This window comes from Calliphora vicina, chromosome 4 (genome assembly GCF_958450345.1).
Source record: "Calliphora vicina chromosome 4, idCalVici1.1, whole genome shotgun sequence".
NCBI classification, from domain to species: Eukaryota; Metazoa; Arthropoda; class Insecta; order Diptera; family Calliphoridae; genus Calliphora; species Calliphora vicina.
This window is the reverse complement of record NC_088783.1, coordinates 48,698,703-48,770,791: the sequence shown is the minus strand read 5'-3', so window position 1 is coordinate 48,770,791 and position 72,089 is coordinate 48,698,703. Positions and strand designations below refer to the sequence as shown.

Below are 72,089 nucleotides of genomic sequence, written 5' to 3'. Positions count from 1 at the left end.
AGAAACTCAACAACTTTAAGTTAATCAAAACTGTTTATTCCGATGAATACATATTTAATATTTAAGTCTTAAAAACTGTGCAATTCATATTCCAGTAAACTTGGTCTGAACACAGGAATATGATCAAAACAGCACGAACCAAATCAGCGGACTTTACTCAAGTGTGGTTAATACAAACTAGAAGAAAGAAATGTTTCGTTGCTAATATTTTCTTTTGATATAAAACATCGGGATGTTCAATCTGTAATCTGATATGTATTTAGTCGAAGTCAATATAAGAATTGGCTTCTTCTAAGAACGGGTGATTTCCAAAATGTATGTATGCAATGCAGTCATATCTTTATCAAGACAAAGCATGTAAACGCGTACTTAAAATTTAAAATAAAACTAATCATACTGCTTGTTTTTACTTTTCATACATTTTGCGATATGAAACATTATCAAAGTTTACACGGTTGCGTTAAGAATCGCACGACTTTTTAAGGTTGCTTTCCATACATACATTTTGGAATTCACCCAATGTGAGCACTTGCCATTGTATTTTGAATTTGCAAATACATCGCCAATGTAGAGTAGTCAAAAGTCCACTATAGAAATTGAACGTCCCTTTAAAGACTTCAAGTCTACAATCCCCTGTAGAGCAGTCTACAGTGGATTATAAACTAATCTACATTGATGATGTATTTGCAATCTGAAAGTTTTGAAATTATATCTACATGGTTGCAGATTGCCGGTATGTTAACACAAATCTTATTGTAATAATAACCACCCTCGTTATCCGGTAAATTTATGACAAGCACACATCGTGCGATTTTGAAGAAACGTTCAAGTTTAAGTTAATTTTATTTAAACTTTAACAGTGATTAAATGATTTATTCGACAAAACCCCATAAAACTCAATGTGATTATAGGATTAGTCAACAAATTTGGTTAATAAGGAAAATTTATCACTTTTGCAATGTGGGAAAATTTAAAAAAAAACAAACATAAAACTTCCACTTAAAAAAGGTACCCTTTTATACTTACATACATATTTCAAAATTATTTTTTTATAAATTTGAAATATTTACAATTAATCTTACAACTCTTGCACCAAGTTGGCCGTTTTCCTTTCATAATATTTTATAATTTTTATGTATCAATTATAAACATGATTAATTTCCAAAAAAAAAACCATACAAAATTGCCAAACACGCTACATAATCGATTATGGAAAAATTTTATAAATACAACAAAAAAAATAAGAAGAAAAAAAAAGACAAATCGTGCTGCTCTAAAGCATCTTCTGAGCTTGAAGTATGATGAGGAAAACAAACAACAACAGCAGCAGCAACCCAGTGACACATAAAAAAATATAAACACTTCATTTAATGCAGACACTTTAGTGTATCTAAACAGTGTTATATAATCGACCATATTTTATATTTTCACTTTTTACACAAACAATTATACGAAATATTAAAAAAAAAAAACTATCATTAAATATTGAAGCGCAGCCAGATGCAACAAGCCATTGGAAACAGACAAACAGACATACTAAACGAGGCAGACAAGACGGAGGAACGGACTTAAAAGTATGAAAAAAAATAAAAAAAATAAACTTGCAATATTGTAAATTTGTAAGTACTTACCAACCAACCTCTACCCAACATTTGCAGTCAGCCATTCAACTCAGCTCATCCAACTGGTTAAGAGCCTCTTCAATATTAATTGACTGCTGAATACTTTTTATTTAGTTTGGGAAGTTTTTTTTTTTATTTACTTTTTGTAATGGGTCTGGCTTTTAAGTTGTTGCTGTTGAAGTTGCATGAGCTTTTACTTAGCACTGCCACTTGATCAGGCGTCGGTTAGATAATAATTGCTGCATTTTTTTTTTCGTACGAAAATTTTGTTTATAAAAACATTTAGTTTTTCTTTTACACTTTTTGATGTTTTTAATCGGGTGATTTGATCATAAATTTACACATTTTTATGCAAGAAAATGTTTTGTCTTCTTCTGAGAATGTGGACACTTGCTATTGCAGTTTTTAATTTAACAAATACATCATCTCGTAAAATAATGATGTTTTTAAAATTTCGATTTTATCATTTATATACCGTCACAGTGACTGGCGATTTATTGCCAGCAACTGTTAAAGTTAAAAAAATGGGCGTGTGATTTATTTTATTTATGGTTTATATCGCTGTTGCAATGCAGATTTTTGAAATGATTTAAATTGATCAATATTTGTAAACCACTTGTGGAGCGAAAAATTAAAAAAGCAGAAAAAATTAAAATTAATTTTTAAAAAATATAATATAGAGCAGTTCACAGGCCGTTGCAGAGAATTTCACTGTTAAATGAACTGCAGTGTTGTCTACAGTCTGCTGTAGAGCTGTCTACAATCCACTGTAGAGCTGTCTACAATCCACTGTAGAGTTGTCTACAGTCCACTGTAGAGTTGTCTACAGTCCACTGTAGAGTTTTCTACAGTCCACTGTAGAGATTTCTACAGTCCACTGTTGAGTTTTCTACTATCCTCTGTCCACTGTTGAGTTTTCTACTATCCTCTGTTGAGTTTTCTACAGTCCACTGTAGAGTTTTTTTACAGTCCACTGTAGAGTTTTCTACAGTCCACTGTAGAGTTTTCTACAGTCCACTGTAGAGTTTTCTACAGTCCACTGTAGAGTTTTCTACAGTCCACTGTAGAGTTTTCTACAGTCCACTGTAGAGTTTTATACAGTCCACTGTAGAGTTTTATACAGTACACTGTAGAGTTTTATACAGTCCACTGTAGAGTTTTCTACAGTCAACTGTAGAGTTTTCTACAGTCCACTGTAGAGTTTTCTACAGTCCACTGTAGAGTTTTCTACAGTCCACTGTAGAGTTTTCTACAGTCCACTGTAGAGTTTTCTACAGTCCACTGTAGAGTTTTCTACAGTCCACTGTAGAGTTTTCTACAGTCCACTGTAGAGTTTTCTACAGTCCACTGTAGAGTTTTCTACAGTCCACTGTAGAGTTTTCTACAGTCCACTGTAGAGTTTTCTACAGTCCTCTGTAGAGTTTTCTACAGTCCTCTGTAGAGTTTTCTACAGTCCTCTGTAGAGTTTTCTACAGTCCTCTGTAGAGTTTTCTACAGTCCTCTGTAGAGTTTTCTACAGTCCTCTGTAGAGTTTTCTACAGTCCTCTGTAGAGTTTTCTACAGTCCTCTGTAGAGTTTTCTACAGTCCTCTGTAGAGTTTTCTACAGTCCTCTGTAGAGTTTTCTACAGTCCTCTGTAGAGTTTTCTACAGTCCACTGTAGAGTTTTCTACAGTCCACTGTAGAGTTTTCTACAGTCCACTGTAGAGTTTTCTACAGTCCACTGTAGAGTTTTCTACAGTCCACTGTAGAGTTTTCTACAGTCCACTGTAGAGTTTTCTACAGTCCACTGTAGAGTTTTCTACAGTCCACTGTAGAGTTTTCTACAGTCCACTGTAGAGTTGTCTACAGTCCACTGTAGAGTTGTCTACAGTCCACTGTAGAGTTGTCTACAGATCCCTGTAGAGTTGTCTATAGTCCAGTGTGGAGCTGTCTAACCATCATTTCCCATAACATAATTATTAAGATGCAATATTCAATGTTAAACTGAAACTAAACTGATCTCTTTAATAAACTAACATTTGACATTTGTACCATTTACCGCCATAAAAACTACATTTCCACAATTTGTTCAAACCTTTGACCACCCAAGGGCATGAAATTGATAATTCTCAGTCTATTATTTAATGTAATCGTAACAAAAAAAATCTTAACAAATTTGCCAAACCAAAAACTAAAATATTGTAAACAACGACAAATAAAAACTACTGCAGTAGCATTACAACATCCGAAAACAGACTAATAGAAAAACCAAAAATTATGTCAAAAATATCAATTTTCATGGTAAAACTTTTAAGCAGACATCCACCAAAACGACACAGATATGCAGCCATACTTCAATGGTGCTGCAGTTGTTTTTCATTTAGGTTTAGTAGCACTTAACAAAAATTTTGTTGAGTATACTAGTATGGTATGGTGGCAAATCAATTCCAGCAGCAAATAGCAATTTTTAGAATAGCAGACAATAGCAAAGAGGTAAGGCGGTAGGAAAGGTTAGTGCAAGTTTAGAAACCATGCAACTAAGCGTACAATAGCACAAATAAGTAGTGATTACATGCTGGTAAATTGGTAACAAACAATAAGTTAGGGAAGTAGATGGTATTAAATTAAAGCTACCATTAAAAGGGTATTGATTTAAGAAGAAGATTTGAATTTTCTGCAAGGAAAACCTTAAATTTGTATGGTTTATTTTGGTATTATTTGTATTAATTGAAAATACTGCTTATTAAAAATCAATATAAGTTTCGAATTCAGAACAATATCAATCATTACTGTAGGGTGTCTTATTTGTATACTTTTATTTACATTTGTCTGCCACATATTTTAAGCATTTTCCATTCTAGTAAGCAAATTAAATCAACTGATTCAAAGCAAAGATCAAATTTATTCCATTAACTACAATTGTTCAATTGTGTTGCATACCACAAAAGCTAAACAATACTCATATCGCATGTTCTACAACTAACTAACTACATATCTGCAGTAGATTTAATGTTTTTGAGGACAAAAATATTATTTTTCCGTCAACACCTTTTGGTTTATGATGACAAAACATGCTATACAAAAGTTACTTTTCGTACAGAAAATAATCAATTCAAAAAAAGCCACCATAAAAATTCTATGGAAATAAATACCATAACAATTTTATTTGCCAAGGGAAAAAACTATTGGTTTATTACGGTCATAAAGTTGTTTTGACTCTGTTTGGCTTGAACAAAACCAAAAAGATCAAAGACTTGGACATAAAATAATCATCACTGCGTGCTAAAAAGCACGCGTTAAAGAAAGCCATAAATTTGCTACTCGTTGCTTTTGTTTTAGTTTCGTTTTCGAAACTGCTTTTTTTAACGACATTTTTTCCAACAACTTGACATAACTTATTTTGCATATCGTGAAGTTTTCAATCTACATTGTTAACTATTTTTGGAGTGAATATGTTTGGCCTTTTTTTTTTTGCTAGATTTTCTTAAAAGTTTTAGTGGTTTTAGAGATTTTATGTCACTGAGACAGAAAAAAATGTCATAACTTGACACTGGTTTTAATGTGGCGGCATTTGTTTAGTGAGATTTGCGTTTTGTTGTGTGTAATTTTGAAAAATGCATTATAATTTAAATTGATTTATTTGCGACATTTGGATTAATGTTTTATTGAGCCTTGAATTTGTTGTATTACAAATATTTTTATTTTTTTGCAAATTATTTTTTATTAATGACTCATTGTTAAACATGTTATGAATATAAAATATTAGTTTAAACTTTGAACCCTTTAATGTGCTTTTGTTATGAATTTTTATATTTTGAAAATAGTTGTTTAAACAAGAAATATACTAAAGAGTTTTATAGATTTCTAAATGGGAGTGACTGTGTTGCCAAATAGGCTTGCCCTTTTCTATTAGCAGAAAACTCTACAGTAGAATGTAGAAAACTCTTCACTAGACTGTAGAAAACTCTTCACTAGACTGTAGAAAACTCTTCAGTAGACTGTAGAAAACTCTACAGTAGACTGTAGAAAACTCTACAGTAGACTGTAGAAACCTCTACAGTAGACTGTAGAAAACTCTACAGTAGACTATAGAAAACTCTACAGTAGACTATAGAAAACTCTACAGTAGAATGTAGAAAACTCTTCAGTAGACTATAGAAAACTCTACAGTAGAATGTAAAAAATCATACGTAGACTGTAAAGAACTCTACCGTGAACATTAGACACAAATTGTGAAGTTTCTTATAGAGGTTCAACGTTTAAATTTTATGTAAGAATGACCACGGGTTACATGTACACCAAATATAGAAATCAGAAGTATAAAGATTCAAACATAATTTGTTTTGTTCAACATTTGTCGTTATGTCCCAACCAATTCAAATATTTTCTGAATCTTAAATTCCAAGAAATTTAAAATTTGTTGTACCGCCCTAACTGAAATACATCAAACCATAAAAGAGATGTATATTGAAAATATAGGTTCCCAAAAAAAATTTACCAAATTTGTTGAACCACACTAATATAACACATCACTCCAAAAAAGAGACCTATCTTCAAAACTATAAATTCTTATCTAAAAAAAACATATATAGCACTTTTGTTAAAAAACCTAAACTTTTAAACTCAAGGTTAAATATTTGACTTGGCGCAAAAATCTTATCTCTAAAAACCCACTACAGCAATAGTTACATTTGACACTAATCTAACACGAAATTGACAGCTGAGATGTTTTTTTCTTTCCAGCATTTATCGACAAAACTTAACAATAATCAACCAGAAAAAAAGAACAACACAAAACAATAGATCATAGACAAGAAAAATAAACAAAAAAATTTCGCTTACAACTAAAGTATAAAAAAACGCTTAAAAACACTCCTTAAAAAGCAACAACTACAACGAACCTTTAAAAACTATTTACCAAAATTTTTTTAAACAAAATAACAACATTCTGGCATGATTTTGCTATTTATTAAAGCTCCTCTACTTCAAAGTAACAACAAATTAAAGAAAAAACAATAAATTTATGTTTGTATATCTAGATTGTATATCAAATACATTTAGAAAAAAAAAAACGACACCCACACATTGTTTTCTATTAAATACTTTTAAAAGTTTCTTAATCGCAAGATAAGTGACTCTAAATAAAAACAAAGAATCTTATAAAGAGCTACTTAACAATTATTAAGAAGAAAAAAATCTATTTATTTTAACATTTATGTGATTAATAGATGCAGGAAGTTAAAAAGGTTAATTAGTTTTTTTTTCAATTATTCTTTAATAGCAAATAAATTAAAATAATAAATGTGAACTATAATAATTAATAAAAGAATGATGGATTATAATTTTCTGAAATAATTGAAAAATTAGATCATGTAGCAAAGTAGTTAAGCAAACCGAAAACAAAAGATTTGAGCAACAAACTTGTTTTCACAATTGGATCCAATTTGATCCAAAATTAAAAATCATTTAAATTCGATTTTGTGTAAAATATGAAATTAAACAAGTAAGAGGGCTATATTTGGCTGTGTCGAATATTATATACCCTTCACTAAATTATACTTTAAAATACAAACAATTTTAAGCAAAATTTTTTTTTTAAAAAATTTAAAAAAAAATAATTAAAATTTATTAGTGCACAAAATTGTACGATAAAATTTTTTTTTTTTAAAAAAATAATTTTTCGATTTTGTCCCATTGTATGTTCGACTTACTATGGCGTTATATACGTAGTTAAAAAGGCCTTTGGTTTTTTCCTTATATGTCAGCCATTTGGGGGACGATTTTCTCGATTTTGAATAGCAACCGAACCGGGTTTATAGCGGATATATTGATGTATTAATCATGTACGGGCTACGGAACGTTGATTTCAACAAACAGATGGAAATGGCTATATCGACTTGATATCGGATATCCAAACTACACTTGGGGCCTTGTCTTCTTCTGATATAAATTTCGTCAGTTACTGCATTACATCTCTAATCAAGCATTAAGAAATGCATTATATTTTAGCCATCTCATGAAGTCATATATAAATCTGACTGAGGTCACGAGTTAAACTCACGACTGGGGCAGAATTTTTTTGTGAGAAAACCAGTTGCTTACGTTTAACAAACTAACCACTTAGTTCGTGGTGTATTGAATAAGGCGCCTTATTAAAAAGCCAAAATGATTGATGTTCGTGAGTTCGAGTTGTGTCAACCCATAGGATGTTTGCAAAACAAAACCAAAAAGTTTGAACATTAGACCAAAAATTGAGGTAATTCCGGCTGCAACCCAACATGCTTTTACAAGATGACTTTGGCTTGTTTTAGGATGTTTCCCAGCATATTTGGGTCTAGTGATAACCGTTCGTGAGCATTTTCAAAAAAAAAAACATTTTGTTAGTTGTTTGAAAGCAGTAGTATTTTTTCCCACAACAACACGCATAATATAGGGTATCATTTTAAAGGGATTCTCTATTTCCAATGGCCAAGCTTGCCCTTAATATAGAGATATTGCATAATTAATACGATTTTTCAAGGACTTTTTATGAAAAGGTTTATTTTTTTTGAAAGTAAATAGAAATATTTAAAAATCCACTTGATTTAGGAAATAGTTTGTTCATTTTATTTTCTGATGTTTACCAGACAGTCAATCTGGTAAACATCATGTTTCAAATATACTCAATGTGGGTATGAAGTTTGTTCGTGGTACTGTAGAATAAAATTAATTAAAACTTGGAGTTAATTTGAAGGGTACATATCTGTCATTTAAAGAAGTGGCCACTTAAAATCCGTACACACTGTAGTAGTCATAACAACGCCCCTTGTTATCAAAATGGAAAAATATTTACATACATTTTTAACAACAAATCTACCGCTATTCTACAATGAATTTCATGACATTATGTTTAGTTTTAAAAAGTGCTATAGAAAAAATTGTGCACAAATATCTAGAAAATCCAACTTCGTCGGGTTATAAGATAGCCAAATTCTGATTTTCGGTTTTTACGTCTCGGCAGCTCGAGGTTGTGTGGTCTTTAAATATGAATACGTAAAATTGAACAAAAATAATAATTTTGTAGGCAATCCGCAGCTGCGGTTTGAAGAGTCAAGCTTTTCAGACATGTTTTTAAAGAATTTTCAGAATTATATATAAAAAGAGAGTTTGGAAAAGCGAATGCTGTCATTTATAAGACATCACACATCTGATACAAAGTTTTAGCCAAGTTGTCATTACTCAATGACAAGTTGTCCTTACTCAAATACAACTATGAAGTGGTATAATGAGAATAATATTGATGTTATACCAAAACACATCAATTGAACAAATTGCCCAACTCTTCGTCCAATCAAGATATATTGGGCAATTGTTAAACGTAAATTGAAAAAGAGTGCAGATACACTAAATAACCAGATTTTTATGAAAAAAAGTGGAATAAAAATGCTGGAATAACGGTAGAAGTGGGAAGCAAAGTTGTGCAGCTATTAATGGGAGGCATAATAAGAAAAGCCAGAAAATTTATTTGAAATAAAGACACATAAATCTATTTTTTTAAAGCTTAATAAATTACCTTAAATTTCATGTATAAAATGTTAACATACGTTATTTCATTTAAAAGTTATGGTCTCTCGTCCCGATTTCAACTGGTCACTTCTTTATTCTCACTTAGATATTGAACATTGTAGTGCAAACAACAAAATTGCTTCGAAAATTTCGAATTTTGAGCCAAAAAATAGTCATATGCGGGAAGTTTTGCTTTGCATCTTTAATTTGAAAAAAAATTGAAGATGAAGCACAGCGATTGCCCACCACAGCTTATTTTAACGTGCCAGAGATGGTTTGTTCGTTTCAGAAGTCGTGATTTTAACACGGAAGACAAGTATCGCCCAGGCCAGCCAAAAATGTTTGGAGACTTTCAAGATTGTTGTCAAACACAACAAGAGCTTGCAAAATCATTGGAAGCTACTCAAGCAGCAATATAAAAATTTCCATGCAACAGAATTCATTCAAAAGTAGGGAAGTTGGGTACCACACGAATTTAAGCCGAAAGACATTTAAAGACGATTTTCAATGTCAAAAATTAGGTTTAAATGCTACACAGTGAAAACAGATTCGTGATAGCAACCGAATTTGTTGCCAATCGAATGATTCGGTTGCATACATAGAATTTTTCAGTTCTAACAACAGAAAGTCAGTTGATAAAGAAGAATTTCAGTAGAGGCAACCAAATTTTAGTTACCCCTTCCAAAATATTGTAGCCACAACTGTAAAATTCGATCACTAAGATAGAATCATTCGATTGGCAACAAATTCAGTTGCTATCACGAGTCTGTTTTCTCTGTGTATAAAAGAAAATGATTTGTGCACCGAATCAATACTTGCGATGAAAAACGGATCCACTACAATTTCGGGTTATTGTAGTGGACCCGTAAGTGATCGTACGTGATAATAAATATCCATGGCGCTAAGGAAATGCTCTGTATTTTGTGGGAGAAAAAGGGTCATATCTATTCATATCATATCAGGGAACCTGTACCGAATGCAACTGATTTATTTGAAGCGATCATTTACCGAAAAATGCCCAGATTATGCGGCCAGATATGAAAAAAAATTTTATCTTAACTGTTCAGTTAGATTTTATTATGCAAGTTTTGATTAGTTTACAGTCTAATTGTAATTGTTTATAATTAATATAGTTTGTGTTTTGGGTCTTTTGTTTTTTAAGTGTCTATAACAAAAGCACGAAAATATGGCTTAGGTATCGAAAATATTAACAGTTGTCATTTATTTATAAGTATATGTAAAAGACAAACTTTATTTATGATAATATGAATGGCATTTTTGAAACTTCTGCAAATATTGATTTCATTTAGTGGTACACAGAGAAAACAGTTTCGTAGTGGCAACCGAATTTATAGCCGATAGAATGATTCGGTTGCACACATAGAATTTTTCGGTTTTAGCAAAAGAAAATCAGTTGTTATGGAAGAATTTCGATTGAAGCAACCAAACTTTGGTTATCACTTATACAATTTTGTAGTCACAACTGAAAAATTCGGTCATCAAGGCAGAATCATTCGATTGGCAACAAATTCGGTTGCTACAACGAATCTGTTTTCTCTGTGTAGAGAAATGAAATATTACCCAGTTTTAATGTCATGCACAAAATAGAACAAGTAAGACTGTTATATTCGGCTGTGCCGAATCTTGTACACCATCAATATGTGACAATATAATATTTTTTTGATGTGGGCGTAGGAATAATTATGGTCCGATCCACACAAAAGTTTGTAGAAAGATTTCGGTTCATATAAAACTTGTTTATGTTAAATTTCAAAACGATATTAATAACAATAAGACCATTAGGAATATTTTGAAGGGAACCATGTATGTCGACTAGGAAAAAATGTTGTCCGAGTCATGTCTTGCCGCATATTCTGGCCGTTTTTCGGCTAATGCTTGCTTCAAACGAATCGATTGCATTTAGTAAATGTTCAGATTTCAGCAGCTAATAATCGGTAGGACCCTTCTTCTCCTACTAAATACAGAGAATTACCTTACTGCCATGGACAATTATCTTTGGTGTCTATTCGGCTGATTGGCCGGGCTTTGTTACGTTTTGGGTTATCATAATGGATCCATTTTTCATCGCAAGTAATGATTCGGTGCAAAAATTATTATATTTTATGGCGTTCAAACAACATTTCCGACATGTAAATTGTCTTTCAAGGTCTGTCTTCTTAAATTCGTATGGTATTTTTAAATTGCTGTTTGAGTAGCTCCCAATGATTTTGCAATATCTTATTGAGTTTGACAAAAATCTTCATTAAGTAATGTTTCCAATTCTTGATCTTCAAAGTTTTTGGCTGGCCTGACCTTGTCTTCCGTATTAAAATCAGCACTTCTGGACCTTAGAAACCATCTCTCGCATGTTGGAAGCAAAACTTCCTGCATATTACGATTTGTTGGTACAAAATTCGACATTTTCAAAGTAAAAAAAAATTTGTTTTTCATTAACTAAGTTAGAATGACAGATCCTTCAAAAGATACGCCATATATTGCTCATCCCGCATTTGTGAAAGTAATGAAAGTATTTGTAATCAGTTTCTGGGGACATTGGACATTTTTAAATAATTATTCGGTTTTTCCCAAACACAAACCTCAACTTACAGTAGCAATCACAAAAAGTCACTAGTATTTCTACAGTCAAATTAATTTACGAAAATATACAACAAATTAAAAAAAACTGGTTTCACCATAAGCAGTGTGTGTAACGAAATGACCAAAACATACTACCGGCATTTGTTTATGTTTTCTACAAAAAAACAAATAAATAAAACAGCTGACCAAGCACAAGCCGGCTTATAAAAACAGAAAAAAACAACAACAAATTTAAAATATAAACAAATATAAAGAGTTCATTCATATTACTACAACAGCTGTTTTGGCCAAGAAAGGGTTCATTTTTTATTTACAAAAAGAAAGAGAGTAAATAAATGAGTTATTCAATTAAACTGTATTTAAGAGAAACAATTTAAAATGCTTCGGTAACGTAAACAGAGTATGAATTTATGGAGACTGAAAAGTTAGTTTTGATTTTAGTGTTATGGTTTGTTGCAAATAAACCACAATTCAGATTGTTGGTAACATTCGTGGTTAACACTTGGTAAAAGCGGAATACAGCGACGCAAATAAAAATAATAACGTAAATTACGTAAACGTAACGTTAAACTAAAGTTTTTAATCGTTGGTTTTTCTATTAGAGTTTAAGTTTTTTTTCTGAGTTTGCAGTAATATTGCAAGAGAATTTAATTTTAGTGTGTGCGTTTTTTGTTGTTGTTTCTTCTTAAGTGCAACATACAAGTGCAAGTTAAAGGTGTAATTTGTTTAGTTTTGTGGCAAAAAAAATAACAACTACTTTAACTTAGATTTTGCAAAAACGATTGAATTATAAACTGAAAATCGTTTAAAAGGAAGTTTTTGTTTTTGGTGAAAAAAAACACACATTTTTTTGTGTGAACGCACACTGTTCGTAATGTGTTTAAACTTTGGTGGCAAATACGTATTATAAATACATGTTACATACTACAAATATTACGCAATCGAGGCCTAAGTCGCAATTGATGCCTCCAGTTGTTGAATACAAGGAAATACGTTTCTTAACCAGTTTTTGTGTTTAAAGGCAGTTTTTTTTTCTGTAGCTGCTTTCTTCATTTATGGCTAATTTTTAAAATCAAATGTTGGATAATTCGTGCTGGTCAGCAAAAAAAAAAAAAAAAATATGAAAAAAAAATCTAAAAAGTTCCGTGTAAATAAATAAATTACAATATTATATGATTTTTAACGTTTAAATATGAAAAGAAAAATTGTTGCTACCAAAAATGATTAAAAAAATATGATAATAGAAAAAAAATTATTTTTAATTACAAATAAAATATGAAAAAAACATACTTCAACATTTAAGCAGCTGTTAAAACGTGATTATTAAATATTAAAAAATAAATAAATATTAAAACTTTAAAAAAGTGATTTTTTGCTTGAATTATATGGACTACTGTTTTATGAGGTGGCTACACAATATTTTTTTGACATGCAATTGTTATAGTTTTGCGTTGTAAATTGTCTGATTAAATCATATTGTTTAAATAATGAAAGAAATAAAAACTAAAATCAATATTCAATATTTATTTACTTTTTTTTTAATTTTCTGCACTAGTAGTTTTCAAAGCCACTTGCTGAAATGCTATTGTACTAAAACAAAATCAACAAAAATCATAAACTACTAAATCAACTTTAAATAAAGTGTTATAAATATTATTTTTCTTTACTGCTAAATAAAAATCTAAACCAACTGACCATAATACATGTTGCAAAAGTTAAATTTATACCACCAAACCATATCAAATATCCGTGTATTAAACAAATCTAAATTATATATATTCGACATACCAACCAAACAACCAACTACCTATAGGTATATTTACAACCAACTAAAACTTACGTTTGCGTGCAATAAACAACTAAAAACACAATAATACTATTTTTATTATTAACAAATAAATATAAATATTTAATTACTTAACTTGGTTTTGTTTGAAATAGATTCATAAAAAAAAATCGCAAAGAAACTAAGTTGGAACCTGTAAAAACAAAATAACAATGTATGGATTTTTAAGTGTATAATAAAAACATAAACAATTTTATGAAAAATATAAACAAATTTATAACTTTTTGTTATATAAACTAAACAATTTTAAAGCAAAACACAAATAAAAACAAAATACATATATTTAAAAAATATATAAAATAAAATAATATAAAAAAAGGCGTTACGGCATATGTATGATAAGAAATGCATTATAATTAAAAAAAAAAACATTGCAACTTAAATATTGTTTACATATTTAGACTTAATTAATTTATGATCAAATCATTTTCAGTTTAATAATAAAAAACAATTATCAAAATTTCATTACAAAAAAATCTTAAAATGAGAAATATTTTAGTGATTTTAAGCAAAATTCATATTATTAATAATTACGCCACAATATCTTGAAATTATAAAGGCTAAAGAAGTTAAATACTATGTAGAATTCACTACAATATTAATAAGTAAAATTATTAATTAACCCATTAAAAACCAAGACCATTTAAAATGAAAAATTTTTTTATTCATTTATTTATTTAAACTAAAATACGGTCAAAGAACATAAAAAATTAAAAAAAAAAATTAAAAAAATTTTAGGAAACGTGTTTTTGAGGCTGTCCTGAATGGGTACAATGGCGTAAAGTGTATGCTATTTTTATAATGTCTGAAAATTTTTAAAACATTACTTCTTCAACACAACGCAATATCGGATTGTTCAGACAACCATATTATTCTGTTATGACATTCACCCCATCGTAGGGGATTTTTTATCCTTTAAGGAAATTGGTTTCCAGGAGTAGTTGCGACACCAGAAGCCAGTGTAATTTGTATATAGGTCTCACCTTGTCAGTAGCATCTAAATTAGTGTTATCAGCCAAATTAACAAAACGTTTTATTTCATTGAATCTGTTCCGTGATATAATTTCGGAAATTTTGGAGTGCGAGTATCCTCGCAGAACACCCAATACATATCTTCTTTTGGCATAGAGGGAAATCCACTGTAATGCAAAATACTCTAGAATATATTCAAATCTTCTGCGTTGAAGGATAAATTGAGTTTATTAGCTTGCGATGCATAAATGCAAGTCTGCTAAATGGTAAAACTAGTAACCTTTTCCCATTCAAGTATGAAATACTATTGAACTCATTGTCCAAAAAAATAATTTGAGACATTTGAACATCGCATGGTCTTATTATCCAAATAGAATTTGTTTTGCTTGATCTTGAGGGCATTATTTTCTGTCAGAACATCTCAAGTGGAACATCATCGTCGCTATTACTGTCACAAAATACTTATATTTCACCTGGTACATGCAATCTCTAACAAAGTCGTTAGCAACACCTTCATCTTCATCCATATTACAATCCGGATCTGATAAAATAATAGCTATCAAAATTGTGGTGCTCATATTTTTCCAAAAAGTCTAGTTTTTAAAACATTTGCATTAAAAACTTCACGTTTTGATGGTCTGAAATTCTATTTTAGCGTAAGAAAAATCTTAAAAAAATAATACATATCAAGCCATTGTACCAAATTGGGTACACCGATTTTCCTAATCACACAACTTTGTCCCAAAAAATTATTTTTCTTACACATTTTTATAAAATGTACACATAATCACTCTACTTCACAAAATTATAAAAAACTCTTGCTTTCGTAAAACTCTGTTTGCTCTCCGCAGCTCAATTGTTACTAACCTCGCTAATATTCCAAAAAATGATATAGCATTATAAAAACAGGACAAAATATACCTTAAGGGTATTATTTTTTTAAAATTTGTATGTGTGATGTTTAAAAGCACAGTGTGTTGAATGCAAAATCACAAAAAAAGTTGTAAAATTTATCTTGTTAAAAAATGTATGAGTATTTGAATATTGCCTTTTTTCTGTACTCAAGCAGGTACAATGGCTGGGAATGGGTTAATACTTACTTGTTTATGATATGGATAATGGGGACGTTTTACGAACTCAACAACGCTGCAACAACTTCATAACGCGTGTTTTTTGAACTGAGTAATACAAAATATGCACCTTTCTATTGTCTTTCATATAGTTTTATCAGTATCAAAAATGTCAATTATTTTTTGTGTGTAAACACCAATAATTAAAATTCATGTTTTCTTGTATATTTGACAAGTATATTTGGTTTAAATACAGATTATAAAAACATTAAATTAAATTATAAAATACAGATTAGAAAGACATTAACATCTACTATTTAAGTCAGGTTTTACTTCCAAAATCGCATGATCTGTTGAAATTTTATTTAAGTAATATTAAAATATCATAAAACATTCAAAGCCGTTTTTCTCGAAACGACTTTATTTGAATTATAACGTTGTTGCAGCAAATGAGCGATATATAAAATACAAAAAAATTTGTCCACATATGAATGTCCGTTATAGACTCTGAGACCATACAACCAATTAGCCCAAAGAAAAATTAAAATACTACATTAGGTCCATTCGTAAAGTCGATTTTCGAATTTTCCCACAGAAATATTTGAACTTTTGAAAATTTGTGTGTCTTGAAATGTTGTATGTAGGTACCTCACACGATGTGTAGATCCACTAAAAATGGGCTATTGGAAATTCGAATTTTAAGGGGGTAAAAATAAGTAAAACCAGATAAAATCGCTATATCTATATCTCCGGAACCAATAAAGCTAACACTAAAAGTCGAACTTAATCTAAATTTATTCAAAAAATAAGAGGACAGGTGTGTGGTAGTTTTTGAATTTTGTAATTTTAAGGGGATAAAATGGGCGAAACCGAAGTTTTGGTACTTTCTTGTGTCCCATATACAAGAAATTTAATTTAAATGGAATTGAAATCCTTCTAAAAAAAATTCAAATGGATTTTGTCACTTTTTTGAAATTTTAACGTAAAAGGGGTTAACGTGATCCCTCTTTTTGGTACTTTTTTTTACAAAAATATATTTTATATACATTAATATGGTCTAGAAGCTTTTTTAATAGAACCCCACTATTGAAAAAGAATGTTTAGAGTAGTAGCACAAGCTAGGTATCCGCTAGTATTAAATAATATCTAGTCATAAGATATAAAAAATATGAATTCACTTTTCGAAAAAATTTAATTTTATTTTCAAAATGGATTAAATTTGACCCGAAGTCTTTATGAAGGATTAGAAAAGCATAGATCTAGTATTTACCTGGGGAATCCCAGTTTACATACAGATATAATGATCAGCAAGTATGATGAAAAGAGACAGATATACATATATTAGTGCTATCAAAGCTTTGAAAACATTTAACTCAAGATTTTCGCTCGATCTCAAATATGACACAAAGATCTTAAGTGCAAAAAATTGTATAGAATTTTTTTTGTCAATATTTTATTTTCGACATTTGAAATGAAATAAAATTCATAAAATATCAAAAAATTTGATTTTTTTTAATAGAAAAAATTTAATTTTCAAAATGTTTCACCCTAACTATGAAAGAAATTTTAAAGTTAATTTTTGTTAAAGTCGACTTTATTTTAAAATAGAACTTTTGTTATTTTTTGTAAAAATCTTCAAAACTTTTTCTACATTCAAATAATTGAAAATATTTGTAAATAATAAAAAGAAATTTCAAAAAATGAAAAAAACAAAATATACATAAACGTTCAAAACAAAAAGCTTTTTTTTTGAAACACCAAAACAATTTTTAAAATTATATTTGAAATTTGTTTTATGGTACGAAATTTAAAATAATAGTCAACTTTATGGACTTAAAATCGACTTTAAGGCTTTTGTAGTTAGGCTGTTTAATTTTCAAAAAATTTTATTTTTTTTTAACAAACACAAACTGCGAAGCGTTTTGCGTGTTTATAAATACACCTATAGTCACTGGTAACTCTCATAATAATCCTGGACCATTATTTTGAGGGTTGCTGGTTCGATCGTCTGGTCACCGGGTCACAGCAACTAAAATTTATCAGACATAACAGAATAACTATTATCTCTATGTGACAAAAAAGAAACACAAAAAGATTTATTTAAAAAAGGAACATTTATTTTTCTAGGAGGAAACTATTAAGATGATTTCAAAAATACTTACATGTTTTGAGATAATGACAATAGTAGTGGTTTAAATTTGTCTATTACATTCTGATTTGAAGAAAATTCACTTTCGAAACGAATTAAGCGTTTTTTTCCAGATTTAAGTGAATTGAACTTCATAAATCTTTTAATAAAAGTATAGAATTTTGACCGATTATTTAAAATTTAGTATTCCAAAATTCTTGCAAAAAATGGAAAAGTATCCTTATCCCAATTTTAATAAAACAATTTGTGTATTACGAGCCAAATCAATAGAAATCTTGTGTGGCAAATGTTTGAAAATTTTACATAAATGCAACAAAATATATATATTTTTTTTAGCAGATTTTAGTAAAACTTTTGAAAATAATTCCTTGAGGTTTAAAGATTCAATGTATTCAAATTTATTCCTTTAATGCATTTGTTGTTTAAAATAAGCCACATCTTTTAGAATGATTAAATACACTGCCTGATCTGCCGTGTCTGATATCTGGGCCACAAAGAAGTAGAGTATTTTGTCCTTGATGTTCCTCCCGAAATCGTTTTACTTTTTAGACCACAATTAGAGATGTTAATCGGGACTGATTTTTCAAAATCCCGGGGTTCGGGATTTGTTATAGAATCCGGATGTGTTTCGGGATTTTCGGGAAATCTAAATCCCAAAAATTATAAGAAAGAAAACGTACATAATTATATCTTTACAATTGAAAGTAAATTTTTTATTTAGCAATTAATTTTTATAACACACTAAGGTCGGGTAACTTATCAAAATTTTAAACATAGTTAAGGCTTAATCAATGTTTAAATATATATTTTCATCTGCCATTCTGGAACGAACAAATCTGCAAGTATTTTCTTGTTGTTCCTTCAGAAATAAAATTATCTATTGCTTTTGCAAGTTGGAAATCTACATTATAATTTGGTTTCGTTATAGTTATTTGGGTGTTTTACATTTATTACTAATACATTTTAGCCAATTTCGGTTGAAGAGGATTTAAATTGAGTTTTGTTAGATAACTTACAAAAAAAGATAAATAATTGATTTTCCAGGGCCTCACTCAAGGAAAAACATCACTTTGTTATATTCGGGCATGTAGAATGTCAAATGAAAAGGCATACAAAATTACAATTTTCCATATTTACTTAAGAAAAAATGGGATTTGGAAAATCTCGAAAATACCGGGATTTAAAATTAAAAAATCCCGGGCTTCGGGATTTAAGAAATCCCGCAAGTTTCATCTATATATATAAAAGTGAATGTGTGTCTGTATGTATGTATGTTTATTATTTTTAGTTTGGAATCTATAGACGGCTAAACGGCTGAACCGATTTGTTTGAAATTTTTACAGTATATTTATGTATGTCTGGAAGGAGCTATAGGCTACTTTTTGTTTTGAAATTTTAAGTGGGCGTGGTACCTCCCATACAAAGTTAATTTTTAAAATCAAATATTTAGGAAACTATAATAGCTATAGTCCTCAAATTTTGCATGAGCAATTCGACTGTTTGTTTAAATATTTGCGGCAAAAATGGGAGTAGTAGCCACAGAGGGCGTATATATAAAAGTCAATGTGTGTTTGTTTGTTTGTATGATTGTTTGCGTATTTGTAATGGCACTCGACTTACAGTAAGGCAATTAATGAACAATCTAATCGGAGCGACCTTTATAACTGGGAATTATAACTTCGGAAATGCCATTTGATTTTATTCGATTACAGTTTCCTATTTGCTTAGTATTTGCAATGACAATTGATAAAGCCCAACGTCAGTGTTTGCAAGTTTGCGGACAAAATCTAGAAAATCCATGATTTTCACATGAACAGAAACTAATTTTAGATATACTAAATATATTGTAAATCTTTACGGTACGGGTAGCGAAGCACACCGGGTTTTAGCTAGTAATATTATAAAACTTAAAGCCCAAAAAACCAAAAAAAAATTTCGTTATCAAAAATTCTAATAACGGTGAAATTTTGGACGTGATAGGAAATGTTGCTCAGCCCGACTTAAGTGATGTTGTTTTAATTTTTTTTTAGTGTAAATTTATTTTTTTAACAAATATATTTCATTACTTTTAACTTACAAATACAGCATTCAACGAAAGAAATTTAATTTGAATTCCTGTATGTAGACTTTATTGGGCTACTGTATACATATCTTCAGCACTTTTTTTATACTTCCACGAAAAAATTTAATTCAAAGAAAAGTATATTATTTATTCACCAGAAGGAAGAAAATATACATAAAACGCCTACTTTATCAATAGTTTCATTTGTAGTTCTTAAGAGAATATACGGAGAATTTGATTCTTGTTTGAAAGGACGCCAAGAAGTTTAATTTCATAGATACTCCATGTTTCTCAAGTAGATTTTCTTAATTTTTGAAGATCGTATGCAAGGATTTTTATTCATAGTCATTAGTCATAATTCTATCATCCATATATAGATATGATGTATAGTACTATAAAGATAAAAAAGGATTTATTTCAAAACGAATTATACAATAACAATTCCAGTTCTTTTCTGCCAATAATTTTTAACTTTTGGCTAATAGAAACAAAAATAGTATAATAAAACCAATTGTGTATTATAAGTATTTTTTTTGGACAACTTTTATTTGGATTTTGTAAATTTAGTTTCTGTGAGGCTTATCATGATTTCGCATTAAGCCGCTTAGTTTATACTTTGGTGTAACTGTCTATAAGAATGCCCGATTTAATATTATTTTTTTCAAAATTATATTTAAAAAAAAACATTTTAATATTAATAAAATTTTCCGTCTTTTTGCAGTGTTCTTTTCTTCTTTTATTTTTTTGTATACTTTCTTTCCAATTCAAATACTATAGTATCGCATAATTTTTCAAAATTAATTTAACACAATGTTGCCAAAATCGAAAATATTGTATTTTGGTTTATTCTTATTTTTAATAATAAATGCCGTGCAAGCCAAACCCTCAAAGGATACGGAGGGTAAAGTGGAGACAAATGATGACAAAAAGAATGGTGAGTATGATTGACAATTAATTAAATAAATTTTATAACTTAAGCTAAGTATAATAAATATAAACTAAAATATTCAAAATAACCTAAAAATAAAAACAATTTTCTTTAAAAACAAGTAAGAAAGTATGGTCGATCAAACCCGACCATATAATACCCTACACCAAGTAAATGAGTAAAAATATTTTTCTTTTAAAATATCAATAATTTATATTCATGAGTGATTTTCAGAAGTGGGCCTTATATGGGAGCTATGACCAATTATGGACCGATCACCTTGAAATTAGGTCGTGTGATTTATGTATATATTAAATTTAACTATGTTGAATTTTGTGTGTATACCAAAATTTTTAAGCGATTTATGCACGTTACAGTGATTTTCGGAAGCGGGTCTATATGGGAGCTATGACTAATTATGGACCGATCGTAACAAAATTTGGTGACATGAATTTTGTATATATTTGGAGTGAAATTTGTGTAGATACATAGATAAATTAAACATTTATGACCGATAAAGTCCAATTTCGAGGGGACATTTGTATGGGGGCTAGGTGAAATAATGGACCGATTTCAGCCAGTTTCAATGGGCTTACTTACTTGGGCCGAAAAAGTAATATGTACCAAATTTGATCGAAATACCTTTGAAATTGCGACCTGTACTCTGCGCACAAGGTTTACATGGAGAGCCAGCCAACCAGACGGACGGACGGACATCGTTTAATCGACTCAGAAAGTGATTCTAAGTCGATCGGTATACTTTAAGGTGGGTGTTAGACTAATATTTTTGGGCGTTACAAACATCTGCACAAACGCATAATACCCTCCCCACTATGGTGGTGTAGGGTATAAAAATCACTAGTCGGCTGATGAAACCAAATTTTGGCTATGAATTCTTAAAAAATTAGATAATTTTCAATACATAATTATATTGAGAAAATTTAGACTTCTTAAAAAATAGTCTCCTAACAAATTTTTAAGATACCAACGCTGAGATAATAAGAGTATAACATATATTACCATGTTTAAGTAAATGATTTATAGCTAAAATAGCGAAAGAAATTGGACCAATTATTTAATCACTCTTCTCAACACTTTGATTAGTTTCGTATTTATTTAAATATTACTTATTAAAACCAAATATTGCAGTTTTGCAAGTTCAACAAAATCTATAACAAAAAAGCTAGACACGACCACTTCATACTTGCATGAAACGATAACAAAAATGTCATGCATGTTAAAGGAGAAAGTGGTCGATGTCACTACTGTCTGCTGGTTGAAAAGAAAACTTAATGATCATCACAACGATGGCGTTAAATGTTGTTGATCTTGTATGAAAACAACACAAAAATAAGTAGATGTTGTTGGCTGACAAACTGTCTGACTGGCTGTTGTCTGCCTGACTATAAAATCTGTTACAGAGGGGAAAATTTATAAACAACCGAAAACAAGTTAAATAAAGAAAGTTGAAAAATAAAACTCTTTTTACAAGTATATTTATGCACCGTAAAAGCATTGTAAACTTTACAAAGCAGCAGTGATAGGTAATATGAAGTATATAAATATTTTATTTATGTTCATTACAAAAGAAAAATAAGTTTATTTTTATATATAACAAAAAAATATAAAACAGCATAATGTTAATATGTATAAACAAAAAAGTATTATTAACACAGTTAATCAATGGGCAAGAAAAATTCATAAAATGTATTACACATGTGCAAGTATGACATAAATAAATTTGTTTTTTTTTCTTCCATAAAAAATGCAAGCGCAGCAAAATATATTTAAAAAAAATGTTATATATCATTTTTTTCCAAACTGAATTAATTTGCCTGTGCATGAAAACTGAAACTAGATTATGCAATTAAAACTGAACTTGAACATTTTTGACTTCCATAAACACAAAGACGTTTCTATATATTAATTTTTAATTGTTTTTGTTCATAATTAGTAAGAAAACAAAACAATTAACATTAAAACAAAGAGAAGCAAAACAATAAATTGTGTAATATTATTATTTTAAAGCAAAAATAGAAGAAAAAAAACTAATCGATTACAAAACTACCTCCACCAATTAAATGTTACGCATTATATTACGTTTTTTTTGATTAGTTTTATTTTATTTCCAAGTTTTTTAGTAAAACAGAAAATAAAATTGCCAAAAAAATAATCTTTGATCATCAGCTGACCACATCAGCTTGTTATTTTTTTAATTACCAAATTATTTGATTAATGTTTTAAAAATACGTGGTAGTATATCTAAGTTACACAGACAAATTTATATGTTGAAGACAGGTTGTAATGTGATTTAATTTGAGTAAGATAAAACTTTACAAGACACAGTGGAGCAAAAAAAAATAACAAGACTATGACTAGACTATGACTAGACTATGACTAGACTATGACTAGACTATGACTAGACTATGACTAGACTATGACTAGACTATGACTAGACTACGACTAGACTATGACTAGACTATGACTAGACTATGACTAGACTATGACTAGACTATGACTAGACTACGACTAGACTATGACTAGACTATGACTAGACTATGACTAGACTATGACTAGACTATGACTAGACTATGACTAGACTATGACTAGACTATGACTAGACTATGACTAGACTATGACTAGACTATGACTAGACTATGACTAGACTATGACTAGACTATGACTAGACTATGACTAGACTATGACTAGACTATGACTAGACTATGACTAGACTATGACTAGACTATGACTAGACTATGACTAGACTATGACTAGACTATGACTAGACTATGACTAGACTATGACTAGACTATGACTAGACTATGACTAGACTATGACTAGACTATGACTAGACTATGACTAGACTATGACTAGACTATGACTAGACTATGACTAGACTATGACTAGACTATGACTAGACTATGACTAGACTATGACTAGACTATGACTAGACTATGACTAGACTATGACTAGACTATGACTAGACTATGACTAGACTATGACTAGACTATGACTAGACTATGACTAGACTATGACTAGACTATGACTAGACTATGACTAGACTATGACTAGACTATGACTAGACTATGACTAGACTATGACTAGACTATGACTAGACTATGACTAGACTATGACTAGACTATGACTAGACTATGACTAGACTATGACTAGACTATGACTAGACTATGACTAGACTATGACTAGACTATGACTAGACTATGACTAGACTATGACTAGACTATGACTAGACTATGACTAGACTATGACTAGACTATGACTAGACTATGACTAGACTATGACTAGACTATGACTAGACTATGACTAGACTATGACTAGACTATGACTAGACTATGACTAGACTATGACTAGACTATGACTAGACTATGACTAGACTATGACTAGACTATGACTAGACTATGACTAGACTATGACTAGACTATGACTAGACTATGACTAGACTATGACTAGACTATGACTAGACTATGACTAGACTATGACTAGACTATGACTAGACTATGACTAGACTATGACTAGACTATGACTAGACTATGACTAGACTATGACTAGACTATGACTAGACTATGACTAGACTATGACTAGACTATGACTAGACTATGACTAGACTATGACTAGACTATGACTAGACTATGACTAGACTATGACTAGACTATGACTAGACTATGACTAGACTATGACTAGACTATGACTAGACTATGACTAGACTATGACTAGACTATGACTAGACTATGACTAGACTATGACTAGACTATGACTAGACTATGACTAGACTATGACTAGACTATGACTAGACTATGACTAGACTATGACTAGACTATGACTAGACTATGACTAGACTATGACTAGACTATGACTAGACTATGACTAGACTATGACTAGACTATGACTAGACTATGACTAGACTATGACTAGACTATGACTAGACTATGACTAGACTATGACTAGACTATGACTAGACTATGACTAGACTATGACTAGACTATGACTAGACTATGACTAGACTATGACTAGACTATGACTAGACTATGACTAGACTATGACTAGACTATGACTAGACTATGACTAGACTATGACTAGACTATGACTAGACTATGACTAGACTATGACTAGACTATGACTAGACTATGACTAGACTATGACTAGACTATGACTAGACTATGACTAGACTATGACTAGACTATGACTAGACTATGACTAGACTATGACTAGACTATGACTAGACTATGACTAGACTATGACTAGACTATGACTAGACTATGACTAGACTATGACTAGACTATGACTAGACTATGACTAGACTATGACTAGACTATGACTAGACTATGACTAGACTATGACTAGACTATGACTAGACTATGACTAGACTATGACTAGACTATGACTAGACTATGACTAGACTATGACTAGACTATGACTAGACTATAACTAGACTATGACTAGACTATGACTAGACTATGACTAGACTATGACTAGACTATAACTAGACTATGACTAGACTATGACTAGACTATGACTAGACTATGACTAGACTATGACTAGACTATGACTAGACTATGACTAGACTATGACTAGACTATGACTAGACTATGACTAGACTATGACTAGACTATGACTAGACTATGACTAGACTATGACTAGACTATGACTAGACTATGACTAGACTATGACTAGACTATGACTAGACTATGACTAGACTATGACTAGACTATGACTAGACTATGACTAGACTATGACTAGACTATGACTAGACTATGACTAGACTATGACTAGACTATGACTAGACTATGACTAGACTATGACTAGACTATGACTAGACTATGACTAGACTACGACTAGACTATGACTAGACTATGACTAGACTATGACTAGACTATGACTAGACTACGACTAGACTATGACTAGACTATGACTAGACTATGACTAGACTATGACTAGACTATGACTAGACTACGACTAGACTATGACTAGACTATGACTAGACTATGACTAGACTATGACTAGACTAGACTATGACTAGACTATGACTAGACTATGACTAGACTATGACTAGACTAGACTATGACTAGACTATGACTAGACTATGACTAGACTATGACTAGACTATGACTAGACTATGACTAGACTATGACTAGACTATGACTAGACTATGACTAGACTATGACTAGACTATGACTAGACTATGACTAGACTATGACTAGACTATGACTAGACTATGACTAGACTATGACTAGACTATGACTAGACTATGACTAGACTATGACTAGACTATGACTAGACTATGACTAGACTATGACTAGACTATGACTAGACTATGACTAGACTATGACTAGACTATGACTAGACTATGACTAGACTATGACTAGACTATGACTAGACTATGACTAGACTATGACTAGACTATGACTAGACTATGACTAGACTATGACTAGACTATGACTAGACTATGACTAGACTATGACTAGACTATGACTAGACTATGACTAGACTATGACTAGACTATGACTAGACTATGACTAGACTATGACTAGACTATGACTAGACTATGACTAGACTATGACTAGACTATGACTAGACTATGACTAGACTATGACTAGACTATGACTAGACTATGACTAGACTATGACTAGACTATGACTAGACTATGACTAGACTATGACTAGACTATGACTAGACTATGACTAGACTATGACTAGACTATGACTAGACTATGACTAGACTATGACTAGACTATGACTAGACTATGACTAGACTATGACTAGACTATGACTAGAAAAAAAATTCGGATTTCCATTATCAAAATCCCACTGTTCACTACCAACACTACCATTTGGTCCAGCTCAAAATAAATTGATATTTAATTTAAAGTGGTCTTAGAATTATCAACGAACTTTAACCAAACATTTTAGCGCCATTAAAAAAACGGCATAAAATTAAATTAAATGTAAATAAATAAATGAATGAATAAAAAAAATAAAGCCACCAAAGTTCATACCTCAAATGATTTATTTAAATGTTTAAAATAAATTTGATTTAATTTGCATTTTCTGTGTTATGTAAACTAATGTGTTTTTCGAGCCGACAAAGTGACCATAAATATGCAAATTTCTTTTCAGTTTTTTTTTTCTCTCAACCAAAAATTAAAGAAACAAACAAACAAAAACCTTTTTGTAATATTTATTAACGAATATCAATGTTGGTTTGTTTGAATTTGAAATATTATTGATTTTTGTTTATTAATTGCATTATACTCACACATAAATAGTTAATTTATTAATTTTGAAGAGTGTATATTTTTAGGCAATCGTATTTATGGCAGTTTTGATTGATAATCTATATCAAATTTTTATATTTACAGGCATTTCACTTTCATTATACACATTTTTTAGAAGGGTTGAATAATATATTGGGTTTTGCATAATTAATTGTTTTTCTTTAAAATTATATAATTGTGGTAATCATGTTAGATGGAGGCTTTTAAAGATCATAAAATACATATATATTTTACCACCAGCATGTTTTTAGGCCAATATTTTCCTTGGTATTGAACAATTATTTAAAACTTAAATTAACCTTTAAATTATTTTAAAGTATTGTGAAAGGAAATGTGTGTTTTAATCATTAATTATATTCTTTTAAGTATTGTAAATTAGTTCATTATAATAGTTATGTATAATGTTTAACACTATTTTATTATCTTCAACATAATAAGTAAAGTGAACATTTGAAAGCATTGTTATGTACAAACACGTGCCAGTATTAGAATTTAAATAAGGTTTTAATTAGTTTTTTTATGAGGTTTTAATGAGGTTAAGATTTGCATCTGTTGAGAATTTAGAATAATTGTTGGGTTGTACTTGGAAATGGTAAATTAAAGGTTTGATGTCTGAACTACGGTATCAAAGAATATCAAGGGTCTATGCAGTAATTAGTTAGAAGTAACAGTTAAATATACATATTAGAGTTATATCTTTTTTATATTGTAAGCAAATATGAAAATGAAAATATTGTTGATGAATACACCATTAAAGATTATTAGGAAAAATTTCTTCGCAAGTGTTGAAAATCTGTTACATAGTATTAAAATATGTATTTAAAATTTTAATTTGGACTATAGTGTATTTAAATCGATCGATCTGTTTATTAGAGCAATTGTTCTCAATTGGAGGTCCGAGGATTTTCAAATTTATAAAGCTATGTATTTTGAAATGGATTTTGCATTTCATTAATTCATAGCTGTTTAAATATATAAAATACATACAAACATTTCTTTTTCAGATCATCAAATTAATTATGAAATATCAACCATTCGTTTCATAAATCCATTCCCTACATCTAATTCTTTAGCTTCATTCAAAGGCTTTTATAATTTATTCAACCTTTGAATCAATAAGTTGTTAAATCTAATACAAATTTCATTAAAATATTTTTTCTTCATTCAGTAAAATTCAATTTTAATATTAATTGAACAAATTTTACTTAAACCTTGTTGCAATACGATCATTCCATAAATCCATTCCCAACATTTAATTCTCCAGCTTTATTCAAAGGTATTTATTGAAATAGAATTCATTCATGGTTGAATTAATTCATAATGTAATTGATTCATAACAGCATTCATTCAAATTTTGAATGATTAAATTTTTGTTAATTCAAATCTAATAAAAATTGAAAAGAAATATATTTTCTTCATTCAGTTTTGTTTTTGTTCGGAAATTAATCATTTTCAAAATGAGTTGAAAAAAGAAGTCAGAAAGAAAGTATGGTCGGTCAAGTCCGATCATATAATACCCTACACTAAGTAAAAGATCAAAAACATTTTTCTTTTAAAATTTCAATAATTTATATTTTTGAGTGATTTTCGGAAGTGGGCTTTATATGGGGGCTATGACCAATTATGGACTGATCACCATGAAATTAGGTCGTGTGATTTGTGTTTATATGAAAGTTTACTATGTTGAATTTTGTGAGTATACCAAAATTTTTAAGCGATTTATGCACGATAAAGTGATTTTCGCAAGCGGGTCTATATGGGAGCTATGACTAATTATGGACCGATCATAACAAAATTTGGTGACATGAATTTTGTATATATAAATCTTATTTGGAGCGCAATTTGTGGAGATATATTTATAAATTAAACATTTATGACCGATAAAGTCCAATTTCAGAAGGACATTTGTATGGGGCTATGTGAAATAATGGACCGATTTCAGCCAGTTTCAACAGGATTGGTTCTTGGGCCGAAAAAATAATATGTTCCATGGACAGCCAGCCAGCCGACAAGACGGACGGATGGACGGACATCGTTTAATCGACTCAGAAAGTGATTATAAGTCGATCGGTATACTTTAAGGGTGTTAGACTAATATTTTTGGGCGTTACAAACATCTGCACAAACGCATAATACCCTACCCGCTATGGTTGTGTAGGGTATAATTAATTAAGCCTTTTTGTAATAGATTTAATTCGAAGAAAAATGTAATCATTAAAAAAAATGTTTAAGCAATTATATAATGGATTTGAATTAAAGAAAATTTGAATGATTCAATAGGGAATTAGTTCTATAAAGCAAGAATCCTCAGATGACCAAATTCAATACAATTCAATTATAAAGGAATTAATCCTAGGAATTAATTCATAATGAATTCATTAACGGAATGGTTAAGTAATAAAATTTAATTTGATTTCGAAAATGGAATTAAGAACTAATTGTTTCTAGCCTTTGTTTGACACAAAACTAGAAACTTCCAATACGAGGTTGGGTCAATAAGTTCGTGTCTTTTTTAATTCCACGCTTCTTAAAAGAAAGGCCAATGCTGTTCCTATCAATAGGCATCTGTCAGTTGACTCCTGTAAAAATTTTATCAATCTACGTCATTTAATTCGTGTTTGACAGCAATTGATAGCAGACTACAGCAAGACTTAAGGAGAAAATGCAAAAAATTTAGTCTGCACCATCAATTTCAATGGTAAAAAAGTGATCGTACAATTACGGAAGACGCCGAAACATTTTTGTTTCGGTTATAAAGACTCCAACTGGGCGTCTCTACAACAGAGATCAGAGATCGAAAGTGCGAGAGATTGTGGAAGCAAAGGCATCTCACAGGGCTCAGTGGTTTAAATTTTGTATGATCCCTTGCGTATGAGAAACTTTCCGCAAGATGGCTCCCGCGTTTGTTTACAATCGGGTGCACAAAAGGGTACACACATGTGCAGTCTTCATGACAGAAATCCATGGAGTTACAAAATGCACCCTCTTCCATCCTATTCTCCGGATTTAGACACAAGTGACTATTTCTTGTTTCCAAACCTGAAAAAATGGTTAGGCGGAAAGAGATTTGACTCCAACCATTAAATCCAATCAAAAATATATATTTTTTGATGACAACGACAAATCTTATATTTTGGAAGCGATAAAAGAATTGGAGAAACGTAGGACAAAGTGTATAGAGCAGACTTGAGACTATGTTGAAAAATAAAATAATTTTTTTATCCAAAAACCTGTGTTTTATTTCAATAGTTGCGGACTTATTGACTGCCCTCGTAAAATGTACAACCTCTAAACGTGATTTTAAACATTAAACAATTGGTGAATTCGTGCAACATATAAAATTAAAAATATTTAATTTCAATGTATTTCAATAAGTATCCGTATTTACTTTAGTACCCAATAAGCACTAAAACCCCAAAAATTCAGGCACTGCAACATTTTGTTGGAATTTGCCATAAATACAAATGTAATTGTTTTAAACTTGAAAAATATTTAAAAAAATAAATAATTTTCAAAACAAGAAACATATGGCTTGAATATATGTTTCCTTTTTACTGGAGAATGGAATGCTATTGAAATAAAGTGTATTACAACTGTAATTCAATTGCTTGACTTTAATTAAAGGCTTGAATTGCACTTGCTTTCAACTTGAATTTTTACTGGAACTCAAGTGGAAAGCAAGTGTAATACAAGCCTTTAATTAATAGCATTCTAAAGTAAAAAGGAAACATAAATTCAAGCCATATATTTATACCCTACACCACCATAGTGGGGAGGGTATTATGCGTTTGTGCAGATGTTTGCAACGCCCAAAAATATTAGTCTAACACCCACCTTAAAGTATACCGATCGACTTAGAATCACTTTCTGAGTCGATTAAACGATGTCCGTCCGTCCGTCCGTCCGTCCGTCCGTCTGGTTGGCTGCCTGGCTGGCTGTCCATGTAAACCTTGTGTGCAGAGTACAGGTCGCAATTTTGAAGATATTTCGATCAAATTTGGTACATATTACTTTTTTGGCCCAAGAACCAAGCCTATTGAAACTGGATGAAATCGGTCCATTATTTCACCTAGCCCCCATACAAATGTTCCCTCGAAATTGGACTTTATCGGTCATAAATGTTTAATTTATCTATGTATCTACACAAATTTCGCTCCAAATAAGTTTTATATATACAAAATTCATGTCATCAAATTTTGTTACGATCGGTCCATAATTAGTCATAGCTCCCATATAGACCCGCTTCCGAAAATCACTTTAACGTGCATAAATCACTTACAAATGTTGGTATACACATAAAATTCAACATAAATAACTTTCATATAGACATAAATCACACGACCTAATTTTATGGTGATCGGTCCATAATTGATCATAGCTCCCATATAAGGCCCCTTCGAAAAATCACTCAAAAATATAAATTATTGATATTTTAAAAGAAAAATATTTTTACTCATTTACTTGGTGTAGGGTATTATATGGTCGGGCTTAACCGACCATACTTTCTTACTTGTTTTTGTTTGAAAAATAAAAAAAATTCAACTATTTTTCATGTTTAAAGTATAATTACATTTGCATTCAAGTCAAATTCCAACAAAATCTTCAAGTGCTTGAATTTTTGGGAATTTGGTGCTTACTGGGTAAATGTGTTAACATAGGCTGAGCGTTCCAAGTTCGTGTCATACGAACAGTATTTTGAAAAATATTTTATATCAAATTCTTCAAAAAATTTTATTTTCCTCATATATACATCATTATTTCGCATATGTATTTGAAATTTTATTGCTTCTTACCTAGTAATCTGCATTGTTGGTGTTACCTATCTAATTTGCCTTAAATCTTTACAAAGTCTGAGTAATTGGTAATAATTCGATTATGGTAAATCCAAAAAGTTTTGAATTTTTGCCAACAAAATCATATACAGACATTCAAAGCTTGAAAATGATACACATAAAGCTTTTTCAAATGCAAAATATACACTTACAAACTGCATGACTTTAATATTATTGTTCTGCCTTTCATATAACCCTCTATTTAGTATGGTAATAAACCAAGTTAACAATTTAAATCAATCATCTGAAAATATTTTTCAAAATGATTTGGTCTTAAATGATCGTTAAAACAATACAAAGGCATGCAATAATTTAAGCAAATTAGAAAACAAACTTAATAATAACACTGCATATATAATTGCTTTGGTATTTAAGCACGAACAAAAAAATAAAACAAAAATTATACACAAATTCAATGGTATAATTTAGATATTTTTTAAGTATCTGCAATATAAAACAATCTACAAAAAAATAAAAATAAAACTTAAGCTTAAACGAAAAAAATGGCAACAAAACCAATTTACTAGCTGTCTTAGGCAATGCGTGAACTGAATATTGTGTATTATTTTTTTGGTTGCTGAGTTTTTTTTTTATTATTTCACTTAACTAAAAAAGTAAATGATATAGTTGGATTGAACGTTTAAATACGTTTTGGCTGTTTATGCTTTAAATGCAAGTGTTCACTAATTGTTGACGCACATGTTACGGATTTTAAATATAGACCTCAACGTCAACTAAATATATTTACAAACGAACAACATGAATTGGTGGAAATTAAAGTGTTAAATACTACAATACACACATTAACCTTAACCTTGTTCATACAAAGAAAAACATACTTAAATTGAATACAAAATGATCATTAATTTTTTTATGGATTTTGAAAATGAAACATAAACAAATATATAATAATTGAAGCAAATCATGTAGATTTGTTATTTTAAATATTTATTTAGTATGCTCAACTCTATTTTTCCAAGTGTGAATATGAATGAGACGAATGATACTTCAATATTTTCAATTTCATTATTATTTATTACTTGAAATGCCTTAAAACTTTAAATCACTTTAAATATCAGCAAATGCCATTAATTTTAGCTCTTTTTGAGTTGTTTTTACCTCAAAAGCCACTCCTAAATCAAGAATCTTGCAAAAAAGATCATTTCATTTCAAAAAACAATTGTTTAAAAAAGTTAAAGATGTTCAGATTTTGTTACTAAATAGTTTTTGATGTGAGAAACAGTAGCCTTTTTAGCATAAATAGCTCTTTAAATTGACATTATTCTCATGCTGAAATAAGTATATAAGTAAAACATTAGGGTGGCCCTTATTAAATTGGGATTTTTGATGCTCACGGAGCCTAAGATTATTCTACATTATCTAAAAACCATATGCTGAAAAGTTGAGCAAAATCGGATACCGCATGATATGTTGTCATTCTCATTCGTTAAATCGATAAACTCATTATATCGAGAATTATTTTTCCTAAAAGTGTTAAGTGGTGTAATATTAGGAGCCATGACTATCGTCCAAAATTTGTCCATTTGGAGGTTGACTTGGAGCATTATTATGGATTAATAAAGCCTTCATTGATACGATTTTCGGTTCTGAACATAATTCTACCAATAACCTTCATACCCAATAAACCAGAAAACGATATGATAGGGGCGATTATGATAAGTTTTCATTCCAATAAAATAAATAAAAAAATTACAAACATTTGAAAAAAAATTCAAACTGAAAAATAATTTAAATTAAAAATTTTCAATCAAAATACGCAAGATGGAAACAAAATAAATATTAACTCATATAAAACGTTATTATTTGATTTAAACTGTGGGTAGGTAATAAGCACGTGAATATTTTCTTAAATTTTATGCTGATTTGAAATGTATGCAATATTTAAAACATTCAAATATTTGCAAAATTATGCCTATGTGTTGTGAATGAGATGAAAATATGTATGATATGATATGTTATTTTTCCTTTCCAGGTTTTTCTCTTATTTCAGCGATATATCTTAAAAAAATATAAAATTTTTAGTATTAAATAGCATTCTGAATAAAATTTGTAGCATGGCGATTTTACTATCATTTTTATTGGAAATTATGATAGCGAAAACGATATCATATTTGCCTGGAAAAACGATATTATAAGGAACGGTATAATTTAGTCCGCAAAAACTATCGTTTACGACCCGCAAACGATATCATACATGATAGTTTATATCACAGATTATACAGATAAGCAACCATTGATAGGTGTCAAATATGTAATATCGACCCGTATGGTTATTTTGACGTTTAAAACTATTTTATTATGGTCGTAATCTACAGAGCGAGAAAAAACATAGACTTTTTTATAAGAAACCATCTATATGAATGTAAAAAACAAAAACAAACATTGAAATTTAAATACAAATTTGTGTAAATAAAATAATAATAAAATTAGAAAAATATTGTGTAAAAACTCAAAGACAATGTAAATGTACGGCCAATTATAATTATACAACCAACTACTCGTATTATTAAAGAAGAATCCGTTGAACCTATAGAAGGGAAATGTAAGCTTGTTCCCACATTGTCACTTAAATCCGGATCACTTGAAATGTGCTGAATGTGGGACGTAAGTCGAGAAGTTTGTTGTTATAAATGTGGCAAGTCATTTAAAGATGCTCACGTATTCACAAATAAACACATTTGTCGGAAGAGGAAAAAAGTTTGCCTGCAAGAAATGCGTCAAATTGTAAGTGTTAATAATTTAAAAATTGTGCTGTGTTCTTTAAAATCTGTAATATTTGCGGTAAATTCATCTGTTCTAGTGCAGACTTCAAAATACATATGTATGAACAAACTCGAAGGCATACCGCAACCAGTTATAAGCTATGATATCGGCGGTTTGCGATTGACTAGATCAAGAGGACTAAAGCGGCAAAAAAACGAAATATCTAGTGGATGAAAAAACAGAGCATCTCTGCCCCATTTTCCCCAAAATATATTAATTGATACATATATTTAGACTTCCCATAATCTTAGAAAATATGTTAATTTAACTAAATTAAATATGCTTATGGTTCGAGTTCTTCCCAGCAAAAATTTCCAGTTTTGGTTGTTTCTTTAAACACAAAATTGCTAACCAATTTTTTTATATTTTATTTGTTGTCAAAATAATTTGAAATATTGTACATACATACACATTAATAGTAACTTATTTTGAAAAGAGGGACAAACAAATATTATTATACATTTGTCCCTCTCTTCAAACCACGATCATTTTGACACTTATTTATTGGTTGTTTTTTGGTTGACATATTTGTAAAAACAGCTGATTCATATCTGTAATAATCTGTGGTTTATATCATCTAGATGATATCGTTTCGATATCGTTTTAATATCGTTTGGTTTATTTTGTAATGTCTTCAAATTTACTAACGTTAACGAACTTCGATTCCAATTTGACCCAAATAGAAAGTAGTTATTTTTTCCATTTTTTTTTTGTAAAAACTAACGTATTTGTTGACACCTGAAAATAAATAAAAGATATAATACATATATAAAAAATATGAACCACTCAGAAAAAAAGCTTAGAAAAAAATAAATTTTAATTTCATAGTGGGTCAAATTTGATCCGAAGATAAGGATAAGAAATAAATAGTAGTCGGACGAGGCAAGGTCTGAACTATAAAGAGGGTGAGGAAAAACTTCTCAACCACTTTATTATAAATAGTTTTAATAGATGTTGAACAATGTAGCCGAGCATTGTCATGCTATTTTGGGTGTTTTTCAGTCAAAGATCAACTCAAACGAATCAGTTGTATTCGGTACAGTTGTCTTGTGATGGTTTGGTTAAATTTCAGCAGCTCATAATAGATAGTACCCTTTTCTTCTACAAAATATAGATAATATTTGGCTTTCGTGGCTGGTTATCGTAATGGATCAATTTTTCAGCGAAAATAATCTTCTTTTGAGGTCTCTTGGCTTCAATTCATATGATAACCCAATTTCCCTGCATTTGGATAAATTCTGCTGCTTGCAAACGTTTTCAAATTGCTGCCTGAGTAGCTCCCAATGATGTTGCAAGCTTCTGTTGAGTTTCACAACCATCTTCATGAAGTACGGACTTAAATTTTTGGTATTCAAACTTTTTTGGCTGGCCTGGGCGATATTTGTCTTTCATGTCAAAATCACCACCTCTAAATCGAACAAACCATTTGTTGTACATTGAAATCGATGGAGCACATTCATCATATTCTTTGATTAGCAATCGCTGCGCTTCAGCACCTCTTTTTTTCAAGTTAAAGTAGTGAAGAAAAACTTCCCGCATACGATGTTTTGCAGGCACAAAATTTTACATTTTCGAAACAAAATTTGTTATTTACACTATTCACCCAACAAAATGGCATATAAGTTCACAATCACGTTTTTAAGACATAAACTGAATGTTGTATAAAATAGATGACATTTGTTTGTTAGTGAATACAAAATAGATTTTTTAATCATTATTATACCCAACACCACCATATGTGACTATATTGTTTTAGTGCTGATGTTTACAACGTGCAAAGATATTGTCCTAACACCCACCTTAAAATATATCAATCTGCTCATGATCACTTTTTGAGTCGATCAAGCAATGTCCGTTTTCCGTCCATCCGTCTGTCTAAAGAATTTGTGACCAAAAACTGAAATTCCTCGAAATTCGCCAAATTAAAATCGCTAACCGTACTAGTCCATGAATGCTACAATATTTAGAATTTGTGTTTTTAAACCTCATTTATTAGAATCTAAGGCCCTAATTTTGTAAATCACTTCACAAAGTGATATTTATATGGAAAGCAAAAACAAAATTTTAAAAATTTGTTTTTGTTTTTTATACAAATTCTTAACAGAACAAACACACCAAAATTCAAGCGTTGATTTGCCTTTCATAATTTTAAAATTTTGTATATAAAACAAAAACAAATGTTTCAAATTTTTGAAATTTTGTTTTTGCTTTCCATATAAGTATCACTTTGGTGACGTGATTTACAAAATTAGGGCCAAAATATTTTTTTAATTTTTTGAAAATTAGTTTCAAAATTTTGAAATGGGACTGGAAATATGCATAAAATTTTATGATTTGTATTAACACGATTTATATATATCTGATTTTATTAATATTTAAACATCTATTGGTAATTTTTTTTATTTGGAACTTTGACTGATTGCAATTTTAGAACTTGGAAACATTAAAAACCCCAAAAGTGAAAAATATATACCACCCTAATGTGTATGCATATTGAAACTAAATATTTATTTTATACTTCCATTCTGCTAAGAATGATAATCAGTTTGTGTTTTTCCAAAAAAAAAGAAACTAAAAAAACAATGATTTTTTGTATACTTTATTTTTTAAATGTCATTAAAAATTCTAAACACATTTATATTTAGTTTATGGTTAATGTGTTTATTTATAATTCTTTTTTGTTCTTTTAAATTTACTGCTAATAATATTGAACGAAAAAAAACCATGATTCCTCACGGCTAAATGCATAAATTTGTCCTTGTTATCATCATGTATGATTCTGCTGCAAACCAAGTTTAGTTTCCAAGTCTTTTGTTTTTCCGTTGTTGTTTTTGTTGTTGTTTAGTTTTGCCTTTAGATGTTGCTTTGTTGTGCATGTTCTATTGACTTATAGGGTGGCGTATTTAATGTCAAGATTAATTTTTGTAATATTCTTTTCGGAGACTACTACACAGTACTAAATTATAAATAAAATACTTGCTTTAATACGAGTACTAGCGAAGTGCTGGAGAAGAAACCAACTACCAAACCTTGACTTTTAGTTAGGATTTTTTTGTTTTTTTTTTATATCCAAATAGCTATTAAATCCATTATAAAATAGCTGGGATTAGCCATATGTGAAAAACGTGCTGAAAATTTGGTTATATGTTTGTAAAAATTCTTTATGAAAATAAAGTTTTAGCAAAAAGGAAATATTGACATTTGTATTATGTTTGTAAGACAGCGTTTAGGGTTGGGTGTTATACTTTGTTGTGCTTTACCGTTAAAATTACAATAATATTCATATTTGTCTGTCTATTCAGATGTCGGTATATGAGCTTAGTTCTTTATTAAAATCACGACTTAAATTACAGATTGATAAAAAAGTTGTTTAATAATATTTAATTTGTATGGCATTTGTCTTGAATTTTATTTAAAAGAAAATATTTTAAGTCCATTCAAACTTTGTTTATATTCTTCAGTACTATAATATTTAGGTTTTATCGTTATACTTATATAAACATGCTAAGTGAGTAAACAATATTGCGGCAGAAAAATAAACATAAATTATGCTAATCTGATTGAACCATCATTTAAAAAGTAGATATATTTTTTCATACTTTAGGAGTCATTTTCATCAACTTCTTAGTAAATTATTTTAAACGTATTCTTATATTGTTAATCAAAACTATTACTAACAAGTGTTTTGAGGACTAGTATTCGAAAGAGACAATTTTAAATCTAAAATCATTAATAAATGAACTGGTTCTAAATCGTCACAAAGAACGATTTAGTTACATAATGCTTTGGTTGAAGTAGAATATAAACATTTGTGGCAAAAAAGAGTCAAACTAAACCTAACTCTGGCACCAATATATTTTTACGAATTCTGACATTATTTACATTAGTAAATACGTTTAATTTATTATATAATATATCTAATTTCTTTTATAATCATGCTTTTAAAATCGATGTCTTCCGATCGGGACTAAAAAGCTCTTAAAGGAATGGACCTAAGCTTTCATTTGAGCAAAAAATTTAAAAAGAGGGCTCATTTTGGAAAAAAGTTCGATTTTGGCAAAAAAAATTAAAAATTGTATATCTTGAGTTACAAAACATTTATTTTGCTATATATCCCACTCGCATCCCACTAAGCAACCAAATAGATCTTAAAGGAATAGACCCAAGGTTTCTTTTGACCAAACAAAAATTAAGAAAGGCCAGATTTTTAAAAAAAGTTATATTTTACACATATGTAAATAATGCAAAAGCAAGGTCTAGAAAGGTATCGAGTTGATGCCTATATTCATAATGAACTATTTCCTGGTTTGTCGTGCTTTATAAATTGTTATCTAAAAGTAGTGATATTAGATCATCTGTGTTCCGTCTCTCAAGGAGGGATCAATAGAGTTTTCCCAGATGTCCTTATGACTTTGACACACATTAACTCGACGTGGTGTTATCTAAGTTAGGGCAGTGGCTGAATGAATAAATTAATATATAAGTGGTATGTTTAAAATAATTGTATTTATTTAAAGTAGTGGTCGGTACACACTCCATAATGCTATCGATGATTCAGATGTACAAATCATGAATATGAACAATGCTCTTCAAAAGTTTTAAAAAGGAGATGCTGAAAAAAAACAATTATAACATTTTATATATTCAACATTGCAATAAAAGTACGATAAATTGTTTATCCTGCAAATGTACGAATTTCAAAATATGCGATTGAAATTAAAATATATCTACAAATATAATATTATTTCCCATAAACTGCCGATCGGAACAAATAGTAGTCGAACGGAATATTATGGTTTCATGTCTGACCTCATATTCTGTAAGTTTTTCGGCCAATTCTCGCTTCAAACGAATATATTGCATCTGGTACAGTTTCTTTGTGATGGGCTGGCCAGATTTCAGCTCATAATAGATAGCACCCTTTAGCTCCAACCAAATACAGAGAATTACTTAGCTTCCATGGATATTTGGCTTTGGTGTCAATTCGGCTGGTTGACCAGGCTTCACAAACGAACTCTTACTCTTCGAGTTATCGTAATTGATCCATTTTTTGTCGCGAATAATAATTCGGTGTAAAAATGATTTTCTTTTATAGCGTTCAAACACAATTTTGGACATGCAAAATCGTCTTTAAAGGTCTCTCTGCTTCAATTCGTATGTTACCCAATTTCATTGCTTTGGGATGAATCCTGCTGCTTGCAAACTTTTCGAAACTCTTGTTTTACAACAACCTTCATGGAGTAATGCCTCCAGTTCTTGGTCTTCAAATGTTTTTGTCCGGCCTGAGTGATCTTTGTCCTCCACTTCCACCACTTCTTAACCGAACAAGTCATCTCTCGCACGTTGAAACCGATGAAACACATTCACCATAAGCTTGATGATTTGTAGGCAGAAAATTAGACTTTTTTATATTCGGTTAAGCCCGACCATATACAACCCTACATGAGATTTTTTTCTCCATTACCCTTTTGGGGTGCATTTGGCTTCCACAAAGCATCTCCATCTTAAACGATTTGTTGCAGTAGATTTTCGCGTATTTCCCATGAGAAATTGCACTGTCCTAGTTATTGGATTATCGTTTATCTACGATGTTGTTATTAGATCCAGTCTTTTTTCTTATTTTGTATCAGTTTTCGTTAAACGGTTATTGTTCCAGCTAAATAGATGTAAGATGTTGGCATAAGATCAAGTCAATTATTATTGCCTTGTATGAGTTTCGCTAATCGGTTGTTGTTCCAGCTAAGTAGATGATTGGTCAGCTATAGCTGGTCTAGGATAAATAGTGCGGCTGTTATCTGTCGTTGCCTAGAAACAACGACCTCTGTGTATTTGGTGTAGTAGTGGAGAACCTTGTTAATCTTTGATTCCTACCATATTTTTGCCAGGGGTGGCGGGCTACCTGACCTCATGATGTTATTCTCTTTTTCAGGGGGAGGGGTGGTCTTTTCCAGGGGGAGTGGAGGTGGATTGTTTACAGGGGGGTTAATTTCTAAAAACTCGAAAACCATGATAAACATTTGTCATCCTCTACTAGGGATCGAACATGGGGTGCTTGTTTTTTTTTTAATTTCAATAAATTTGTTTTTGTGAATGATTTTCGGAAGTTAGCCATATATGGGAATTATTACTAATTATGGACCAATCGCCATGAAATGAGGTCGTGTGATTTATGTCTATCTGAAACTTATTTCTATTGAATTTAAAGTCGATACCAATATTAAAGAAATTTGTGCTCGTTAAAGTGATTTTCGGAAGCGGGCCTTATATAGGAGCTATAACTAATTATGGGCCGATCATCATGAAATTACTTAATAACACTACCGTATATACGTGTATAAGATGTAATTTGACCGATAAATTCTTATTTGTATGCGGGACAGCTGAAATAAAGAACCGATTTCAGCCAGTTTCAATAGGCTTCGTCCATGGGCTGAAACAAATGCATGTACTAAAGGTGATAGAAATATCTTCAAAATTGCGCCTTCTAATTTGAGCACAAGGTTTGCATGGGCAGGCAGACAGCCAAACGGACCGACTGATGTACGGATGGACAGACATCAATGTCTGTTACAATGTTATTCTGAGTTGATTGGTATACTTTAAGGTGGGTTAAGATTTTTGGTGTTAGTCTAACCTACAGTTATAGTTATACTCTACACTATGGTGGTGTTACGCCATATATTGAAAATGATGAATTTCTAATTCATACACCCAATAATATTTAATTTCTTCTTGCAATTGATGTGTTAGAAAAGTACCGATTTCATGTTTTTTTCCTCAAAACTTTTGCCCTTATTACCACTTCCTTATGGTTGAGCTTCTATTTATATTCCTGACGGGACTTTAAAAAATTTAGTCAGTTGCTATATAAGTTTAAATTTTCAAAAAGTTCCGCAATCCTAACTAGTTGTAGTACATACTCGTACATAGATATTGTGTGAAATGTCTAGATAAAGCTTCCAGCTGTGATGTTGAATAAATACTCCAATGAGATTTCAGAAGCAACTACAGCATCAAAATTATGTGATGTTCCTTGATAAGTACAACTTTTGATTACGTCTAAAAATTGTTATGCATTTCAAAGGCAATCAGTAGCGTTATTCATAAAAAATACTATACAAAAATTATGAAGTTTACAGTAATTAAGTAATAATGGAATAGAATGGAAGCAGTTTGAAGCACGATACAGCTTTTAACCAGACTAGCTTTTAAAATCTTCTGCTTTATTGTTACGCTACAAATGGCAGGACTTAACATATTTCAATTCAATTATTCTCAACTTATTGTAACAAAAATCCTTACTTATTTATTATTAAATTATTATTTTTATTTACTATTATTATTTTTGCAATACATTTTACCACATTCATGTCATTCATTACTGTCATCCATCCATGGTATGTGAGTCACATGTATGTAAATTTCATGCTTCATTTATTGTAATCCATATGACTTCAAGTTTTAGCACAAATGCATTAAATTACATTTTGTCTACATATTATAGTAAATCTTTTCTATGCAAAAAAATAAGAAGAAAAAAGACTTTATGGTCTTATTGATTACTATTGACCATATTTATTTAACAATGCGACTATTCTTAGATTTCCGTATAATTCTTTTTGTATTTAAATAGAATACAAATTTATTGTTATTCTCATAAATAGTTCAAAACATGTCACGTTTTACAAATAAACAAAACGTATTGTCATTCAATACCCATAGTCAGTCACTCTAATATTCAGTTCAGGGTTTTGCGGAAAAGAATAAAATCTATAGGTTTGTAAGGTACTTTTGTTTAGGGTTTTGAAGTTTTCAGATAAACTTGAACGAAGTGTAACAATGTACGAAGTGAACCCATTAATCTATGTCACATTAAATTAAATTTAATGATTTCATATTTCATGAAATTCCCCGCTTAATTAATGGTGCATGCACTGCTGGTCATGTAAGAATGCAGGGCTATAAACAACTAGAATCTGCTGCTATATATATTGTAGGTACTCATACTTGTAGTCGTGTTAGCTGTCATAGGGTTTTGTTATGATTATTTTTAAGGTTTGCTCTAGAGTGTTTTGTTTTTAATTGTATTGTATTAGATAAATTAGTTTTTGAGTAATTAAATGGAATTTATGGAATAATTTGACTAATTGTCTAATACAGCTGGTATTATAACAATTTTTCAACAAGTGTTTAGTGTAGTGTAATTTGCATAAACCCTTTAGTTAAATACGAGTGAGTCAGGGTTGAAAAATTTGTATTATTTTGTAATAAAGTGGTTCGTATATGCGATATATTATATTGTTGGTTTTAGTGATAAAATGTATATTTTCATTCTACTTATCACATGGCATTGATCGTAATCACTCAATCTTGCATGATCATTCATACAGCGAGGATTAGTTGTAAATATTTGAACTACTCCATTTTTAATCTGGTGGGTTCTAGTTGTATCTCTTGTATGAGTCCATGTGCTCTTGTATGAGTCCATAAATACACTGCTCGCAGTAAAGGAGAGTTGTCTGGATAGGTTTTTAAAAAACATAGACTGTGAAGCTTTTTTCTTGTCAACAGATAAACCCAGAATTTCTGGCGAGAATCGAACCCGCAACCCTCATATTGATAGCATAGCACACTATCGTCTAGTCTAGTCTATCGTAGCATCGTCTAGTATATACCCTAGGGGAAAAGGAACTAACACCAATCACGTGATAGTTCCAAAGTGGTTGGGACCGGTTCCAGTTCTAACACTTTATATGAAGGGGACCTGTCACTTTAACATGGGGATGTCCTAGGAAGGGGTTAATTGACACCTTTTTGACACTTTGTGACAGGTCTCTGAACTTACCTAAATGGACGTATTCAATTTCGGTTAATACAAGACATGTCTAATATATTGTTCCAAGTGAACAAGTCGCTGAACTAACCTAAGCGCACTTATTCAATGCCAGTTCAATATATTTTAATAATATTTGGTAAAAAAGTTCAAACTATTTTAATTCTATTTGATGACCAGTTTCATAATAAACTGAACCGGTTCATTTGCGTTCATTATGTGACCTATCACAATGAGCCGAAAAGATGTGATTTCACCACTTTCTAGACCAACATCATGACATATAAAGAGATTGAACATAACACCCACAAAACCCAGTCACTGGACTAATTTTGAGTCAATTACCTTTCCTCAGTAGTAACTACACTTCAAACACTTTAACACTAAGTTAAGTGATTGTTTTCACCTATCATAATTCGTTCCTTTTGGTAATAATTTTGTATTCACTGGTCATAGAACAAGTGCTCTTAGAACAATTGACACAAATTTCCCGTAGGGTAGTATATAGAGCTATAAGGGAGGTGTTTGCCTTACAAGAATGTTAAATCATCCTGCCAGAATATAGTCAAAAGCTGCGTTATACAAGCTGCGATCAAATGAATCCCGCACATATGTTCATGCGTATCCGCTGCTTGTATGTATGTAAATAATGTGAGACATGTCTTGAGTAAGTGATGTAGAAATCAAATTGTGTCAGTATTTTAAAGCTACCCATGTGCTTCATTGCTATTCATGATTGCAGTGGGGTGTTCTTAGGAGCATATGTTGTCAAAATTGACCCTCAAAGTGTTTGGAAAGTTACTACCGGCAGGTTGAATTAATAACTACTCCCATGAAAGCCCATCAGGCACTACTGTATTTTGATACAAAAAACCTTTGTTTCCTCCGGTGGCGTTCAAAGCTTATCTGAAGTCTATGAAAGTTATAAATCTCGTTTAGTCAGTTTTTTAATATTTCTTAACTGGGTACCTGGGGTCAACGAAGATTATCGCACTAGACAGCGTAATTTACTAAACTACAAAACGCGAGAAAGGATTCTTTATCCACACACCAACTGCTGCGTCTTAGAGCTTTGAAGATCTTGAGGATCAATACATTTTTAGGCCGAACGAAAATAGTTTCGTTACCCACAATGGTTTTTTATCCAAACCATTTTAACGATTTTGGTTTTATTTCGCAATTAGTGAAATATTTCCGTGTTAAGGCTGTCGAAAGTGATTCTCAAAGACTACTGTCAGAATTCATACTCTATCGACAACGATGTCGTTAAGATATAAAGAGTATTGTTGACAACTTCGTCGGGGATAAAGGCCACACTTTATTCATTCCATAAAGACTGTAGTTATTGTAGTTGCATATAATATCACCTCTACATCGTAGATGTTTAACGAGATTTTTAACAAAACCTCGCTGCAACAGGACATGGTTCTAAATATTGGCATATTACTCGGTAATTATAAATCTTTCCACTTTTTCCGGTAATACTCCCACTAAAGATTCAATACAAACAAAACGTAGGAAATGGATGTGGATCGGCCATACTATCAGAAAGAATCCTGACAGTATAACAAGGATGCAGCTAGAGTAGAACCCTCAAGGGTCAAGAAGCCGTGGTCTGCCAAAGAATACATGGAGACGCACGATACTCCAAGATCTAGGGCAGTGAAATCTTACATGGGAAGACGCAAAAACAACTGCAGAAAATCGTGTAAGATGGAAATGCTTTGTCGAAGCCATGCTGCCAAGAGGGGTAATGGAGAAAAAAAATTATATTTTGGACGATATGTTCCACTTACTCTTAAAATCGGACATGTCCCGGGATACCTTTCCTATGTTCTTTAATTATTTTTTAACAAGAGCCCAATACCTTTTCACAGGCCGAAGTTCTGGACAGTTGGGTGGATTTGCCTCCCGTGCTACAAAATTGACATTATTGTTTGAATACCACTCAAGAGCCTTTTTTCCATAGTGTTTTAAGAAAGGTTAACGCCATTTTTGTAGACACTCCGTAATATATATTTCTGTGTTTATCGTGCCTATGTGGCTTGCCACACAAGAAACTTCATGGGAATTTTTGTTGTTGTTTTGTTTGGTTTATTCTTGAATATTACCTCGTAATGGACATAAAAATCTTGACCTTGAAGTTGTGAAAAGTCTACCAGTATATAAGTTTCATTAATAGCAGTATTTTTTATAAAATTTTACCAACATTTTTTCGCTCGTTTTTTTGGTTCTTAGTTCTTTAACGAATTGCGATCTAGAACTTTCTGAATTTTATACGACTTCAACCCAGCATTAGCTTTGACTCTGCGCCCAAAATAATCAGAGCTTTAACCTTAGAAGTGCTTTTCTAATGGAAGGGTTTGGCGCTCTTCGAAAGAGTTGTTTGACTTCTTTTGCCTTAGCAATATTTGTTAGACATTTTTTCTTCCTGATCCAGGTTTTCTATGTTCAAGTCTTCATTACACTGTTTAATGGCTTCTGAAAGAGTGTGCCGATGAACCTCGAAATCTTTTGCTATTTTTTTGAAAGTTAATTAGTTTTTCACGTACTTTTTTTCGGTGACTATTTTGACCGAAATAACAGCTGCAAATGAATGATTTAGAAATGAGAAATATCTGACATATTTTTAAAAGGTAACGTGAAAAAAATAAAAATTTGTTGGACCAAGGATAAGTTTTGGCTGGAATAGTATGTATAAGTTGTATTTGACACACTCTTTTTGATAGCTTCCAATCTTCTGGTGTCCGTTCCCTATAGATCCACCATATCGTACTGAAAGACTTCACCCAGACATTTCAATCTCCGGTCACCCAGTGCGAGCATTGGCAGAGGAGGTCCCTAAAAGTCTATCTCATTATGACAACTTCTACAGAAGTCAATTTATGATAAACCTTTGCTCGTATTTATAGAAACCATCCTGGATCCATCGTTTGCTTCATCCAAGAGTGAGGCTTCTTTATTGGCTAAAGAATCCGAAAGAGAATACCCAGGGTCATTTGGATGCCCGGATATCTATAAGAATCCAACCACATTACACCCACCTCACTTTACGACCTATCAGTGAAGATGTGAGCTCCCCTCGAAGAAATGTCTCACTTCAGTCCCTTCAGTCCTTCCATACATGATCGCCACATTGAAGTCCCTATAAAAGAAGTGTCTAGATTTGGATTTTTAGTGACGTACACTCTGATATATGCTAGGCATTGTGGCCTATATCATGTTCGAAAAGAGTATGGCGTGACTGACAGTGTCAAAATGCTTCGTCAGGTTAAGCGCCTTGAGAATCAGCCTTTAACAAAGCCTTCGCTGGTTTTATTCCTAAAAGATCCAAGTAGTTTTGACACTAAAAATGAGAGGCCGATTTCCTATTGTTTTGATTTTAAAGTTATCTTAATTAATTTCAAATTCTCTCACTTATACAAGAACAAATTAAGGTTACATGTATTGCCGACCACTGTTTTTCACGTTTTACTTTAAGATGGTAGCATTTTTCCATTGAAATGATTATCATAGAACCTTTAAAACTTATTGTACAGTATCTATAAAACGAACATACTAAAATCTTACATTAAGATGACACACTCAAACACATTATTCTAATAATAATGCAACCTTGATTTTCTTAGCTTTTTGCTAATTTATTCTAATCTTTTTGGTTAAATTTAGCAAATCACATTAGGAATATAAAATAATTATCATCATTACAAAAACATTAGAGAATACAGCCATCCATATGTACAACGAATGGGTGTCATGAAAACTTTAGCAAGTTCTAACACAAAAATACAAGAAAAATAAAACAATAGCTGAAAAAAAGTTCTTAATGAAGAAATAATGAGACAAGAGTAAATAAAACTAAACAATTCACTACAGAAATTATGCACGCTTAGTTGGCATGAAATAAATTAATAAAACAAAGAAAAATTTAAGATAAACTACAGCCAGAGTGATGATCTAACATGACTAAAGATTGTTGGGCGGTTAAATAAAAAAGTAAATAAATTATATGGACATTAGAATATACAAACAATTGGAATAAACACACAAATAATGTGGCTAACAAGGGGGGCGTAAAGCTTGACTGCTTAATTACTCGCTCATATAGATACCACAAAGTGAATGAACCAAAAGGTCATCCATAACAAATTACTTAAATTTTAATTTAATAAAAAAAACGTAATCCCAGAAAAATGATGACTTAATATTTTATTTGTCTGTATTTCTGTATAATTTCAGATGAATTTCCCGAAGAAGATTCAGACATGCTGATGGAGCCCAATGATTTTGGACCCATAACAATTTTACGCTCACAAGAGCGACAATTTCATGAGCCACCCTCAACACAATTTCGTCCCCTACCTAATGCTAGATACATAGCCAGATCAGATGTGTCTAGTGCAGCGCATGTAAACCCCATCGATTCACATACACAGGCGGCTCAAAACTATTATCCACCCTTTTTCAGGGAGGCTCCACCTCTGGGACACTCTCGCCCTTACTTTCCCCTAGCAGATGCTCCTATTGTTCCCAAGTACGCTGAATCCAGACCCGAAGGCAATTTGGGACCCGGTCTGCCACCCAATCAAAGATCGGCCGGTTTTGATCATAGTATATTGGGTTCTGGAGACTTTGGTGTCATACGTGGCGGTACTTTCTATCCCGAAGAAGAAATGCCCTATCATCCCGAAGACAGCATAGACTTTGTACAAAAATACACTTATCCCGAAGAACAATTTGCTCACTTCCGTGATTTTGCCGATATTAATACACCCGTTGACACAGCCTTCTCCCACTTTGTGGTCGTGTATCAGGCCAAGAATTCCACAAAACCCGCCTCACATCCACATCCGAAAAATATTTTCGAACAATTGGAGCTTTTGGACAAGGAAAAGGCAGCCGAAGAGAAGAAATTGAAGAAACCCAAACATCCTAGTAAGTCAAAAACGAAGTTGGCCAAAACAAAATTACAGCAAAAGAAATATAAGAAAAAAGCCACCCTATCCTCGACAACGGCGGCCAAGGATATGGATGAAGAGCCTTTATTGGCTTTGAGTTAAAAGCTTAGCTGGTTGCGGGTTTGTGCAAAATTCTTTAAAATCTAAAACAAACAATCAACAAAAAAAATACATTATTTTAAATTTAATTTATTAATTTTAATGAAAAGCGAAAACAAATTTCATATCAAGCATTTTGTATTTTTTTTCTTTAATAATCTACAATTTGAAAAATCCAGCAATACTTTCTTATTGTCATTAGTTTAATCAATTTGTTTTTTTTCTTTGTAATAATATTCAAATCAAGCGAAAGGAAAAACAACCAGGATTAAATGGTACACGGTGCCAAATTGTTAAGAAAATTTTAAAATATTTTAATTTTTATTAAATTTGCATAAATGTATGTGTTTATTTTGTAGATGCAAAAACAAAAAAAATATTAAGTTAAATGTACAAAAAACTAAGAAAAAATCGTTAAACCATTATTAGCAGTATATTAATATCATATTCCATTCTAATTTTAATTTCTTTGGTACTTTTTTTCCTAAATTACATTTGCATTATTTTAGAATCCTTTTTTCTACTTTTTTTTGGAATGGTCATAAGTTTATTTCTGTATCAGTTCAAACTTAGTTAATCAGTTAATCATTCCATACGATTTCATATTTATATTCAACAGTATATATTTATTACACATTTCATAATATCTTCATATTCTTTAACAGAAATCTGATTACACTAGATTTTAAATTTTCTTTTTGCCACACTCTGTTTTCCATCTACTTCATTGATAGTAAAAGTTTTAATTTGTAATTAGAAATAGAAATTTTGGCTGCCTTTTCTTTATACATCGTAAACTTTTCATAACTCTACCATATTTTCGCTATGCTAAATATATTTATTTCAGTTACTTATATTCACTAGGAATAAAGAGCTGCCTGTAATATTTCTGTATCCTAAAATGTGCAATTATTTCTATAAATATTTACTGGAATACTCTCAAAAGTTCGAAAAAGTCAGCTTTCAAAATCAAATTACATTTTATCACTTAACCATTCCATTAAATAATTCACTACGGATTAATTCAAAACCCATATATATTCGGGATCCTGCTAAAATTCTAAGATTATCTAGCTATGTATGTCAGGGCCTCTAGGGAAGGAGTTAGGTACAAAATTTTTCCCACATATTCTTTATCTGATGAGAAATGTTTGGTTTTTAAAATGATGAAAATCGGGAACCTACCTCCAAAAATGTTTATATTTTTCTTAAATATTTTGTTACATTCTCTAAATATATCGCAGAGACTACCATGAAATTTTGCTCTCGTTAGTCCTATAATAAAATAAAAACCCCTGTTGGAAATGGTGAGAATCGGTATGCTTTATACAGATGAGTGATATTTCCATAGTTGTGATTTAATCACCGTGATTTAAAAATCACTGGTAAAAAATGTTACTGAAAATATCAAGCAACTTTATGTCGTTCTTTCATATATTCCAAATGCTGTCAAATGTTGCGACATGTCGTTCTCTTATTAAAAATGCGGAATTTTCAAATTTTTAGATTTTATTTTGAAACCTTTGTACAATATAAATTTATTCAAATATTGACCATTGTTAGCTATGATCTTTTCCCATCTTTCTGGCAACATATGGATTCTGTATCGATCGAAGCAAATATAAGTCGGACGAAACATAGTCTGGACTATAAGGCGGGTGAGGCAAAACTTCCCAACCACTTTTTTATACCCTACACCACCATAATGCGTTTGTGCAGATGTTTGTAACGCCCAAAAATATTGGTCTAACACCCACCTTAAAGTATACCGATTGACTTAGAATCACTTGCTGAGTCGACTAAAGATGCCCGTCTGGCTGGCTGGCTGGCGGTTGTCTGTCCATGTAAACCTTGTGCGCAAAGTACAGATCGCAATTTTGAAGATATTTCGATAAAATTTGCTACATATTATTTTTTCGGCCAAAAGACCAAGCCTATTGAAAGTGGCTGAAATCATACAAATGTCCTCCCGAAATTGGACTTTATCGGTCATAAATGTTTAATTTATATATGTATGTATACAAATTTCGCTCCAAATAAATTAAATATATATAAAAATTAATGCCACAAAATTTTGTTACGATCGGCCTATAATTAGTCATAGCTCCCATATAGACCTGCTTCCAAAAATCACTTTAAAGTGCATAAATCTCTTAAAAATTTTGGAATACACACAAAATTCACAATAAATAACTTTCATATAGACATAAATCACACGACCTAATTTAATTGTGTTCCGTCCATAATTGGTCATAGCTCCCATATAAGGCCCACTTCCAAAAATCACTCACAAATAAAATTATTGAAATTTTAAAAGAAAAATGTTTTTGCCTATTTTCTTGGTGTAGGGTATTATACGGTCGGGCTTGACCGACCATACTTTCTTACTTGTTCTAAATAGTTTTTAACAGGTATTGCTGTATGTGACCGAGTGATGGACATGCTGGAATATTACGGTTTCATATCTGGCCACATATTCATAGCAATAGGGTCAATGCTCGCTTCAAACGAATCAGTTGCATTTGGTGCAGGTTCCCTGTGATAGTCTGGCTAGATTTCACACGCAGAGAAATATATAGTTGTGCGTGTTTACAGTAACCATTTAAAAATCTTTACATGATTGTGGGAACCATAATATGGTTAACATACGATTCACATGATTGTTCAATCATATATATGGTTACAGAAAACAACCATGAGCGACGACCATTTTTATGATTAAGATTTTACCATATTATGTTGCTCTCAGCTAATTGATATCACAATCTGAGAACAACATATAAATATATAAATATTTATCATAACAATGGTTGTCACAAACATATACATGTTTACTGTAACCATATATATGATTGATACAATCATGTAAATCGTATGTTGACCATATTATGGTTCCCACAATCATGTACAAATTTTTAAATGGTTACTGTAATCATGTAAATAGTTACTGTGACTATAATATTGTTTTAAAAACTTGTAAAAATGTGGAAATGGTTACAGTAAACATGTGCAACTATATTTTTTCTCTGCGTGCAGCAGATTTTAATACAGAGGGGCCCTTTGTTCCCACCAAATACGGAGATTGCCTTAGCGCCATGGATATTTGGCTTTGGTATCGATTCGGCTAGTTGGCCGAGCTTTACATACGATTTCATATCCTAATGGATCCATTTTTCATCGCATGTTAAGACTCGCTACAAAAATTATTTTCTTTTATAGGATTCAAGCAGCATTTCTGACATGCAAAATCGTCTTTCAAGGTCTTTCGGCTTCAATTCGTATGGTACCCAATTTCACTGCATTTGATGAATCCTGAAATTTGAAATAGCTACTTGAGTAGTTCCCAATGATTTTGAAAGCTCTTATTTGATTTGACAACAATCTTCATGGAGTAATGCCTGCAATTCCTGGCCTTCAAACTTTGACTTCCGTGTCAAAACCAGCACTTCTGAACCACACAAACCATCTCTCGCAGGAACACATTCACCATAAGCTTTGGTGAGAAATCTGTGTGCTTCATCGGCACTTTTTATACCCTACACCACCATAGTGGGGAGGGTATAATGCGTTTGTGCAGATGTTTGTAACGCCCAAAAATATTAGTCTAACACCCACCTTAAAGTATACCGATCGACTTAGAATCACTTTCTGAGTCGATTAAACGATGTCCGTCCGTCCGCCTGGTCGGCTGGCTGGCTGTCCATGTAAACCTTGTGCGCAGAGTACAGGTCGCAATTTTGAAGATATTTCGATGAAATTTGGTACATATCATTTTTTCGGCTCAAGGACCAAGCCTATTGAAACTGGCTGAAATCGGTCCATTATTTCACCTAGCCCCCATACAAATGTCCTCCCGAAATTGGACTTTATCGGTCATAAATATTTAATTTATATATGTATCTCCACAAATTCCGCTCCAAATAAGTTTTATATACACAAAATTCATGTCACCAAATTTTGTTACGATCGGTCCATAATTAGTCATACCTCCCATATAGACCCGCTTCCGAAAATCACTTTAACGTGCATAAATCGCTTAAAAATCTTGGTATACACACTAAATTCAACATAGTTAACTTTAATATAGACATAAATCACACGACCTAATTTCATGGTGATCGGTCCATAATTGGTCATAGCCCCCATATAAGGCCCACTTCCGAAAATCACTTCAAATTTTAAAAGAAAAATCTTTTTGATCTTTTACTTAGTGTAGGGTATTATATGGTCGGGCTTGACCGACCATACTTCCTTACTTTGTTTTTTTAAATTAATAAAGTAAAGCAAAACTTCCAGCATATGATGCTTTGCTGGCACAAAATTCAATATTTTCGAAGCAAAAAAAAAACATTGATCTTTACACTATAATGTTCAACAGCTAAATGAGAATAAATGTCAGATATGTACCATTCAAAATGACATATACGTTATTAAAAACAAAAACCGCCATCTCAAAGATACGCCATCTATTTTAAATCAAGCATTTGTGTGTCATACACCTAATATATTTTTCAACAACAATTTTGAAACAACTGTCTTAAGTGACAGGTACAGGTATTTGCAACATACTGTTAAAGTGAAATATTAAGTAACATTTTAGTTCTCTTACAATTTATTTGTCTTTTCTTAAAAAACACTTTCCTATGTTTTTATTAGAAGACATTTTTAAATCAGCCCCATAAAAATTTCTTCCCGGAATATGCCTCTATCGTACATAAATGCCTGGAGTATAACAGTATCCATACAATAGGTATGTTCCATGTCAAAAAAATCACAAAATGATATTTTGTTTGAATAGGTTTATATTTGACCATAGTGGACTATATATCTACATTCTAAACTCATTTAAATACAAATCAATGTCTTATTTATATCGCTATGATGTTAAAATTAACTTATATTAACATAACTCTCTTATAAACATAGGTGTCAGCATGAAATTCGAGACAAATATTTCTCATATACATAAAAATCATCTTACCTAGGATTTTAGGTTACTGATTCCTGAACCATTATCTTTAAATGTAAAAAAAATATTGTTTATGACCATTCTATTTCTTTAATTATATTTTTTTTCATTTCTTATTTAAACATCTATTGTCTTCATTTAAATAATTCTCTTTTTCTTCAAAATTATAATTTTAGCCACAAAATAAAGAAATACTCATTACATTAGTTACATTACATTTATATTAGTTTCTTATGTAAAAAAAAAGAAAAAATCGATTATATATAATGAAATATGTTTTCTTATTTTGTTAAAAAAAAAATATCATAAATTAGTTCTTAAGCAAAATTTCATGTAAAAACACATCTTCATAATTATTGAATAAATTATTTGTTTTTATAAATAAAAATTAAAAAACATAACTAAATTATTTCTAAAAAAATATGGTAAGTAAATATAGCAGAGCCTACAAAAGACATTCATGTTTTTAACAAAATTTTCAGAAGTGTAAAAAAAATACGAAAACCATAAAAACTTTTAAACCAAGAGTTTGGTAAGTAGACGGTCAATTAATACAGCTTTAAGATGGTATAATAAAAATAAATTAAAAATTGCACATAACTCTTTTTGTTGATGCAGCAACGATATACTTTTAATTAAGCACAAAAATATCAAAACATTTAAATTCAATTTTAAGTTCAATCAATATGTACAGTAATATTTCAAATATTATGTCGACATGACCAGTTATTTTGACAGTTATAAGCTGCATATATGTATGTATGTGCAAAGAATATTTCAAGAATATCGTTACTTTTGTGTCAGTTATATGCAAATAACTACAAAGTCTTTTTTTATTTGCATAGTTATATGATGATATGTGTCGTAATCTCTAGAAGTTACTTCATGCTGTGCAGTTTTCTGTAACCTAAGAACAAACTTTAAATTAATGCACTTAACAGAATCGTAAATCTAGTAATGCCAGCATCTAACCACAATATTGAAATTAAATTAAACTACTGAATTGTAAATATATACACAGAAATAATCTTAGATAAACAGGTACTCGCTCGTAAACAACGAGTATTTGTTAGAACTATGTATTGATTCGCACATTTGTTAAACACTCAATGTCAACATAAACAACATGATTAAAAGTGCAACCAAATTCAATGTGACAGAGTTGACAGATGTCGAATATAATTTGTTGGAAATTATTCGTGTTTGCACTCAAAGTACCCTTATATAAAAAAAATCTGACAATTCAACCGGACTTTCCAAGGGATGTGGTGACATTTTAGAATTAATAATTGAACAAGTAAGAGAGCTATATTCCAACGTGCCGAATCTTATGTACCCTTCACCAAATTATACTTTAAAATTAAAATTTTTCGAATTGTTTTTTTAAAATTTAAAATTTTTTTTTTTAATATTTAGCGAAAAAAAAACTTTTGGTGAAAAAAAAAATTCGGGTTAAAAAATATTTTTTCCGATTTTGACCCATTGTATGGTCATTACCATTACTATGGTCTTATATACGTCGTTGCGAAGGTCTTTGAAATATCTATCATTAGATATCCATATTGTCTATATTAATAATTTAGTAATCCAGATGTAGGTCAAAAATCGAGGTTGTCCTGGTTTTTTCTTAGAGTTCAGCCATTTGTGGACCGATTTTCTCGAATTCCGGAGATATTGATCTATCAATCGTGTATGTAAAGTTGATTTTAACAGACAGACATACGGACTGACATACGTACATGGCTTAATCGACTCCGATATCTATAAGGATCCATAATATAAATACTTTATAGGGTCGGAAAATTATATTGTTGAAATTACAAACGGAATAACAAACTTATATATTTTTAGATTTTTTTCAGTTGACACACAAACTGTAAACTAATACAGACACAAATAACATTTAAAATGTATATTCATCAAAAACAGAAAAGACTTTTTTACTTTTGTAAGCTCCCATTACGATACTGAAATTTATTTCAATTAAATTTTTATCATACCAATAAAGGGAAAAAGTACTAAAAACAGGAAATTGCATTTATTCAAAAACCTTAAGCTCGAATGGCTAGGGGTAGATTGTACTTTCGAGAAACAGTTTGGTACCTTTTCTACAACAAATTTTGCCAAAATTAAGTGTTTTGATATTCCAAACTTGACGTGTGTTCAAAATGGAAAAGTTAACTGGTACTTTTTCTTTCAATGGTTTTTTTTAATATTTTAAATTATTTAACTTATCGACATAAATATTATCTGATATAATTCAAAGAAAGGGGCTTAATGGTATTAACGTACCAAAAAGGGACAAAAAACTAAAAGTACTTTTTGAATAATCGGCCTAGAATGTTGAGTTCATGAGAAATACAGGGAAAGAATTTATGGTGCTTTTTCTTTATTATAATGGAACCTTTTAAATAATGTATAATAAAAAATCTAGAATCATGAAATTAGACACGCATTGGGGTAATTAAATAAAGTGGAGATAAATATGCAACAGCTAAACGGATAGTCCGATTTGTCTAAAGGTGTAGCAAATATCAAGTTGTAAATTTGAACTTTAAACACCAAAGAGTTTAAACACCGCATAAAAAGTGCGCCATGAGCTGCTTATAGATTGACATCAAATTCCTACGATTTACTAGCACAAATTAAGGCTAAAACTGATGTTTCAGAAAGCGTAAGAGCAGGTATCAAAAAGTAAATTTTTCAAACACTCAATTCGAAAAATCAAATAATGCAGTTTAAAGATGAAATGTACACTTATAGTTTTAAGAAAATTTTTATTTTTTTTTTTATTTAAAATTGAAGTAAAGTCCATGACAGAGTGTTAAGCAAAAATTTACTTATATTTTTACGCAGTTCAGTAGTTTATATATAAATTTCCTAATTATACCATTTACCTTTAACATATTTGAAAAATATAACATTTCTCCATAAAAACCGTTAAGAAGATATGCCCAAATCTATGTCTCTAAAAATTATTTTCTTTTTGATTTTCCATGAAAAAAAATGTAGCCCCACTTTCCCCCAAGCTGTTTTTTTAAACATTTTATATAATTGTTCCGATTAAAAAAAAGAGTTTTCGGAACGGTATGAAAACTTAACATTTTTTGTCGAATAATAAACGAAATATCAAAAAAAAATTTCTTATCTATGTATGGGTTTCGTGGGCGGTGGGCGTGACCGATTTTATTGAAACTATGTGTTCTTCTTTTGTCTCATAAAATGTATGTGCCAAATTTCTAGACTTTTACTTGGTAGAAAAAATTGTATGCGAAAAAGTCGATTTGGATTGTATGGGCAGTGGGCGTGGACGATTTTTATAAAATTTAATTTTTTCTTAATTTAGTCCATATAATTCTCGGTGCCAAATTTCAATGCTCTACGACCACTCCTTATAATTTTTGCAAAAAAATATTTGAAGCCAACCCTCTGTGCTGCGTGTTCAGTATTTTGAAGCCATTAATGAGAATAGAGCTAAATTATTAGCTTCCTTGGGCTAAAGGTGGTCAGGGCGTAGACCCTCGGGTCTAATTTTTTTTTAAAAAATCGCCAAAAATCCATTTATTATTCTAATGAGCTGTAATTTGAAATATGAATAGTCCTTGAGAAGATCTACAAAAAATAAAATTACATGTGTAGGTTATCTCTATTAGTTATAGAGGTTAACTCTATTAGATATATTTAGGTTTATTGATTTATTATACCCTTCCCCTTCGTGAGAAGGGTATATATAAGTTTGTCATTCCGCTTGTAATTTCTACATTTTTCATTTCCGACCCTATAAAGTATATATATTCTGGATCCTTATAGGTGGCGGAGTCGATTAAGCCATGTCTGTCTGTCCGTCTGTCTGTTGAAATCAATTTTCTGAAGACCCCAGATATCTTCGGGATCCAAATCTTCAATAATTCTGTCAGACATGCTTTCGAGAGTTTTGCTATTTAAAATCAGCAAAATCGGTCCACAAATGGCTGAGATATGAGGAAAAAACCAAGTCAACCTCGTCAATGGGTCAAAATCGGAAAAAAAATTTTTTTTAACCCAAATTTTTTTTTTCCAAAAAAAAAATTATTTTTAATAAAAAAAAAATTAAATTTAAAACAAAAAATTGAAAAAATTTAAAATAACAATCAAAAAAATTTTTTTTCCAAAAAATTAAAAAAACAACTGGAAAAAAAAATGTTTAAGTATAATTTGGTGAAGGGTATATAAGATTCGGCACAGCCGAATATAGCACTCTTACTTGTTTTTTTTTAATTTTGCTCAATCTTTATATGGATTTTTAGATATGGCGGGCCTACAGAGGGTCGAAATTTATTTTTAAAATATCAGCTTTATTGGCGATAACATTCTAAATGAAATAAAAAAACTTGCAAAAAATTATCTCCTCCCTAAAAAAAGTTAAAAGAAAAAAAGCACATATATTTCGGTATTTGAAAATTAAAAATATAAAGTTAAGGACATTTTATTCTATATTAGTTCCAAATTTCGTTTTGATATCTTTAACCGTTAAAATTTTACATTAATTTAACTTTTATAGTTTTCTTCATGGAAAATCACCATATTAAAATTTTTTTAGTTTCTAAGTCAAATAACGTCTCAAAAATTTTTAAAATTATTTAGTTTTACTAAAATATCAATCTCCAAGTCATGAGGTTTTCAACAACACTAAACATTTATATAAAGAGCCTTTATTTACTCCTCAAAAGTTCCACAAACCTTGCCCCCTTTGACAAATTTGTACGTTTTACTGTAGGTTGTGGGTTCGATTCTCGCTACAGACTCTGATCTGTCATCGTAATTGTGCCTAGTAAACTAAGCTGCAATATAATTTGTAATATAAAATCCAACCTGGCAACCCTCTCACACATGCACTTCAAAATCAAACTAAATTAAATTACAAACATTGAGAACATGCCATTTAAATGATTGCAATGCAAACGATTTTGATGATAATTACGATGACGACTACAACTACAATGACTACGTAGACGAGAAGGCAGGCTGATGTTCACAAATAAACAAGATTGTTTTAAAACGCCAAAAGCGTAAAATTGTTGATGACATGTGTACAAGTTTAACTACTGGTGTTCAAACATAGAAACGCACACACACGGTGAGCATTAATTGCGCCACTGCAGTGACTGTGTTACAAATATTACGCAAATTCTCATCAAAAGCAAAATAATAAAATTAAAATTTTAATTCTATAAGATTTAATTTATAGAAACACAAGCAAAAAAACTAAAACAAAACCATGAATTCATGATTCATATTTAAGCTGTAATGCTAAAATTTGGCAATTAAATTTAACTCTAATGCATACAATGAAGAAGACTATTTAAGAAGCCGTAATAACGGTAAATATTTTAACGCTGATCATGACGATCTTAACAGTGATGGCTAATTAATGGTATTGCAAAATTCTTAAATAAATTTCAAAATCATAAGCCTATTTGAGGGATTTGCAATCGAGCAAACGACTTAAACTAGAAATAAAAGAAGATTCTAATAATATCCAGCTATATACAAATATCATGATGATGATTTTGAAATTTTATTCTCGTTTTTACGGAGTTCAATTTGCAGCTTTACTTTACTTTTGTATTATTAATTGCAATTTAATGCATGGTAGTATTTTTAATTGCAATTTAGTATTTCCTTAATTTATATGTATTTTTTTGTTTAAGCGAATGTGAGTCATTTGTGGCTCTTGGGTAATTGTAAATTATTATGACAATTAATTTAGCCATTTCAATATTTATTTATTTTAATAGCCATACGTTCAAAGTGTTAGATTTCTTAGTATTTATTATATAATATTTAATGCAATATGAATATTACTATATAATTTTTATTAACTACATAATAAAATCAATAGCTAGTTGTTATTTTTTTTCTAATACAAAAAGAAAAGTAATTTAAATTGTGGTAATAATGTGAGTTTTTAATAGAGAACAGTGGGACAATAAATCGGATATTAAAAATCAGAGGCCGCAATAAACGCCTTACCCCAATTACAACTTAATGTGGTACATAGCATTGCATTTTAATTAAAAATAAGATTTTATTCTTTTAAATTTTGGTAAGGTCTACCCAAGTCACAAATAAAATATCTTGAAATCAAAAAGTAACGATATTGAACTAATTTTGTTTCAAGTCGTTTGAATTTGCTTGTGGATTTGTTAAGCAAAATTTATTTTTGGTATAGTTTTAGTCATGAAAAGGAGGAAGGGTTCTAGTTTTAGCACACTATGTGAAAGGAACCTATCTCACTAACGTGAAATATATTCTATATCCTTAAAGATGAAGAAGTCTGCATGTTGGCTGCATTCGGTCGGACCCGGATAAATATAAAAAATCGATCAATATAGATATGATCAATCGAATACTATGTTTTGCACATAGACAACGTGGACATCAACTAAATTTTTACATTAACATTGTCTTCCACCAGCTTTATTTTTCATAAATTTCGCAATTTTCACAAAACCAAGTAAGGTTGTGCCGAATCTTATATACCCTTCACCAAATTATACTTCAAAATACAAATTTTAAATACTTTTAGGTAAACAAAATTTATTTATTTTTCCAAAGGTGTTTTTTTAATATTTGTAAAAAAAAAAATTTTTTGAATTGTTTTTGTAAATTAAAAATTTTTTTTTTTATTTTAAAATTTAAATTTTTTTTTTAATATTTAGCGAAAAAAACTTTTGGTGGAAAAAAAAATTCGAGTTAAAAAATATTTTTTCCGATTTTGACCCATTGTAGGTCAAACTTATTATGGTCTAAATATACCTCGTTGCAAAGGTCTTTGAAATATCTATCATACATACATACACACCGTTACAAAAGTATACATACGATCGACTTATTGAGCTTTTTTTAAACATCTATATATATAAAAATACAAGGCCTGACTCTTTAATTCACTCGCTCACTCATTCACTGACTCATTAGTGGGTGAGTGAATGAATGAGTCAGGCCTTGTATTTTTATATAATAGATGTTCACAAAAAAGCCCAATAAGTCGATCGTATGTATACTTTTGTAACGGTGTGTATGTATATACTTTATAGGGTCGAAAAATTATATTGTAGAAATTACTAACGGAATGATAAACTTATCTCACGAAGGAGAAATGGTATAAAAATAAATTTACTGGATGGACATTTGATTCGTGTCGAACATTAGATTCGACACAGCCGAACACAGCATACAGCATACTTATTTATTTTACTCGAATTTATAGAAGTGAAAATTTTCGTACCTAATGTTTGGAAATGCGTTTAATTTGATAAATCGTTTATCAGAAACTACTAGAATTATACGAATTCGCCACTGCACTATAGGTTAAATGACTACTTTTTCTGTGCAAAATTAATAACGACTACAAAATCATGGTATTCAAACCAAAACCTTAAAGAATTCCATAAGTAAGAATAATTCTATTAAAAAATGGAATTTAACCCACTAACGACCAAAAATTAACCCTTTTGCAATCGTTAATGCAAACTTAATACATCAATTTATTTTAATTATACTAAAACTTTTAGTAATTGCTTAAATGTAATTCATTTTGTAAATTTAAATCAAAAAGGTCCTCTTAACTTTCATTAATTTCATAGTCTTGGTGGGTATAGTGAAATACTTCCATGAGTTCACTGCAACATAATAGTTGAATTACTTCAGGTGGAAGTGTGGAACTTTTCCGCTTTTGTAGCGCCTATATACAAATGATGTGGAAATTAATGGATCTGAGGAACAGCTTAATATTAATATTAATTCGGGGCTTAAGAAATCTGTCTGTATTTTCTTCCATTACAGCGTCTTTTTGCATCTCAAAAATTTTTTTCAGCAATATGCAGTAAAATAGATTGCAATGAAACTTTGGTAAGAGTCTCATTTGCTTTTATAATTTTTCTTTTAAAATTTCAATAATTTATATTCGTGGGTGATTTTCGGAAGTGGGTTATTTGGGAGCTATGACCAATTATGGGCCGATCATCATTAAGTTAGGTCGTGTGATTAATTTCTTTATGAGAGTTGAATTATATGTGTATACCAAAAATTTTAAGGGATTTATGCACGTTAAAGTAATTTTCGGAAGCGGGAGCTATGACTAATTAAGGACCGATCATCATAAAATTAGGTGGCAAAATTTTTGTATATACCTATATAAATTAAACATTATTGACTGATAAAGTCCAATTACGGGAAAACATTTGTATGGGGACTAGGTTGTACAATGGACCGATTTCAGCCAATTTAAATTGGCTTCGTCCTTGGGCCGAAAAAATTATATGTACCATATTAAGGTGGGTCTTAGACTAATATTCTTGGACGTTACAAACATCTGCACAAACGCATTATATCCTCCCCACTATTTTCACTTCATCTGAAAATATGTTAACTTCAATTTTGTCCACTACATGTTTGAAAACGACATAAAATTTTTCTTTTTTTGAATTTTCGTTAAGCCAAATTTCAAACAATAACCTAAAAAATATAGTATTATTCGAAAACGGCTAAAAATGGCTATTGAATGTAAATGAAAATTGGTTTATAACATTTCAATATATTCATTTCTGATTGCATTTAATCTGCCGAACTTTGCCGAAATTTTAAAAGCTTCCACGAAGTTACATTTTGAAAACAGTCGCAGCACTTTTAAGGTTATGTTAAAAAAGTGGCTTTATTTCAAGCAAGTTAAACAATTTTATCACATTTTTTAACAAAAAACCTTACTTACTTACGTAATTACATAATTTATTATTCTCCATTTTCACTTTCTTCTTTGTAACTCGCGAAATTATTTAAACATGCAATTGAAAGTTTGAAAGCAATACAGGTTTTTCAACAAAATTTATTAAGTGATTACAATGTAATGCCTCTGAATTTAATATTTACCAAAAACAAAAAGCTGACTTAGTTAATTTGGAGTATTGGTTACAAAATGGCATTCAAAAAAGTCCAATATTTGCATTTGAAAAATTGGACTTTAGCACAGTTTTGGTAGCCGTTTAACCTATAGTGCACTGCTATAAATATTTGAAAGTTATTTGCAATATAGAAAATAAAAATATTATATAAATAATAAATCACAAGGTCATCGATTCGAAACGGTTCTAAGAAAATTACTTAGATGTTATTGAAATTTTAAAAGAAAAAAAATTTTGACAAATTTTGAATAGCTCTCAGACCAAATGTTATAGCAACTTTCGATAAAAACCATAAAAAATTTTACTAAAAACATTGGTTACTCTTCCTGGTCAATAATTTCTAGTTATTCAATTGAGAGCTGAAGAATTAATCTCATCGGATTGAATACATAGTTGTTATGACCAGTAGCTAAACGTTAGCCGAACGAATGCCGAACTGTATGTATTTATCTCGTCGGATTTTATTCTTTAGACATTCTTAGCTATACAGTCAGCCGATTAAGAGCCGAAGAATTGAATTGCATCCACATGTTATTAGCCGATTGATACCTGAACTATTGGTGTCATCCGAATATATTATGTAGCTAATCTTAACCGGCTTACTGTAGTATGCTGATTTAAAAAATATTAAAAATTATTTTTAACTAAAAAAATTTTGTAAAAAAAATGTGAAAAAATATTTTTGTAATTTTATTTTCGAAACTGGACCACTGTGGATTCGAGTTTTTTAGCTGAGATATATATCGCTGGATAAGTTAATTGTAGTAGTTTTTTTTTGCTTCTTTTTACCAATTTGTGTGTCGATTTTACTGCATTGCTGAATGTTGTCGTCTACGATTAAAAAGTCTTACGTTTTTAATATACAACTTCATTATGCTGAAGCAAAGGTTGCTCCTTTCATTTCATTTAAAGATTGTAAAATTTGTATGAATTAAAATTTGTACATTATGGTAGAGGATTACGATGATGCACTGGGTGGCCTTTAATTTTAACATACAGTATTCTTAGATAAGTTAACATCTGATGCTAACATACAATGACGAAATAATTTTGCAAATAATTTAATACTGACTGATACCCTGTGTGTATTTACAAATCTGGAATAGTAAGTATTTAGCTCAGTTTTCATCACTTTAGTTTTATAGTGGGGCTCTACAATCTGGAAAAAGTTTTAGTTAATGTACGTGTAAAAAGTTTTCGATGAGTGCAATGACTAAATGATTTTTGTAAATAACAGGTGGTATATCAGCACAGAGGTAATATACCCAGATTTCTTTGATCTATTTTCTAAGCATGGTATATATTGGGGCTTATCACGAAAGGGTTAACATTCTCAAAATAAACTCTACTCTTTGTTAATTAAGTATCATCACTGACATAAAATCTAGACGATTTGGCTCTTTCTACTTATTTTAGTGTAAAAATATCTTTTGTTTTTTTAGTCCGCTTTAACAATGCAGAAATTGAAAGGCAGACATTTTTCACATCATCTTTTGAACTAATATAAACCTGTGTAATACACACTCTACCTATTCAACCCCTCGGCCACAAACTTCGTCTGTCTGCCTTTAAATTTCTGTATTGTAAAAGGGGACTTATTGATTGTAAAATCAGTTTCCTTCGTTTTGGATGAGCAATAAACAATCGGCTTAACAGTTGAACCGATTTAGCTTCATCAAGGTAGTTATTCGTTGTTCTTTTCCATGAAGAGCAATATTATTAATTTTAATCTCTTATTAGTACATTTAGTAGGAAAAAAATGAGAAACAAATTGCTAGCAAATTATTAATTTTAATTTCCATAATCATCACTAATAAACCTGTGATGATAAGGGCTCGTTTAACCCATTAAAAATTCATTATTTATTTAAACTAAAATACGGTCAAGGAACATAGAAAACTTAAAAAATTTAAAAAAAAATTTTAAATTTTAAAATATTCATGTTCAGACAACCATCTTATTCTGTTATGACATTCACCGCATCGTAGGGGATTTTTTATCCTTTTAAGAAATTGGTTTCCAGGAGAAGTTGCGGCACCAGAAGCCAGTGTAGTTTGGCCATTTTGTCAGTAGCATCTAAATTAGTATTATCAGGTAAATTAATAAAACGTTTTATTTCTTTGAATCTGTTCCGTGACATCATTTCAGAAACAATTGGAGTGCGAGTATCCTCACAGAGCTGCCAATACATATACTATATATCCTTTCTTGGCATAAAGCGATATCCACTGTAAAGTTAAATACTCAAGAAGGATAAATTGTGCTTATTAGCTTGCGATGCAAGTTTGCTAAATGGTTAAACTAACAACCTTTTACCATTCAACTCTGAAATAATATTGAGCTCATTGTCCAAAAAAAAATGGTTTGAGACATTTGAACATCGCATGGTATAATTGTTCATATATGATTGTTTTTGCTTGATCTTGAGGGTTTTATTTTCTGTCAGAACTGCTCAAGTGGAACATCGTCATCGATATAACTGTCACAAAATACTTCTATTTCACTTGGTACATCATTAAGTATGCGATCTACAACAATATCCTCAGCAACACCTTTATCTTCATCCATATTACAATCCGGATCTGATCTAATAATAAAAATTGTGGTGCTCATATTTTTCAAAAATCAAGTTTTTAAAGCATTTGCATTAAAAACTTGACGTTTTGATGTTTGAAATTCTATTTTAGCGTAAGAAAAATCTTAAAAAAAGAATACATATCAAGCCATTGTACCCAATTTGGTACACCTATTTTTCTACTCACATAACTTTGTCAAAAAAAATTATTTTTCATATACGCAGCTAAATAGTTACTAACTTTGCTAATATTCCAAAAAATTATACAGCATTATAAAAACAGGACAAAATATACCATAACGGTATTATTTTTTTTAAATTTTTAAGCACAGTGTGTTGGATGGAAAAGCACAATAAACGTTGTCAAATTTATATTGTTAAAACAATTATGCGTATTTGAATATTGCCTCTTTTCTGTACTCAAGCAGGTACAATGGCTGGTAATGGGTTAATAAGCTATGTATAGACGGTTGTCAGATCTTAAAATTCTGTCAGATCCGGCAATTTACTGACAATGAAAAATTGAAGAATTGTCACTTCAGACGATTATAAGAAAACCTTATAATTTCATTACCAGACAAGTTTCAGACAATAAATTTATCTGCCAACAAAAATTGTCAGTTCAGACTATTGTCAGATTGTTTTTTGACAAAAGTTGCCGGATCCGTTTTTAGACATTGTTTTTAAATACATATGCACAGTGCTGCCAATAAAAATATTTTATCTGAAAATGGTGCCATCGTCACACGTTTTCTGACAATATTGTAAGATCTGACAACCGACTATACAAGCATTTCCAAGCATCATAAATTCATTTTTTAAAATTATTAAAATCCTCTTAAATATAATCTTAGTTAAACCCTAAAAAAATAGAAAATTCGCCCACCGTTCCAGATTAAAAAAATTTATAGTAAATATGAATAATATTTACCTTTAAACAATTACAATTATTACATAAACCTTTTTTTTTGCTCAATATTAAATTCTATATAAAAAAACGACTAAACAACATTCTACTCTTGCATAATACTTACTCGAAGTGTTGTCGAGTCAAATACCAAATGATTAAAGAAGTTATAAAAAATAAGCAAAATTGCTCATATTCATATCAGACGCTTATATGAACTCGTGTTGCTAAAGACAGAAAGTCTCAGACAAAGAACTTAACCGGACAATGACCATGACTAACAAGAAACCGTTAAAGAAAAAAAAAAAAGAATTGGTTGGAGTGTTCGTTCGCTCGTTGCTCCAATGCTGTAAATTTACCGTTTAATACTGTTTTAGCCAGAGGATAATAACTGTAATACTTAGTTATCTATCATAATGTGTCATAGACTGCAAGACAAACAAGAGTACGAATAAGACGGTCATAAAACTGGACAGACATTGGAGGTGAGGGCGTGGTGTCTTTCAGTACGCAAACGTGTATGTTTGAGCGAGCAATTTAATAAGTAATTTGTATGCTAATAAATGACAGCAAATCAACACAAAATGTTTAAAGCTCAGACTGTGTTGCTGTTGCCTGGTTATTCAATAATATTGATGGATAGTGGAGAGTTAATTCTCAGAATGTTAAATATTTTATTTAAATTTTTTGCAACTTTTCAAATTTTTAAAATTTTAATTAAATGTCATTATTGATTGTTCTGAAAACTAAAAAAATTTAAACATTTTAATTTATTTTTAAACATTTATTTAAATCTTTGTGCTGACACGTTCCCTTCCCCTTTCCTGGGGTTATTTCAAATCATTTAACTTCCTAGCCAGTTGTAGTTATCTTTTTGAATTATTTGTTGTTTCTGTGTTGGTTTTGTTTTGTTTTCATGACATTTATTGAGGTGTGACATGATCAAATACTTGCATATTATTATATTTTTTTGTTATTATTGTTTGGCACAAAAATTGTTTAAAAACGTTTAAATATAACAGCACAATTTGTTTATGAAGAAAATTACAGTAATTTTTAATCATACATTACTTGGTTTTACGTAACACTTTTAGAATTCTTCAAGCGTTTGTGACTATTGAAAGAGAGATTTACAATGCAAAGAATTTGGTAAATGCTGATGTTTAAAATTGTGTTTAGATTTGTTAGGGCAGCTTTCTTGCAGATTTCTACCATACCAATTGAAGCTGAGAGACCTTGAAACACGATTTTGTATGTCTGAAATGTTGCTTCAACGCTATAAAAGAAAAAGACTAGATCCAACCAGTCGGATCGACATCAAATCCAAATATCCATGGTGCTAAGATAATTCTCTGTATTTGGTGGGAGCAAAAGGGTCCTATATATTATGAGCTGCTTAAGTCTGACCAGACGATCACAGGAATCTGATTCGTTTTAAGAGCATTGGCCGAAAAACGCCCAGAATATGCGTCCAGACATGAAACCATAATATTCCATCAAGACAACGCTATGCACCAAGTTGCAATACCTGTTAAAGAGTATTTAGAATGAAGTGGTTGGGAAGTTTTACCTCACCCGCCATATAGTCCAGACCGTGCCTCGCCCGACTGCTATTTGTTTCGATCGATGCAGATCGCTCTCTCTCGGATACGCTTCACTTTGGAACAGAGTATCTGATATTGGCCTCAAAAGATGAGCAGTTCTTTTGGCTTGGAATCTATATGTTGCAAGAAAGATGAGAAAAGGTTTTAGCTAGTAATGGCCAATACTTTGAATAAAATTTATCTAGTACACATGTTTAAAAAATAAAAAAAAAAATCCGCATTTTTAAGTCAAACACCCAGTACAAATTCAGTTAGTCGCCCTGCCACTTTTGTACAACTTTTTGCAGCAAATGATCAACGCGGAAATATTTTTATTATCTCCAGGCTTTACAAAATATTTATTTTAGTTTTACCTCTCACTAAATCCATGATGTTGAATCCATATGCTGAAGAAGGGAACATTTTTTATAATTCCAAAATTATTTAAAAAATATCATGAGATTTTTACACTTTTTACAATTAAGACACTAGAAAGACTCATTATTGTTTGCAGGTGACCTAAAGAATCGCTAAACTGGAAATGCTCTGTATGTGGAATTTAAATATTATATGAAAGCTGCTTTCTTTCAACAATGTAGCAAATAATGTATTTCATTGCACCCTAATTCATTCAGGTGCTGAGGAATACATCAGCAACTAGAGCGTAAGACCCCTCTCACATTAGGCAATTAACTGTGCAAGTCTTCTGAGCAATTTTTGTGTTTGTATATGTCAGACCTAAGGTCGGGTTAAGGAGAAGATCATTTTTCAAATTTCGACTTTAGAGAGAATTCAAAACAAATTGGTTTGCGGCTTATTGTTATGAACTTCGTTTTTGTAAACCTTAACTTTAGGATGTACTACATATATAAGAAATAATTGTCAACGGAACTTTTTCAAATATTGGGAATACAGTGAAGGCCAGTGTTAGCCCACAAAAAGTGACCAAAAACTGTTCTGATTTTTAGAAATACGCAATCGTGTAAGATACACGATTTTTTCAAATATTCCAATGAAGGAATATATGAAATATCACAGATCGATTTTTTCCATTATTCTGAATTCTTAACAATCATGGAAATTGAATGAACAATACAGAATTACTTAGGCTACGGTGGCTTAATATACACAGATCGCTAGTCAGGTTAATAACAGCGATTAAAAAATGAGTTCGGATAATAAAGATCCTGATAAGCGTTGCCGCCATACTATATATAAGCATTGATAGGAAATCAGGGTTCTATATCCATCCAGGTAGGAATGGATCATGGATATCCTAATTAATAGATTGCTGATCTGTGGTGTAGAGTCCAGCATCTTCTTCAAAGAACGCGAAATATGGTTTCATCTTTTTGATGATTCGAGTGCATTTCATGTAAAAATATCAGCGATCAGGGAGCCGTGTATGGAAATGTTGTTTTTTTCCGACTATCGCTTGATATACTTCTATCTCCTAATGCCTATACTACTTTTTCTGTTACTACCGGTCAGTGAAAGAATGAACTCTCAAGACTATATCAATTGAGACTACTACAATTGCGAGTGGACATTTGATCTGGTGGGAGTAATCTCCGCTTTGAATATCCCGAATACTGCAAATATTGTAATACTGTATCTTTAAATATTGTTACGAAATTGTATTTGAATTTAAATACAACGGTTTGTAATTGGTGCCCCGATAGACCAATCGATAGTGTGCTGAACTATTAATCTGAGGGTTGCGGATTCGTTTCCCGCCAGAGACTCTGGGAGTAACTGCAGACAAGCAAAACGATTTGCAGTTTGAGTTTGTTTATAAAAAAAAAATGTTTTAAAATGGGATCGTGTTTCTCAAAATTTCTATTTCTGGCGACTTCTAATTGTGAACAATATTGTTTACTGGCCGATTAACAGCAGTTATTAACATATCTGTGGATATTGTTAACATTACAGTGGAACATTATCACAATGAATAAGAGCTCTGAGTTGATCATTGTAGAAATAGATCATTCAGGAAGCACCGATAGATGATGCAGTCTAATTTGATGCATCGTTAAATAGAGACAAATTAACTTCCTTACAGTGTGCTATATAAGTTGTGAATTATAAACGAGTATTTGTATAAAAACACATTGTGACTATTTTTTTTTCTTGGACAAGCACACAGAAACTAGAACTAGGAAAATAGGTTATGGGAGGGAGTAGTGTTTGTGGACATTTGATTTGAATTTTCCTATATTGGAAGTGACAGGAAAGACTTCAGGAGGAAGCTTATTCCACATACGGACAGTTCGGCTAAAGAACGAATTTTCCCTGCATTGTATTGTGCGATCCACTGTCCAGTCGACAACGAATTGATGTGCGCTTGCCGAAGAGGTGTATTGCGTAAAAAACTTCGAGTTTCTGGAACAAGTTCCCTAATGTCAGCAGAGCACATACCATTGTAGTATCGGTAGAACAGTGAAACACAACCAACATTGCGATGATGTTCCTGTGAGTCAATAGAGCTGGATATCCTACTGTCACCGATAAGCATCTTCGACATATCCTGTACGCGGTCATGTAACTCCAAAATAGACTTCGAAGCACCGACACACACATGAGAGTTGTATTCCATTTTAGGTCGGATATAAGTGGTGTAAATAGTTAGGAGATCAGATGGAGTGAAGTATTTCTTACACCGTTTTAGAAAACCAAGGCACTTGAATGCTTCTTTCGACACTCGAAAAATGTGTTTTGTTCAGCGGACATCGCACTGAATACTCCTGCCTAGAATATCAAGAGCTTTTGATTCCTTAATATTTACACCACCCATAAAAACAGATGGAGCAACGTGATCTGTTGTGCGTTTGTGTGTTAACATACAACATTGAGTCTTGCGTCGACTCTATTCGCACAACCCCATTCAGAGATTGTCACAAGATCTTGGTTGAGCGTATCATTCATGTTTTGCCTCATTGCCCCAATCTCCGACAAGCTTGGTCTATAATTAAATGCATATGAATGGCAAATGTTGCCATTGGGTTGGAAGTTTGACGTAGAAGGTCGTTTATATAGATAAGAAATAGAGTAGGAGAAAGGAGCCTTGCAATCAAAAGTATCCGGTTTATTTAACGGAAATTTTATATGTAGGAACGTAATAATATTGTTTCAAAGGCCTAAAAATGTATGGCGTAAATTAAAAATATTTCAATCCAAAATAATGTTCAAGAATAAATTTCGTGAATCGTAGAGATATTCTGTGGCTGATGACAGTCGTACATCCTCTCAATGGCTATTGTCATATAGATATGTATAGGTGGATTCAGGATACTGGATGTAGGAAAAGCTGATATAGTATTTCATATGCTTTTTGTAATCATATTGTCATGAGTAGTTTATTGGCAGCATTTATTGGAATATACTATATCCGAGGTATTGGGAACTGGACTTAGTATTAGGTAACTGAATGCAATTAACATTGGTGTGATCTTATCAAAGTGAAGTTCTGCGGAAACTACTTGAATGCTTATGCATAGCGAGCTATTACATGAATAAATGAAATAACTTAAATTGGTGAACATGATTTATACATTATTGTAAAGCTATCGTAAAAAATATAACTAAATTATAAGATCGATTTCTATCTGATTATTATCCAGAAAAACTTTTTGAGTCCAAAAAGAAGACAATTGATTTAATCTTTATGGAAAAATCTAGAATCAATTTAACTATTTGAGCATAGGGCATTATCTAATCCACCTATACCACAAATAATTTCACTACATATTTTATAACTCTTATTAGTCTCGTGCCATAGTACATGAATACATACTTGCGAGTACATTAAACATTATTTGAATTGGTATTTATTATGGTTTTAACATTATTGTGTGTAGATACATGTTGGTATGGGTGTTTCTAAGACAAATTGTTTTGTTGAACTGTAGATAAAGATCTTTATTGTCTTTCCAAAACAACCGTAACAAATCCTGTAAGCGACTTGTTGATGTCGTACTCGTATTTTAATACTTAAGAGTATCCTACGCAAGCTTTGCAAAACAATATAAAACTAAACAATTTGCTCTCATTTATGAGCGTAGTGGAGTGTAGGTTATTGTGATCCATAATGTGTATCTGTTACTTTAATAATGTCAATCATATTTGATCTTGTTTTCGGTTGCTTGCATTCAAAGTTAGATTGTTTTTTGTAACTCAGGGGTTTTAACATGGGTGAATTGAAAATCATTTAGAAATTAGGGATTTAATGGAATTATGCAAATTGTATTAATATTGAATAATTTGCTTGTTTTAGTTGTCAGTTTTACTAAAAGTTGTGTTAATGAACATAAAATGTAGAAGTTTTAGCATTTGAGCTACTCTCAAGAAGGTAATATATAAATTTGCTTTAAAATTAAATATATTTGACCTGTGTAACAATCAGGCCGGTCACAGAATTCCATTCTGATCGAAAATGGAATTAATTCCATATTTCGCTTCTTCAGAAAAAGTAAAACAAAAATTTCTTTCGGAATGAAACCACATGCAGTGGAATTGTAGTTTGTAATTATTTGGTTCAATTTCCGTA

At 30.8% G+C, this 72,089-nt stretch overlaps 1 protein-coding gene across 1 annotated transcript; it reads left to right on the top strand.

The window, feature by feature from the left end:
• The first annotated feature begins 20,606 nt into the window (after positions 1-20,606).
• LOC135958836 (uncharacterized) lies at positions 20,607-49,003 on the top strand. The gene is made up of 2 exons (XM_065509753.1): positions 20,607-20,778; positions 47,750-49,003. The coding sequence occupies exons 1-2, from the start codon at positions 20,655-20,657 to the stop codon at positions 48,568-48,570; spliced, it is 945 nt and encodes a 314-aa protein (XP_065365825.1). The 5' UTR covers positions 20,607-20,654; the 3' UTR covers positions 48,571-49,003.
• Positions 49,004-72,089: the final 23,086 nt, after the last annotated feature.

What these genes read in the sequence shown, in the direction of transcription:
- LOC135958836 (XM_065509753.1), top strand. Translation starts at nt 20,655, where the DNA reads ATGTTGCCAAAATCGAAAATATTGTATTTTGGTTTATTCTTATTTTTA. An exon ending in AAATGATGACAAAAAGAATG is followed by an intron (nt 20,779 to 47,749) that starts GTGAGTATGATT and finishes GTATAATTTCAG; the next exon opens with ATGAATTTCCCGAAGAAGAT.